Source organism: Silene latifolia, chromosome 1 (assembly GCF_048544455.1).
Source record: "Silene latifolia isolate original U9 population chromosome 1, ASM4854445v1, whole genome shotgun sequence".
In the NCBI taxonomy this organism is placed as follows: domain Eukaryota; kingdom Viridiplantae; phylum Streptophyta; class Magnoliopsida; order Caryophyllales; family Caryophyllaceae; genus Silene; species Silene latifolia.
Window position 1 is genome coordinate 33,790,025 of NC_133526.1, and position 72,089 is coordinate 33,862,113.

Genomic DNA, 72,089 nt, shown 5'->3' on the forward strand with positions numbered 1-72,089 from the left:
GGATGACCGGAAAAGGTATTAGGGGCCGGGTTGAAAAAATTGTGACACGTGAAATGTTGCATTTAGCACACATGTATGTGCTAAACAACGAAGATGAGATGCAACCTTATATTCAACAACACAAAGATGAGCTCAAATACGATCACCAAAACAAGACCGAGAAGTGGATTGCGAACGAGCATACGAAGACGTTTCCGAGTGGTTTAGGAATATTGTCTTACAAAGTGTACTTGATCAAACCGGTGATGACATCTCTCCTAGGTTACTACGTCTTGGTTTAGGTCCAAATGCCAGGGTCACCTTTTACAACAGTTTTGCCATTAATGGATATACTTTTTACACCCGCGAGCAAGATGAGGTGAGCACAATGCAAAATAGTGGTGTGAGTTCTGAATTTGAGGCAATGCACTTTGCTACTTCAAAAGATAAAAAGCCTATTTGGGGAAAATGCCTTTATTATGGTGTTATTCAAGAAATATTGGTACTAGATTACATTGATTTCACAATGCCTTTGTTTCGATGTAATCAAGTTGATAACAACATCCATTGTGTCCGAAAGGATAAGATGGGATTTACGTTGGTCAATCTGGGTAAGGTTGGCAATAATAAGGATGATCCTTTCATAATGGCATCCCAAGCTAAACAAGTGTTCTATGTCACCGATCCTATGGATAAGAAGTGGTCTGTTGTACTATCTATAAGGAAAAGAAGGAGTAGTCCATCCGATAATGATGATGATGATCAGGATGTCGTTTTTGAGGGAATGGATCAGTCTACCACTGTATCTTATTTCGACGATGTTGACACTGATCATGAGGACACTGAAAGCATCTATATGCGTGATGACCATGGTGAAGGTATTTGGGTTAACGAAGAAACTATGACATCCAAGAAACGTCCCCGATCCTGAGATAGTTCATCGGGACACAAAGTATGCATGCATGCTTTGTGTAAGTTGTCTTATTTTCTTGATCTTATTATTAGATGTGGATGCTGGTGTTGAAATTGCTGAATAATGTTGCAGTATGTATTGTTACAGGTTTGGACGGTAATGGAATTACAGTAATTTTTAAAAAAAAAAGAGGTTCAACAATAACAACGGTTATATTTAAATTACCCGTTGTTAATACTTTCAACAACGGGTGTAGTACCTCTACCCGTTGTCAATTATTTTTTTGACATATTTCATTTTGGCGCAAATTTGGTGAAAATATATTACAACGGGTATATTTTACCCGTTGTAATAAACTTTTGACAACGGTTTACTTTTATTGACCCGTTGTTATTAACATATAACAACGGTTCTTCGTTGAGCACCCGTTGTTAATAGTTTGTCTTAAAAAAAAACTAATATAGAAACCCATCCAAAGATGCCATACACAAACACACACAACATTATTACTCCAACCATTGGTATCCTGTGTTAATTCTTCTCTCTTCCTCGCTTTTTACATTCTCGTCGCCGGCCGTCGCCCGATTTCCGGCCCGATTCCGTTGCCTTCCCTTATCATCCTGCTCGTTCTCTTTATCATCATCATCAACAGGTATGTTCACTTTAATTTTGTGTTTCGTCATTAGGGTTTTAAGACGATCATCTTGTTTCTTTTTTCATGCATCTGTTTGTTTTTCGTTTTCTTTGTTATCTTTATCATCCCGCATCATCTACTTTACTCCTCTTATCAGGGTTTAGGATTTTAGAAGCTCAATCTGTTGTTTTAAATTTTCATTCCTATTAGGGTTTAGGGTTTTAGATAATACTCTGCATGTACGTTGTTAAGTTGTTCATTTCCAGCTATATCATTCATATTTGGGTTTTAGGATTATCATGGGTGAAAAACGTAAAAGAAGTCAAAAGAATAATGAGCCTGGTGATAATAAGCCTGGTGAGAGGGGTGCTACGAAGTGCAAGAAAGTCCTTGCAGCTATAGCCGCTAAACAGCCGTTCGAAATAACATGGAGTGAGATGGGTTTCCCTACTGGTCCAAATGCGGGTCTTTTCTCCAGTTGGATTGGTGCTTGCACAAGACAGTTTGTGCCTATCCATTTAGATGATGTTAGAACTTTGAATCCAAAATTGGCGGAGTTATACTTGGCTCGTGTAAAGGAAGGCTTTATTATACCCTATAAAAGCCATGATGAGTATTTAATGCATAAGGCAGCGGATGTCCACAGGCAGTGGAAGTGTGGCGTTGCTAGGGATTGGTTGTATGTGGACAAGGCAACGAGGGAGATGCGTAAGAGCCCACCGGAAAACAAGTGTCCCACCATCAAGCAGGAAGAATGGGATCTTTTCAAAAAGATGAGAACTACTGAGAAGTTTCAGGTTAAATATCCTCGCCTTTTAACGATTTACCTATCATTTTTTTAATTAATGAGTCCTTTATATAATCTTTTTATTATCTCATCTACTTGCGCTTTTATATAATTATTTGAAGGCCGTTAGCAAAAGAAATCGTGCTAACATTTCATGCAAGAAGGGGAAATTCTATGGCTCTCGAGGCGGTTACAGAAAGATAGAAGAGGACCTCGTAAGTAGCATGCATTATTGCCCTGTGAGACTTTATTTTTTTAATCACACTTGGACTTGCATTGATACACATTTACGTGTATAAATGTTACCATGTTAATGTGTAGGTGGCAAAGGGAGTGAAAGAGGTAGATCGGCATGTAACTTATAAACATGGGCACACGCCTAAAGGATCCCGGTCGTCGCATGACAAATACGATGAGGAAGTTTTGGCCAACATAGTAAGCATTATTTTATTAAGACGAGTTCATTACTAACTTTATTATTTTAGTCACAAATATAATTTGAAGTTTATTTAATATATTATAGGATAACGTATTGAAAGAGGTAGAAGAAGGGAAATTCACTCCCAGTGGTCGTAATGACGTTCTTGCTAGAGCGATCGGCCGACCCGAACATCCAGGTCGTTTGAGGGGCGTCCCGTTACAGGTTGGAGTAACGAAATATTATGGGAAAACTGCCCAGATAAAGAAGAAAAGGAAGACTAAGTCTGAGAACGCTGACATGGTAACATTTATTCTATTATTTTCATTTAAGTTCAATTCACATGTTATTGTTGGGATAAAAATTGCTGACACATTACATTCTTGGCAAGCGACTTGATTAATGGCATCCGTACTACTAAAGCTGAATGCTTTGGAGGTAAGCTTTCCAAGAAGAAGTGAAGATGATGGAGGATGTCATTTCTAAAGGGGGTAATAATAAGGTACAACAGATTGGTGAAGAGGCCGCTACTACCTTGGCAATACATGAGAAGGAAGTATCGGTCAACGAGATTCGAAAGATCGGTACTAATAATGCTTCAAGTTGTAACAACTAAAGCCGATCAGGTACCTAATACTTCCTTATTTTTCTTTTGTTTTTTTTTTTTTTGGGTAAGATCGGGGGTGTGTTCACCGCCAACTTCGACATGGTGCCATTGAATTGGTTAATTTTATTAGGTAAATAATGGGTCCGAAAAGGAGATGCAACTTGATGAGAAGACGGTGATGGAAAACAAAGATACATCCCCTTCAAGTCGGTTCCCTGTTTTCGATGAAGGTATGCATGAAGTGTTTAATTAGTTAAATTTATATGAATGCTGAAGTTTGTGCAAAAATCGGCCCGAGACAGAAAGCGTTTTTGCAAAATCTTTTGAATGTTGAAGCGTTTTTGCAAAGATATAATAATGTATGTATGTGTATATTCTTCGGCCGTAAACAAGAGGCCGCTTATTCTTGCCGACCTAATAGAATCGAAAAGCCACCCGTGCGTGTTGGCGGGGTCTCGTAGAAAACAAATCATCGCAGCAATGAAATCGTAGTTCATGGCGAAAAACTTTTGCCGAATCATAGAATAGTAGAGATAACTACAGTCAATCCAGGCCATGAAAAATTTCCACTGCCTGTCCCAGTTCGTGACGACATTACCATTCTGGGAGATGCGCTTGGAAGTTTCATCCAATGGCCTGATACTCACATCTACTTGGCGAAGATATCTCCGCCGCCTCCGCCCGAGCAAATGGAAAGCAAATGGGGTTAGAAGAAATACCTTTATATATATATATATGTGTTACATTTTTAATTGTTGAATGTTTTTATATGTTAAATTTATATGTTATTTTTTTTTGTAGAGAACAAAAAAGGCGGCTTTGGCGGATAAGCCTAAGTCCACAGACATGCCAACGACCTCGACTTCACAACAACTTGATGAGGTATGTATTTAATTAACTTCTCCATTTTTTTAAAAATTAACCTCGCCCCTTTATTTATATTTTGTCTGTATTTATAAAAAGCATGGTAATTTTGTGTAGGGGACAAAAAGACCGATAAGCCTAAGTCCCCGTCTTACTCGCTACTACTACCTCATCATTGAAAGAGCAGGTTGACGAGGTATTTAATTAAGTACGCTTTTATTTTTATTACTCCAACTAGGATATGTTACCTTTGGATTTTTTATTATTTTAATTATCTATACTACATGTGTAGGCTGGTGGTAGTAGCACCACATCAAAGACTCATTCTTTCCCGGTCGTGAAAGTTAGGAGTATAAACTCCACACAATATAAAGGGAAGGATTACATGCAAAAAGTAAGAACGGGGACGATGATGAGACTGTATGAGGAGGCTGGCCATCGCATAGCCTCCGAGCAACTGATAATTATTCCGCTCGAGGAGGATATTCTAGGGGCTGAGTGCCAAGCGCTTATATCATGGGATCTGCTAGCCGTATGGGCTGGACTAGACCAGATTGATATAGCACACATATTTGTTTGGATGAAGTAAGTTTCTTAATAAATAATTTCATAGTCTAATATTCTGACTACTAGGTAGATAGTGTTTTAAATACCGGAATTAATACCGTAATAATGTAGGATATTGCAATTGAGAGTGATCCCCGAGAAGAATATTCCATCTGATCAATACGGATTCCTGTGCCCCTATGTTTTATCTTTATTTATTCCGGATTTCTCGTTCGAACAACGGGTAGATTATATTGCTCAAAGAATTGACGACAACCAAGAAGCTGATTTTTGGCGCTTATAATGAAAAAGGGTAATAAACAAATTAATATTACGTTTCCCCTACAATTGCATTTTCATAACTAATATATGTACTTGTTAATAATGATGATGTCTCTTGATGTAGGACTCATTGGGTGCTAGCGGCCATCATGCCGACAAAGAAAAAGTTTTCTGGTTGGACTCTTTACATCATCAACCAAGCGAGACTTTTAAGCACTTGATTAAAATGTAAGTTTATAATACTGATTTATTTATAATAACATTTTCAATTTTTATTTATAGAAAAAAGCTCGTTCATATTTTTGCCCCTAAAAAATTAGTTTCTGCCTCCTTTTTTATTTTTTAAAAAAAGGGCCTTTAAGAAGAAAAGAGAAAAAACGAGGAGGATCAACCCACGAACGATTCTCGATGTTGGCCCTGATTTTATTACGATAACAGGGGTACGTGCTCAAATACAATAACATTAAGTGCAAAATCTGTGTTTAATACTAATACAATACCTAAAGTTCAAGATTCTGATGTGAGCCTTCTCTCGTCTGTTTTTTTTATGTAATAATAGGCCCCTCGCCACCCGATAGTATACAATGTGGATACTACGCTTGTCGGTTCATGTTGGAGATTATTAGGCGAAGATATCTCGTTATTCCAGAAAGGGTTAGTAATAATTTAAACATGTGTTTATTACTTTTTTTTAAATTAGAGCTAATGTTGTCTTGCAATTGCTGCTATATATACCATGATGTTGCTAATGTTGTCTTGCTTGCTGCTATATATACCATAATGTATTCTCTTTGTTTTTTCCGCAGTATGTAATCAACCAATCAACAGATTGAGCAATACTCAAGTATAGATATAGACGAGGTAAGAGACATGTGGGGCAACTACGTCTTAGAATATATATAGATAGAAATGCATGATACTATACTCACAGTTTAGATCAGCTTATTAGTAATTTTTTTGTTGAAGTTAGGGAATGATTAATTAGTTCATGTAAATTCAACTCCTTGTAATTATATATATATATATATATATATATATATATATATATATATATATATATATATATATATATATATATATATATATATATATATATATATATATATGATGTTCTTTATTGTGGTTGAATTGAATCTATTGAGTTCGATGAACCCAAATATGATTTATCTTTGTCTTTGGTATATGGTGTCTTTGATATATGCAGGTTTTTGAATGGCATGAAACAAATTTAATTTTTCAGAACATTAGGTGTACGTAATAAAAACGGTTACTAAAAAAAACCCGTTGTGAATACCTTTCACAACGGTTAATAAAACTAACACCGTTGTGAATGACATTTACAAATACCCGCGCATAATATTCAACAACAGGTTTTAATCAAAGAACCGTTGTTAAAAGTATTCACAATTTTGGAGGTAAAATTACAACAACGGGTATTAAACAAAGAACCGTTGTTACTAACAATTTCAACAACGGGTATGTAACATAAACCCGTTGTCAAAAGACTTCACAATTTTGGAGGGAAAGTTACAACAACGGTTATACATACGACAACCGTTGTTATATAATTCCCTCCAAAATTTTGAAACACTTTCCACAACGGAGAGCATCCAATAACAACGGCTTTTAACCGTTGTGAATAATTTAGACAACGGTTCCACTAAATAAGCAAACCGTTGTAAATACCTTCTACAACGGCCGCTTTAACAACGTCCGCTTTTTTATTTTACAACGGTTTTTACCCGTTGTTATAGGCTGTATCTGTAGTAGTGTAATAGCTTGTCCTAAGTTATAATATAATCTTATCTTACCATCATTGTTTTTTATGAGCATCACAAATTCACGACTTATAACCCTATGTCGATACAGTAATACATCATAAATGTTACAAAATATTTTTTATGTTCCAATCTTTTCTTTATATTTGCTCGTATCTAACTAGTATAAAAGCTGGGTTCTTTCCTGGATTTCTATTGGCTGCTTAAAATCAGCATTGGTGGGCCCCTACTAAAGTTTTGGGATTTAATTACTCTCTCTCCATATTTGCTAATCTTTTGCTGTTAATTTCCGTCTTGAAAAAAGTTGTTTAGTTGTTATTTATTCCGTGTAAATAATTCTGACGAAAATATCTAAATCCAAAATCGATTAAAAAGTTGTTTAGCTGTTATTTATTCATATATTTGGTGCTGATCGGTCGAAATCACGTCTAATGATTCCGGCTGCTAATACAAAAACAATAGACTCTAAAATAAAAAAATTAAATAAAATTACATTACTACAAAATAAAATATTACAAAATAAATAAATAAAATCGAAAAATCATAATCGAAAAATCATAAAGTATTAGAGGCAGATATACAAATTACAATCCGCTACATTCATCAAATGTGGACGACCTTTGATTCCAATTTGCTTTGCTTTACATCAAAACGAGAAACAAAAAACATTAATGTAAAAAATAATAAAAAGAAAACAAATAATTTAAACAAAAATGAAAAATTATGAAAGATCTCTCAGATCGGTATCATACCACTCATCATCGAGATTTAATGAAAACTCGGTAACAATAACTAAATGCCGCCATACCACTTTTTGTGGGGTGGCATTTTAGTTAGCTGCCAATAGTAATCATACCTACCTCCAAGCTTCCATCTTTTATAAAATAATTTAAACAAAAATGAAAAATTATGAAAGATCTCTCAGATCGGTATCATACCACTCATCATCGAGATTTAATGAAAACTCGGTAACAATAACTAAATGCCGCCATACCACTTTTTGTGGGGTGGCATTTTAGTTAGCTGCCAATAGTAATCATACCTACCTCCAAGCTTCCATCTTTTATAAAATCTCAGAATGTCCCCCATTCATCATCAATATAAACGTTTATAAAATCTCAGAATGTCCAAAACTGCAACACAATAAAAATCGTACTATATTAATATTAATACTGTAATTCTGTGAAAATACATACACAACAATGATATTAATCATCAACATTAATTATTAATTAAATTTAAGTAAACTAAGCAATTAAATTAAAATTACAAATTTAATTAAAATTATTCAGAATATTCATATTAATACTATAGTTCATTGAAAAAACATACACAATAATGATATTGATGATTAACAATAATTATTAATGAAATTAAAGTAATTAAATTAAAATTAAAATCACAGATTATTAATTAAGTAATTAAATTAAAATTCAGATTATCAAATAATCTCCCACTCTTCCTACCAAATTACCACTACTGCCTCCACAATCCACAATCTACAATCCACAATCTCCCATTACCAATTAACTACCCCACACTACCTAAAACCCAGATTAAACTCCCTCCATATAATCTTCAGAATTTTCCAGCAACTTATTTCAAAACAAACACATTAACAAAATACATTCAACAATGGAACAACCGACACAAAAAACGATTGCTGAAATTCAAGAAGGAGACTTTAATGTATACATGAAAGTCAGGGTGATAAGGAAATGGAAAAAACAGGAATGGAATAATCATGGAAAAGGGATTTTTCATAAAGTTGAATTCCTAATGGTTGATGAAGAAAACAATGTTGTTCAAGGATTAATCACAAAATCATTGATCAAGAAATACGATGGCAGAATTCAAGAAGGAAAGACGTACAAAATAGGGAGATTTCAAACAGTCCGTAACCACGGATTCCACCTTGCAACAACACACAAGTATCGGATCAGATTTGGTACGCGGACAACCATTGATGAAATAGAGTGTGGGTCAATTCCAAAGCATGGTTTTAAGTTTGTCTCATTTGAAGATATCATTAGTAACAAACTAGAAGGAAGGCAACTAATAGGTATTATCATTAACAACTTAATTCTTTAAATGTTGTTCAATCTCATATTGAATGCTTATTGCAGTGAATTTAATATTTCATGTACAATTTACTAAATAAATTTTATATTATTATAGATGTCATAGGAGGAGTAGAGGACTACAATGCTGTCTTTGTACACAACAACACCAAAAGAATGGCACTGGATTTGGCAAACCAAGAGTAAGACTCAGTTATTTTTGATGGTCAAAGTTGATTGTTATAGATGTCAAAGTTGATTTCAAAAAAATGTCACATTACTTATCAAAACCATCCTTACCAAATTGCAGCGATACTCAATTATCATTTTGGATGTGGGGACCATACACTAAAGACGGTGAACATATAGCAACAAATCTTTGCCACAAGTCGGAGAAACCAGTTATTGTTATGCAATGCGTGGAAAGGATAGTCACAAAAGGTAACATCTACGATTCATGCCCAGTTCATTAAAATAAATACCATTTTCCAGATTACTTCAATTTAAATACACACTAAATATTTACTTATTTCTTTCGAATTATAGGAGGACACATACGTCTATCAACTGTAGACGATGTGAGCAAGATTTATGTTAATCCGGAAATACCCGAGGCACATTATATTAGGACAAGGTGGGCATATGGAAAAAAACAGATTTTTTTTAACATAAAAACCACATAAACGTGTTTACCTCATCTAACACGCCAAATAATGCAGATTATCAGCAAGGCCAGGTAGAAGTAAAGGAGTTGTTGAAAGCAAGAACAAGACAATATTGGATGAAAGTTGCAAGACACTACACGAAATCATGTGTACTGAATTGGTTAGCATTTACATGATTCACGAAAATATATTAATCTTTATAATTAGTTTCTTTAGTTTTTTAATACTTACTCAAATGTACAAAACAGGCTGGCAAATATGTGACAGTAGCATACTTGAATGAAATAGACGACACTTTTGGATGGTACCGTAATATATGCCAAAAGTGTACAAGTCCAGTTGGGAAGAGACATGGCAAATGGTACTGCTCAGACAAAAATTGTATAACACATGAAGAGGGCAGCGAAAATAGAGCAACAAGGTAAAATCCCATGTATTTTGATTCTACGATAGCATTATTTATACATATCTTACAACATAATCATATTTATAAATGCAGATTTAAGGTGAGATTTATAATTAGCGATGATAATGGAGCAAAAGCAAATTTAATCATGTATGATAAACAAATCAAAAAAAAGGTTGCAAAGACTCCTTTGGAATGTTTAGACAAACTACACCAGGTACGACCACTAAATTACATTACACAAATACTTTTTGTTTCATATAATCTTAATTATAGCATCAAAAGTTCTCTTAATATAAAATATACACAGGTAGGAAATGTCCGAGGAGTGCCACAAGAACTAACTTCAATGTTACGAAAGAAGTACGTACTCGAGTTAGTAGTTGACAAAAGGTACAATCTGGAATTAAGCTTAAGGTGCTACACGGTTGTGGACTACAGTGATGAGTTGAAACATATAGAAGCATGGACTGAACAATACAAAATGATACAGGTAATAAAGTAATTTAAATTCTTTATTAAATTTTACCAAATATCAATAATCGTTTAGCTAACAATTTAGCATTTTAAAACCAGAAATGAGTCTTTGAAAAAGTGAAATACCAGACTCAATGGGCAGTCTTTTGGTAGTGAAATTAAAATTTTTTGCATTTAGAAAATACATCTACTTAAAAGAGCTTAAAATATTAAAATGATATGTGCAGGAGAAAATTCAATACGAGAATCAAGTCTTAGCGGCCAGCAATGCAGAGGTAAAACATAATTATCCCTTCAAATATTAATCGGAAATAATTAATTATACACACTTTTAAGCGATTGTAAAAAATCTGTGAACCATTACAGGATGATAGTGCTGTCAAGGGAATACATAACGATGAATCTGTGGAAAAGATTTTAACATTAAATATGACACAGGTAAAACAACACTTCTATACTATCTTTAACAGATTTTCCTTAGCAATTACTTAATTTAAAACAATTATTATTTAAAGCATATATAACAATTGTCTACAGGAAAGTGTTGTCACAAGTGAGACACAATCAGATTATTTGCTGGTATGAAATTCAATCCAAATATAGTAATTAAACGCCGATTAATAAAAATTATTATGATCTATTAGAACTTAAACTTACGCAAATGAAACAAATGCGGGATGCGAAAAATGAAACTGGAAGTAACACTGAGTCGTTGACACCGTCAAGCAAGAGGATATTATTTGAGACATACAAGGACGGAGATGTCCAAGACGAAGCATCAGCAAAAAAAAGGGAAATCAGCTTAGAATTGAATAGCATTAGAAGCATTAAAGTGCATTATATTTTATTATAGACGTAATTCAGCATTAGTTTGGATATTGTTTTTCAACTTTCAAGTTAGTTTGACGTAATTCGGCAGTAGTTCGGATATTATTTTTCAATTTTCATGAATGGCTATTTTTTTAACACGGAACTATAACTGTAATTTCAGTTTTCAAAGAAGGACGACACAAGTATAATTCAGAATTATTTTCCTAATAACTGGTGAGTTAGTCAATATCAAAAAAATGAGACCAAAAACAAACAATCAGAAACAAAGACAAAATAAGGGCAGTCGTCTTCCAAAATAGATGACAAAAATATTAAGTGACAATAAATTGGAGTGCGGGTTAAAAATGACATTATTCAATAAACAAAAAACTTTGGCAAAATGAAATTTAAATATCTTTAAAATCTTCACCAGCAAAATTTCAAATAAAGGCGCCAAAAGAAATTATCCACTACCTCTATTAACATGATCCCACTAACAAGAAGTTATTAACAGTGGTTATTTCCACTTATATATATATACCAAAAACACAACTTCACAATCATTCTAATTTCCTAAGCTACTTAAAGATTTCAGAGAAAAGCACATAACAAAATAAATGTAAAGCAGAACCTGAAAATTCAATAAAACAGAACACTTAGTTTGGCAAAATATTTCAATTAAGAATAATATATACAAATAAAAACTTAATAAAAATAGATAAAAAAGATGAAAATTAGTGACTTAACTTTGGTGAAAATATCCCAAATAAAACATCAATAGTCCCAATTCTCTTTATGCTGTAGATGAGGCATTCAAATAAAAATGCTTAGTATGGGTGAATCAGAATATTACATCAGCTATAAAAAAAATGAAATTCAATAATTGTTCAATGTAAATGACAGTAATTGTACTTATCTCAATAAGTGTAGGCATACTCTGATTGCTTACCATTTGAAACAACCTAAGAGAAATCAAAACATAATCATTAGAACAAAAGATTTAAAATAATTACACAGTAATCAACTGTTTTCAAATTATTTAGGATTATGGTTTTGATCATTAAAAGTTTGAGTTGCATATCTGGGTATTAAGTTCCATATCTGAGTATCTGGGTATTGGGTTCGGACTCGGTTGACTCGGGTTCGGACTCGGTTGACTCGGGTTTGGACTCGGGTTTGGACTCGGGTTTGGATTCGGGTTCTGACTCGGGTTCTGACTCGGGTTCGGACACGGTTATCTCATGTTCGGACTTGGGTTAGGACTCGGGTTAGGACTCAGGTTCGGACTAGGGTTCGGACTAGGGTTAGGACTCGGGTTAGGACTCGAGTTGGGACTCGGGTTGAGACTCGGGTTGGGACTGGAGTTGGTGATTTCATGATTTGGGGTTGAATTTCTGGGTTTCAAACCCAGAAATTAATGTATCATATTGAGATGAACCCAGAAATTAAATTGTTAACCCAGAAATTTTAGATTGTTAACCCAGAAAATTCAATTAACCTTAAATTGACGATTGTTAACACGAAAATTCAATTAACCCGAAAATTTTCGATTTTTAACCCAGAAAATTCAACTATTAACCCAGAAATTCAATTATTAACCCAGAAATTCAATTGTTAACAATGAACACGAAAATTATGATAATCATTTTCGAATTAACAATGAATATGAAATAACAAATAAATCACATAAAGTAAACATGCACAAAATTTTCGAGTGATGTAACAATTTATTTAGGTCAGATCTAACAATTTTCGACTGATGCACAAAATTTTCGACTGATGTAACAATTTTCGAGTAAACATGCACAAAATGGTCAGATCTAGCAAAGCCTTCAACAAAAATCAAGCAATAATTTGAAAAATATCAAGAAAAATTAAAATTACCATGAAATCAACATAAACTTGAATAGTTAAACGAATATGAAGTTTACATACCGAGTTAAGCGAACTGATAATGGCAATAAACGACGGAAAACCAACGAGCATAAAAAAATTTCATAATCAGTCATGAACGATCATAGACGGCGCAGATCTTCAAATTAAAAGTGTGGAGATTGATGTGTTTTTTTTCTGGGTTAAGGCAGATCTAAAGTTTGAATAAGTAATTTAGTGAGAGTGACGGAGAGAATATGAAGAGTTTAGTGAGAGGGGAGAGTGACGGTATGAAGAGTTTAGTGAGAGAGGAGAGTGAGTGACGGCCGAAAAAGTTGTAATGTGGTAATAAGGGTTGGGACGGTGGGTTATAAGGGTATATAAGGGACGGGTTATTAGGGTTTTGTGTTATAGATCTAAATAATAGTTGGGCCATTGTCATCTATATTATTGCATTGGGTTGGGCTTTGTTTTATACTTATCAAAAACATGGCTCAATATTTTTCGGATGCCATCGGATATCGGACCCGTACATATATGACATATACTACTATTTTTTTCTTACTTATATTTTTAATTATTATTCGTAATTTAAATATTAAATAACTTTCATATTGTGTATTAGTTATTAGCATGGAAAAAATTTATTTAACGACTATAACAAAAATAACTAATCTAATAGTCATTTCGTATATATTAGCTTCGACTAGACGACAAGCAAGACGAGTGACATCAGCTGTATCTGTGAAAATAGATACTCAATATTCTACTCCAACCACGCCACTTAGTTCCACCACCACAGGTATATAAAATGTCGTCTATTATAAATAAAATATTTAACAAATCCAGTATAAGTTTTATTACTCTCTAAACTGGTGTTTATTGCATTATTTCACAGGTATCGATAGTCCACCAGATGTAGTCGAACGATTAGTAAGAGACTTATGTTCAACATTTGGCGAATCATACGACGAATGTAGACCTTCAATACCAGAAAGTCAACTAGCTGTCACCGGACATGGAAGGTGGTCATTTGCTTTACGCGAAGAATATTCCTTCGGCCAACAAAATTAATCCTCCCAATTCATTAACGATGGTTATTTTCTTTTAAATTATTATTGAATACTATCTTAACAATTTGTATATAACAATCGTTATTGTTATTACGTGCTTTTATCCTAACTCCGTTGTTTATAACATGACTACTTAGGTATCGATAGTCCACCAGATGTGGTGGAGCGATTAGTAAGAGATTTATGTTTAGCCTTTGGTGAATCTTATGATGACTTTAGTGGTTTAGTTTCTGAAAACCAAGAAGTATTCACTGGATGTGAAATGAGCTCATTTCGCTCACACGGAGAATGTTCCCGAAGTCAACAAAATCAATCTTCCCAGGGGAACGACGGAGGTCATTTTATTTTTTGCTAATGATCGAAGTATTATAACTTGATTTAAATAGCTATATAAATCAAACTATTTAACTTTTCCATATTGTTGTGACATTTAATGTTTCAGTACTCGAAGGATATTGGGATATTGGTGACCCAGAATACGAGTGCACAAAATGTAGAGCGCAAATGTGGTTTCAAGAAAGGAAAAAGAAAAAAAAGGGTACTCGATGCCCTAAGTTATCATTGTGTTGCTCTGATGGCAAAGTTAAGCTTCCATGGTTAAAAGAACCGCGTCAACTCCTAAAGTCTCTACTAAGTAGACAACATCCATTTAGTAAGCATTTTATTGAGAATATCTGGGCTTATAACGGGATGTTTTCTTTCACATCTATGGGTGGGAAGATTGATCATTCCATCAATCAAGGTCGAGGTCCCTACACATTCAGGATGGGAGGCCAAAATATTCACCGAATAGGAAGTTTGTTGTCGTCAACCGGAGCAACTCTTAAATTTTGTCAGTTATACATATATGACACAGAAGAAGAAGTTGAAAATCGGAAAAAAGCAATCAGGTATGTCATATACAAGACAAATACGTTAGAATATTAGTTTAACGCATTATTTGTAAAGATCGATGTTTTGGTATTTAGTTACCCAATATAAATAAACACAACTTATTATTAATTACCTATGAATGCAGCCACGATACTCCGGAGCGATTTAACGATGAGCTGATTGAATTACTGTAAAAGATGGTCGACTCACATAATCCTGTTGCAAAGACATTTAGGATGGCTAGGGACAGATTGTCTTCCGATGAAAACGTCGACGTGAGTATCAGACGCATCTGTAGAAGAGACAGAGATGGGAGAATGTATAATCGTCCAACGGTTTCGAGGTAGCAAAGATTGATCGAGGGTGATTTAGGTCCAAACATGGATAAACGAGATATTATTGTACAAAAGTCATGCGGAAGTTTACAACGTATATCTGAGTTACACCCATTATTCATGGCCCTCCAGTATCCTTTATTATTTCCGTGCGGGGAAGACGGTTACCGATTGGGAATTTCTCACTCTGAAAACTCTCTTCGAAATAGCAATTCTGAAAATCCGCGCGATAAATTAACTCTTAGAGAGTGGTATGCATTCCGTATTCCGGATAGACCACTGTCAGTTGAATTTCCAACTCATAAATCCGGTAAAGCCTATCACCAGTTTTTAGTTGACGGATTTGCATCGGTTGAATCTCATAGACTAAAGTTTATACGCTACAACCAAGATCTTCTTCGCGTGGACAATTACAATAATCTTAGAAGAGTCATTGAACGAGGGGACGTTGAGCCGTCTTCCGCCGGTAGTCGTCTTATTGTTCCTTCTTCTTTGGTGGGAGGTGGCCCATATATGAGAGTAAACTACCTTGATACTATGACCATTTGTAGGTGGTTCGGTTACCCTGATCTATTTATCACGTTTACGTGCAATCCCAAGTGGCCGGAAATCACCCGGTTTGTTAAAAATAGGGGACTTAATCCCGAGGATCGTCCTGATATTTTGTCTCGCGTATTCAAGATTAAGCTCGAAGAGTTGATGATTGATTTAAAAGAGCGCCATATCTTTGGTAGGGTTAGAGCAGATCTGCGATCTTTCATCTCACAGGTTTAATATTTGGACATATTTTATCAAGCCGTAATATATAATCTAATATGTTTGCGTAATTCTATCACAGTTGTATATACTATTGAATTTCAGAAGCGTGGTCTTCCACATGCTCATATCCTTTTGTTCTTACATCGAGAAGACAAGTTCCCTGAAGCTGCGGATATCGATAAAATAATTTCAGCGGAGATCCCCAATCCGGTTGAGAATCCTATGTTACATGCCGTCGTTTGCACACACATGATTCACGGACCGTGTGGAACTGCAAAACCACGATCACCGTGTATGGTTGGGTCTACATGCTCAAAACATTTCCCCAAAAAGTGTACCGAAAGAACAACTATCGGCGAAGGCGATTATCCTATTTATAAGAGAAGTAAAACAGGACCAACAATATATAAGGACCAAGTGGCACTTGACAATGGATCTGTCGTGCCTTATAACCCGTACTTATTGCTGAAATATCGTGCACATATCAATGTGGAGTGGTGTAACCAGTCTAAAGCGATCAAGTATCTTTTCAAGTATATAAATAAGGGATCTGATCGAGTGACAATGCAGTCCTCTTATCGACGCCGCAACGACCAATTTCCTGAACAGGTGGACGAGATTAAACGATACTACGATTGTAGGTACCTTTCAGCATGTGAGGCTGTTTGGAGGATATTCGCGTTTGACATTCACTACAGACTCCCATGCATCGAAAGGCTGCAGCTTTCACCTTCCCGGCGAACGAGAGCGTTGTGTTTTATGATGAAGATCCTATTGACGAGGTCTTAGAGAAATCATCGATGGGAGTGTCAAAGTTTCTATCTTGGATGAAAATTAACAGTAGTGAAGAGGAAGAGTTGCAGATAGCGAAGGACTTATTGTACTGTCAATTCCCAACTAAATTTGTGTGGAATAAAGATCAGCGAGAGTGGACCCTTAGAAAACAGAATTTTAAGATAGGCAGGTTGCAACATGTGCCGCCGACTTGCGGTGAATTATATTTCATGAGAACCATGTTGAACCATGTAAAGGGACCCAAAAGTTACGAGGACATAAGAAGGGTTAACGGCACTCTCTATGACACGTATAGGGAAGCGTGTTATGCATATGGCTTGATCGGTGACGACAAAGAGTACATTGATGCGATAGAGGAAGCAAGCGAATGGGCCTCTGGATTTTATCTTAGAAACCTCTTTGCGACTTTATTGTTATCTGGGACGTTGTCCACGCCAAGTAGAGTCTGGGAGGCAACATGGAGTCTTCTAGCGGATGATATCCTTCACAGGCAACGTAATATTCTTCAAAACCGAGGTACTACTTTAATATATTGCTTTCTATTTAGTTCATCTAATTTACATTATTTGCATATATAATAGTTATCAATACGTTATGATGACACTGCAAATATCATCATAGGTTTGGAACTAACTGATGAAGAATTGAAAAACTATGCTTTGATCGACATAGAAGCATCACTCCAATTAAATGGGAGTAGTTTAGCAAGATTTGAAGGGATGCCCCTACCCGATAGATCGTCAACAACACATCACGTGAACACGATGGTTATGGATGAGTTGTCTTATGACAAAGAATCGCTCCAGGCAGAACATGCGTCTCAACTATCTTCAATGACTGATGACCAAACGACGGTTTATAATGAAATTATGGAAGCTATTGCATCTAATCAAGGAGGGGTGTTTTTTGTGTATGGCTATGGGGGGACTGGTAAAACATTCATCTGGCGAACTTTATGTGCTGCCCTCAGAAGCAAGGGTGAAATTGTTTTGCCTGTTGCATCTAGCGGAATTGCAAAGAACGTTGATACCTGGTGGTAGAACAAAAGCACGCGAGACTTGGCATTCCAATCAATCTCACTGAAAACTCCACTTGCCCCAGAATTAAACCTGGTAGTGATTTAGCGGAATTGTTGATCAGAGCGAAGCTAATTATATGGGACGAAGCGCCGATGACTCATAAACATGGTTTCGAGGCTGTTGATAGAAGTTTGAAAGACGTCATGCGTGTTGTAGATCCGCGTAATGCAACACTACCATTTGGCGGGAAAGTGGTAGTTTTTGGTGGCGATTTTCGCCAAACATTACCTAAGTTGTTTCCAAAGGGAGCAGGGGCGATGTTGTGCATGCTTCTCTTTGTTCGTCGTATTTGTGGAGTTCATGTAAGGTACGTTCAAAACATAGTTTCCAAATTGGTACTAAAACGCTATTCAATTAATTTATATTTTCTTTCAATGTTTTAAGATGTGTATGTCTTAAATTTCAGGTGCTTACATTGACTAAAAATATGCGCTTACAAGCCGGAAGTGAAGACACTAATGTAGATGAGATACGAAAATTCTCGGAGTGGATTCTGAAAATTGGAGATGGGTTGGTCGGGGATCCAAATGATGGTGATGCTGAGGTTGACATAGAGTTCCCCGACGATTTACTTATTCAACACGTGACTAATCCCATTGCCTCCTTAGTAGATATCACTTATCCTGATCTTCAAAATCGGTTATGGGACCCAAATTATCTTCAAGAAAGGGCAATTCTTGCACCCACTCACGAAATAGTTGAAGATGTAAATGATTATGTGTTATCTCTTATCCATGAGGAAGAGAGAATTTACTTAAGCTCGATGAGGTCGGAGAGATGATAGAACTATGGGCGAGCCCGACCTTTACTCCACGAAATTCTTGAACAAGATTAAATGTTCGGCCTCCCAAACCATGAATTGAGATTGAAAGTCGGTGCTATGGTTATGCTCCTTAGAAATATTGATCAATCGCGTGGGTTGTGCAATGGTACCAGATTAATAGTGACAGACTTAGGGAGACGCGTAATTAGTTGTACAGTGTTGGTTGACGGTAGTCATAAAGGCGATAGAGTGCACATTGCCCGCATTACACTCACTCCTTCGATTCCGAAAATTTCCGATCCGGTTTAGTAGAAGACAATTTCCCATTGCTGTTTGTTTTGCCATGACAATAAACAAAAGCCAGGGCCAGTCTTTATCTCAAGTGAGCATTTATCTTCCCAGATCGGTCTTCAGTCATGGACAACTTTATGTCGCGATCTCGAGGGTTACAAGCAAACAAGGCCTTAAACTATTAATCTGCGGCAGTAACAAGCGTACATCGAATATTACAACCAACGTTGTTTACCAAGAAATTTTTGAGTATTTGTAAAGTTCATATTACTTCTACATTTGTCGGACAATTTGTATCGTATGGTAGTGATTAGCGTAGTAACAATCCTAATAACATATACTTTGAATATTCAATTGTGGCTTTTTTTAAATTGTCAGGAGTATGGAAATTTAATCGTGCTCATTTATATGCTTACGTTTTCGAATCTAATTTTAGCGATTGTTACTACGTCCCGTGCATTTTTTGCACGGGTTTAACACTAGTTTTTCTATAGAAAAGAGAGACGTATGCTTTAAGAAATATGAAAAGTGAAAAAGTAACTAACACCTAGTAAAATATAGTTACATGTATCCATTCTTTATTCCTCTCATTTTTCTTTTTAGAGGTTAAAGTTTCTAAGTTTTGACTATAAATACAATAAGAAATACGAGTATATAATTATTTTATTATAAATGTTCATATTACGGCGCTGTTTGATAAACGGTATATTGGCCAATTTTTAACATATTCAAGGGTTTTATCATGTTTGATCAATCAATATGCTAATTTTAGTGTTTGGTAAACAACATATTGAAACAACATATTTGAGGTCAATATGCTGTTTTACAATATGCTGCTTACCCTAGCATATTGGTTAGCATATTGTAAAATAGGAAATTTTTCTCCATTTTACAAAGAAAACTAACAATCTACTAATCGTAATCCGTCATTTACCAAACACTCAAATTAATTCTGCTAATTATAATATGCTAGTCAAACCTTCGATAAAAATCGCCATTTATAATAATGCTTTTTGCAATCGCTTATCTTTGAAATTAATCCGCTTACCACCAAACAGGGCCTACATTTGTTATTTACAAAGTTCCTAAAATTATACGAGTATTCACAGTAAGTGGATTATACATCTGATGTATTACCACCAATTAATAGTTTCTGAGCATTATAATAATTTTTTTGAGTTTTGTTTTAAAAATTTTGAGTTTTAATATAAATTTTTTGAGTTAATTATTTATACATTAAACTCTACAAAATTGCAATAATACTCAAAAACATTACATATAAGTTTAGTAAAATTTGAGTTTTGACGGATTAAAATTAAAATCTAACTTATAAATTTTAACAAGCTCAACAAAAACATACATATACTAAAAAACAAATAAAGTTTGTGGAAATAAGCTCAAAAAATATAGATATATGCTCAAAAACAAAAAAGTTGGAGGTAATACCTCCGATGTATGTTCCTTTTTCTCGAGTATTCATTTTCAACAAAAAATAATTACGCATCTGAGGTAGTACCTCAGACCTTGTAGTTTTTGAGCATATACACATTTTTTCTGAGCATATTACTATTTATAAATATAGTTTTTGAGCAATATTATACTCCCTCCTATTCATAATAAACTTCCCTATTTCCTTTTCCGTCTATTCACAATAACTTCCCTATTTCCATTTTTGGTAAGTGTTTGTGTGGTTCAAATTTAATTGTATGGTGGGTTAGTGTATTTGTGTGGTCCAAATTTATTTATATAGTGGGGTAGTGTGTTTCCTTAATATTTGTGCCAAAATGAAATGGGAGGTTTATTGTGAATAGGAGGGAGTATTTTTTTAGTGTAATGTTTTAGTAAATGTGCTCAAAAACTTTATACTAAAGCATAACTCAAAAACTTTAAAATAAAACTCAGAAAATAAACAATAAGAGGTATTACCTCAGATATATAGTCTATGAACTGGCATAACATAGCACGGTTAAAGGTTTACCTAGGATATCATGCTAAAAGCAAATGAGAGCAACAAAAAATGATGAAGAGAGTATATACTTGAAACTAAGAAATGACTTAAATGTCTAAATAAGAAAAAGATAAGAAATTGATTGAAATTGGGAAAGTAGGTGATTGTACTTTTGATATGGAAATCTTCTAGATACAACTTATTGGAAAGTACATAAGTACCCAACTAGCTAATCTAGGAATGTTATTTCATTAAATCTTTCTGAGATGGATATATTCGTTTTAAATTAAAATGGGTTAAATTGTATCCCATTTTTTAATAATATAAAAATGAAATGTCTAGGGAATAACAAAATGTTTGTCTTATCTATATAAATCGATCATTATTTAACATTACTAATCCGTCTTAAATTTAAGACAGATATTTGCGTCTTAAATAAGAATTTGTGTATGTATTTATGACTTGTTATTAGGCCAAGGTCTTTGTTTGTGAGTAAACACTAAACACCATTGCTTACCCAAGAAGAGTACGTGCGTTTACGTTGTCCACAAATTCAATCATTTAGACATAAAAATGATATTATAGGCATGTCAGTCCAAAGAGACTAAGAATGACCTTTGTCCAAAACTAGTGGGTGGGGAATGGAGATCCCGGCTGGGGACCATAATTACACAATCTATACACTGCCAGCCTCGATGCCCTGGGATTTAAAGCCTTTGCTTGTCACCATGATTCTTCTCGAAACTTGAATGAGCAGAATGAATTGAGTGCTTTTAAAATAAACACAAAACTTGTGACGTTTTATAATCCGTTTAAATTATGATAGTAAGGTAAGGTGACTATGAGATACGGAGTATCACAAACACCTTTTCATCACAATCAAATATAGCTGTAAGAAGAGCGTCTCATCTAAAAATATAACTACGATGTAAGTATATAGATGACGTGGATGTGAAGGATTAGTTATTTATTGATGGTAGTATACTCTTTATGCGGAATTTCTTTGGTGCAAGGTCTACACTTTAGCCGTTGATCTCCCGGTTCACCAGGTTTCATCCATGAATGATGTATGGATGGACGACATATGATAGCTTTCACGGATGGGTGATGATGGATGGCTTGGGTGAATATTTAAAGCGACGAATGGATGACGGATGAAAATTCTCCGGACTCGAATCCAATTCATTATCATCCCTATGAATGAATAAGAATATCATATAAAAACTGCTACCTTAATATTTACTTTGATTAAAACTTGCTACAAAAATCCATTCTCAGGTACGAAAAGGATGCTTATTTGAGATGTTCTTTGCTGAGGTCGTTGGATGGTCAAACGATAATCAAAATAAGAGTTCTTGGATGTTTTGGAATTCTGAGACTGCAAATTTTGTGAATGTTGAAATATGGGTGCTACGAGGTGATTCTAAATGGTGTAAAAATGGTCGTGAATAGGGCCTAGTTTTGCACTCTGATTTTGTGAAAACAGGGGCAGTTTCGTGGTGTTTTGCGGGTCTAATTTAGGCACGATTTCTTAAGGTTTAGGATAATTTTTCAGGTTAGTATGAAATTTACAGTCTCAGGATTACAAAACATCCAAGGACTCGTATTTTGGTTATCGTTTGACCATCTAACAACCTCGGCAAAGACCGTCACAAACAAGCATCCTTTTCTCGAAAAATGGGTATCTAAGAATAGATTTTTGTAGCAACATTTTCTCGAAAAATGGGTACCTGATACTGGACTTTTGTAGCAAGTTTTAATCAAAGTAAATATTTAAGGTAACAGTTTTTAAATTTTTTTTTTAAGGGAATAAAGTTTTTTTAAGTTGACAGCAATTACAAGAAAAATGTTTATAGTTGGGAGTAGTTACCAAAAATCCTATACATAATTAAGTTTTTTTAAGTTGGCAGCAATTACAAGAAAAATGTTTATAACTGTGTGAGTAGTTACCAAAAATCCTATACATAATTACTAATCTTTTTATTTGACTTTTACCAAATCGTATTCCAATTATTCTTTCGTTACTTTTTGATGATATATGGTTTTTTGATTAATGAATCAATATTTCTCAGAAAAAGTATAATGCAATTATTCAAGTAAATCCAAGTGGAATGATCCATAGCATAAACTGCTAAAAGTAGAAATGGACACCAAACAAAGCAACCTCATACTATAATAAGAAACCTACCCGCCATTTTGATGTCGTGAAGGTTTAAGCCTAATAAAACAGAGTTTACCTAATAAAACAGAGTTTAATCAATCGGAAGTCGCAACGTACACATTGCTCCATTATTGTAGATTATAAATTGTTACCTTTTCCCCCTTCAAATAAAGTAAAATATGCTACTTAGACCTAAACTACAAACTAATGCAAATCTAACTTCAACTTCGATAGAAGAAAAACCGGATTCGTTTATATCGACGACGTTTTAGTAAACGTCGACGACGTTTTTCAAAAAAAAGACGACCTTGCCCCTGCTATCTCACTTCACCATTTCTCTCTATTCTCTCTAACTCCAAACTCACCTTCAACAACATTCAACTTCCACCAACATTCAATCCATTCACCCACCACCACTACCACACCCCCGCCGCTTCTACCACCACCCTACCTACCGCCGACACCCCGACTGCCGACCGACACCACTCACCGCGCGGGTGACAAAGGTACGTTTTTTTTTTTTTTTTTTTTTTTTTTGTTAAATTAGTTTAGAAATTGAAATTAAATAGTTTTCTTTCCCTTATTGTTATTGTAAATCGATTAAATTGATTGGATTTTGTTTTAGAAATGAATTAGTTAGTAAAGACTAAATTAGGTTATGTGTTAGCTTTTTATTAAAATTAATTGAATTAGTTTAGAATTTGTTAGTTTTTCTATTAAAATTCATGTTAATTAGTTGTTATTATGTAAATTTTGGTATTGTTATATGTTGTTTGCGAAATATAGTTGATTGGGATTGATTTTTGAGTCGAAATTAGTTGTTGTTAATCGGATTGGGAGCGAATTTGATGCGTTTTGTGGCCGTCACCACGGCCAAACGTTGGAAATGGATGTTTGGGCCGTGGTGAAACGTTGATTTCCAACGTTCATCAGCAGTGGAACGTGGGAAATGGATGTTTGGCTGCGGTCAAACAATTAATTCTCACGTTTGACCGTGGTCAAACGTTGGAAATAATTGTTTGGCCGTGGTCAAACATCCATTTTCATTGTTTGCCCGCGGTTAAAAAAAAAAAAAATGTTTGGCCGCGGTTTAAAAAAAATAAAAAATGTTTGCCCGCGGTAAAAAAAAAAAAAAAATGTTTAGCCACCGTCAAGTAAGGGATTTTTTTGTTCAACCGCGGTCAAAGAAGGGGTTTGTTTTGTTAGTCCGCGGTAAATTAATTTTTTTTTTTAAAAACCGTGTTTTATGCTATTATTTGCCGATTTTTGTTACTTTATATGATATTTAGTCGATTAACGTGTTTTCTAACAACTTCCAATTTCCTAATGCGGATGGCGATCGAAATGAGAGAGGAAAGGCAATCATGAATGCTCGGCTCCGCCTAACATACACGACCGTACCACGGCGTTATGTTACGGGTCGGCGTCGTTGCGAGTTAAGCAGGCCCACAAGCAGCCACCCCCACTTCGAGAGACGTCTGGAATGGTTATGATGCCTACTCCCGGTCACGTCGTTAGCGAGTCGGAGGAGCCGAGGTCTCGAGAGGTTCTTGGTAGTTACCAAAGATGATAGAGAGGATGAGCCGTCGGATGACGGTTCCGGGGAGGAGGAGGAGGATGTTGGAGAGTATGTGGTCCAACCGAACCCTGCACCGCCGAGAGTGTTGAGTCTGAAGTTGGGCCGGGATAGGAGTGGACGTTATTCGAGTGTTAGAGAGTCCTCTAGCACCGATAGGTCGAGGAGGCCGAGGAAGGATAGTTCTTGGATCTTGAGAGAGCCCGTTCCTGGTGGTCCTAGGAACATTAGCACCCTACGGAGTTTTGGTGGTCACGTTGCGTTCAACAGTTGGTCGGACCCTAACCCGGAGAATATGAGGTCGTGGATCAAGCTCTACGAGAGGCCGAAAGTCACGAGGAGATTAGGAACATGGTTCTCACCGAGGGTGTTACGACTAGGGGGTACAAAGGCGGGCTTGGGGTTTTGAAGGAGTGTTTTACCACCGGTCTAGATGATAACCTCCTTAGTGCTTTTATCGAGAGGTGGCACCCGGATACTAACACTTTCCATATGCCTTTTGGAGAGATTAGTATCATGCTCCATGATGTCCAGCATATTCTTGGGATACCTGTTAGTGGTGATCGGGTTCTTGTGGCCGGTTCGGGCGAGGATGATGACAGTGGTTTGCGGGGCAAGATTGCGAGGTTTTTTGGATTTCCTGAGTCCGATGTTGTACCACCGCTCTACAAGAATGGCGGTATACTAACATCGGAGTTGAGGCAGGTTGTTTACCTAGGGAACGAGCATGACTCGTTACGGGCTTACCTCTTGATGTTACTGGGTCAGACTCTTTTCATGGATAAGAGTGGTGATAGGGTGTCCGCTCGCTTGTTGCCCTTGTTTGATAGTCTTGAGCGGGTTGGTTCATATGCTTGGGGTGCGGCTTGTTTGGCTTACTTGTACCGACAGCTAGGGATAGCATCGCGCCGAGATAGTGCTGGTGTTAGTGGGTGTCTACCGTTACTCCAGGCGTGGATATACGAGTACTTTCCCAGGTTCCGACCCGGTGCTGGATTCTTTTTTGAGGACCGTCCTCTTGTTGAGGGTTGGGCCAACTTGCCTCGGAGTAAGGGCGAGTCTCGTACTTTTCAGTTGTATCGTCATACTTTGGACGATCTTAGGGCAGAGCATGTCCGATGGTTGCCTTACGGGAACCGTCCTCAGGGAGCTTGCAGAGTATCGCTTTACTCGGGTTTTATCAGACATCTTGATATAGTAGAGCCGTACCAGCCGGATCGGTGCATGCGTCAGTTTGGGTACCGTCAGGATGTCCCGGTCTCGATGCCTATTGCGGTGAATGAGTATCGGCCCGCGAACGCGCCTTACAGGTTGGACTTCGGGCAAGAGCCCGATAGGACATGGAAGTCCGAGATATCCATCATACACCTCCGACACCTGTCAAAGAAGGCATATATGCCTTTCGAGTGTACTAAGGGATACATGGCTTGGTATGTAGAGCATTCACACCCCTACTTTTATCCCCCCTCACACCGCGTCCATTTTCGGCCTGTCGAGTTTCATGAGGAGCCGGAAGTCGCCCTAGCTGTTAGTCGTAAGTTGAAGACGGTCTTCCAGCAAGATGATGAGGAGACCGAGAGAGAGACTCTAGAGGATTTGTTTGAGGGGTTGCGTCCTTAATATGCAGACGTGTATGATGACTAGTTTCTTTTCATTTTCTTATGTTTTTCTATTTCGTTGGATTATGTATGTTTGGATGATGTTTGTATGGTTTTTTTAGTATCTTTGTATGGATAATTTTTATGTTTTATTTTTATTATTGTTTGGAGACGGTATTTAAGTAAATGCAACGATATTTAATTAAATGACTTTAAACATAATTTAATTAAAACATTCATTAATTGAAATACAAGGACATTACATAAAGCACTTAAAATATGATTAAAACATAAACCACTTAAAACATAAATTTAAAACTAACAACAACACCCCATACCCTAAACCCTAAACCCCATACCCTAAACCCTAAACCCCATACCCTAAACCCCATACCCTAAACCCTAAACCCCATACCCTAAACCCTAAACCCCAAACCATAAACGATTATTACTTAAAACATAACATAATTAAATAACTATCGAACTTAATTATCTTCCGATGATGAAGACGACGATTCCTTATCTTCTTCATGGTCATGAACCTCAATTTCTTCAGTTGGGTAGACATATATTCAAATCAACAAATCATTCAAGTAGAGATATAGAATTCCTTGGCCCGACACTACCAAAGACATAAGTCTCGATAGTCTTGGGTAATCGATCACGGTGAGAATGCGCTCAAAATATGTTAAGATGTCACTTTTTAACCTACGAAACTCCCACATCTTCTCGGTTAATGCTTCATCGAGACAACCTCATCTCGTAATTGCTTTGAGTTAGCACATCTTCTCGGTTTCCTTGTAAAATTATACAAAGGCTACCAATTGGAGGCTCTTCAAGCATGTGCCATACAAAGGCACTGGGAACCACAGATTCAAGACGCTCAATTAGAATTGGTAAATTTTGAACAATTAGGTCGATTCTTATTTGATAAACTCTGGTTTTTTGTGCATTTGTGAGATCCATTTTAGAATTGTTTGTTGTGAATAGAATTGGATGTTGTGATTAGAATTGGATGTTGTGATTAGAATTGGATGTTGTGATTGAAATTGAAATAGAATGGCCTATTTATAAGCTTGTAATTGTAACGGCTATTTTTGAATTATAACGGTTATTTTGAATTATAACGGTAACATTTGAATTATAACGGTAACATTTGAATTATAACGGTAACATTTGAATTATAACGGTTATTTTGAATTATAACGGTAACATTTGAATTATAACGGTAACATTTGAATTATAACAGTAACATTTGAATTATAACGGTTATTTTGAATTATAACGGTAACATTTGAATTATAACGGTAACATTTGAATTCCAGAAATTTCAGAAATTAGTAATTGTTATGATTTTCATTAATATATTACATTACACAAGTGAACTTAATAGTTTTTTCAATGCGAACAACTACTAACTGAGATAACTGTCGCACTATCAGACACCTGACTTCTACGACGTGTTCTCGGAGTTTCTAACATGAACGCTTGCCAAATCTCAATGTTATGTTGGTACAAAGTCTCTAGGTGAACGACACTGGGATCTCGGAAGGTCAACCAAGCGGGATCAAGTGGCGGCATAGGGAGACTCTCAAGGGGGCTGCTAGAATGCAACCGCATCCAATGGCTATGATGTAGGACAAACCACAAAATACCACACGGTAGTCGGCCTTCAACTCGGGTCTTCAATGGAATCCACAATGACCGTCATCTCCAACATCCACCCAACCATCGAAGTGGCCCCACAAAACCTCAGGTATACCCCACCGTTTGACCCATGTTGATATAAAGCCAATGGTAAAGTTCATTCCCAAAGGAGCACCGGAGTTCCCGATTCAAATCACCAATTCTTTGTTGAACCTCTGCATTTGTTGAACAGTGAGTACTTGGTGTCCCGAACTTCCTTTCTGCATGCTCAAAACCCGACCTGTTTCTAGTGGTTGAACCTCTTGGACGACCTTTCGGGTGCTCATTAATAGGGGGTGGCAAAATCTCTTGGTCCTCCGGGTGCTGGAAATCACGCAACAAGTCTATGGCCGCCCTTAGTTTAACCGGGTCACTGTGCAATCCGATACCCAAACCATGAGTCGTTCGCATCACGTGTCGGCATCGATCATGCAATCCGATACCCAAACCAAGGCCTCTAGTAAGTTCTTTCTCCATTAACTCTATGGCCTTAGTAGACACGTTTCCTTGCAATAAGGAGAAAGTACGAGATGTTCTCCTAGGTTTACTCATTTCATCTTCGAGTTCTTTCTTAATCTTCGAGTGTTGACTTTCAAGCATGCCGTGGATACGGGACCACATGGAGTCAAGTGTGAGATGCTTTGACTTCAACCAAGCCTTCAATAGAGAATGTGCTGACTCAACACGGGAAGTTGCCGTGTTACCAAAATGTAAGACCTCGTTTGTATAGCATAAAACGAACTTCCCTGCGTGTGGACCCCAAGCTGTCCGTACATAATCCACCATTTTGGGCCACTTACGTTGGAAACACTGCCACGCACGCTGAAACGATTCCTCGGTGGTTGAATTGATCACCTTAAACCAACCGGATTCATCATTTGAGATGACAAATTTCCTCATACTTTCAGTTTGGTATGTTGTCAAGGCTTTTGCATTGACGGCTTTGTTCACATGCCATCTACACAACAAATGCTCAGCCTGGGGAAATACTTGCTCAAGAGCGCTGATCAAACCCATTTCCCGGTCGGTGACAAATACAGCAGGGGACGCAACTCCGGTGGCATCTAAAATCGCAGCTAACTTTCTCAACAGCCACTGGTAATTCACGTCATTCTCCTTAGGAATCATCGCACATGCAATTAAGAAGGACGATCCCGTGGGTGTCACACCAACCATCTCAATGAGTGGATTCTGGTAAATGTTGGTTTTATAAGTCGAATCCATGAGGACCACATAAGGATAAGCCCGGAACAACTTAATCGCTTCAGGATGAGCCATGAAAATGTGAGTCAACTCTTTTGACTCCTCGGAAGAAATCTCGTAGAAGTGGACGTATTTCACGCCACCGCTAGAGCCAACATTTGCTGAGCGGTGTTTCTTTCACCCATTTCTTCTTTCTTAATTTTCCTTGTTTCATTATACAGTTGGGTGCTTGACGGTTGAGGTTTATCGGGGGATCTCAAATGAAGACCATTTTTAATATCCCTCGGTTGAACCCCGGCCAATGTTTGTTGCCTAACATATGCCTTCTCTTCCGCGTCCAATCCCGCAAAGTGCCGATCCCCGTCCTTATAAACGGCTACGTTGTGGTTGTGTAGTCCACCACCCTCGGAGGTTAGAATGTTCCACACCATCGTCTCTTTATCATTTTTAGACACGAAATTTTGAACGGCACGAATACGAAACTTGCATGAACACTTCTGCGACCTCCTTGGCTTTTCAAGATCGTCCGTTTCTTTTGGTTTACCATGTCTTTTACATCGAAAATAACTTGCTAACAACCCGTTATTTTTCCTATTTTTAGCTCCGTTATTTGCTTTAACCAAAGCAAACCCATTCTCGAATGCGATTTTCTGAGCCCAATTGAAAGCATCGTCACGCGTTTCGAAATCTATAGTAGTCTCGAACAACGGGTTGTAATCAATTGGATTCTCGCCAAAATCCTCCCACGATTCCTGTTACAAGCAATAAGGACTATAGTAAGACAATAAAAAGGATTAATAAACAACATAAGTTGCGTAAAACGAAAGAAAAACATGTAAAAACGAGTAATTCATGCCTAAAACATTGAATTCCAACGAGACTCAATAAACGACCGCGGCAAAACATTACTTTCCATCGATCAACCGCGGACGAACAACGCAATACAACTTTAATCCGCGGCCAAACAATGAAAATCAACATTTGACCACGGCCAAACAACGAAATCCAACGTTTGACCACGGCCAAACATTGAATTCCAACGTTTCACCACGGCCAAACATTGAATTCCAACGTTGGACCATGGCCAAACGTTGAAATCCAATGTTGGACCATGGAAAACGTTGGAAATCAATGTTTGGTCCGTGGCAAACGTTGGTTTCCAACGCTTTGGACCGTGGTCCAACGTTGGTTTCCAACTTTGGCCATGGTTCATCTTTCAGGGGACATTTTTCAGATTACGCAACAAATTCTAACATTCGCTACTATTAAGTTAATACGTCAATTAATTCAACTATCGAATAGAATGAACGATGCGCAAAAAAAAATTGAAAAATTAAGCAAATGATTAAGTTGTTTACATACCGTTGAATCGAGATCCGACATATTGTTAATTGTTGTTGTTGTTGTTGTTGTTTTTTGTTTTTTATTTAGTTGAATTTGAGAGAATTTTTTTTAGAGAGATAAAGTCAAAAGGGCATTCATCGTCTTTTTTTATGAAAAACGTCGTCGATATTTACTAAAACGTCGTCGATATAAATCAGCCCCCAAGAAAAAGTGGTTCACAAGTAGTCAAATGGTTGTTGCAATGGTCGCACTTATGCCCCAATTGTCCGCTACTGCCTCCATCCCGGGTTCTTGTATTGTAGGTATTTGATAAATGATATATTAACTGATTTTTAGCATATTTGACCTATTAATATGCTAATTTTAGTGTTTGGTAAAACACATATTTTTTTTTATCAATCGAAGCGTGCACTTAGTCGCATTACAATAGAGGAGATGGGGGATTCAAACCTCGGACCTATTGTCCACAATACTTCCGTCTTAACCACTAGACTAAGACATTTTCGGTTGGTAAAACATATATTGAAACAACATATATTTATGGTCATTATGCTGTTTTACAATATGCTGCTTAGAGTGTGTACCCTAACATATTGGTTAGCATATTTTAAAATAGCAAATTTTACTTCATTTTACAAAGAAAACAAATAATCTACTAATCATAATCTGCCAATTACCAAACACGCACTCAAACTAATTCTGCTACTTATAATATGCTAGTCAAACCTTCTGATAAAAACTGTAACAACCCGAATTATTCCATAAAAGAAATAACTTAAGATAATCAGAGTATTTCAAAGATAACAAGGTCTAGGTGGCGGAAAAACCTGACCAATCCAGATTGAAACTAAATCCAAAACTAAAGTTACTGCATTATTAAATTTATCTCAACTGAACTGAAAACAAAATCCTAATTTATTATTTATCTCGCCCCTCGATGCATCCCAAACAACATCATCCAAACAGCGACGAGTATTCAACCTGAACAACCTGAGATAGAGGAGGGCGACAATTCAGTCGAGAGTAACTAGATGCTCTCCCAGTCATGTTTACAACAATTGAATATAACCAATAATCATTAACAATTGAAATGCATAACCAGTAAACATGTGAGACCATCTATGATCATGAAAACCCAACACAACTTACCATTCTTTACCAACCTTAGACGGATGCAAACATGCAAACCTAGACTATATGCAACTACTAGACCATGTACACTTACAACCAAAGTAGCACACGACCCATGACAACTTAAAGCATAATGCTAGCATCAAAGCATAACGAATATAGTAACACACGATCCACAACAATAGAAGGCATAAAGCTAGCAACAAAGCATATTGAATAAAGCGAACGCTCGTTAGAGCGTATAATCACTATCTCTAACTGATGGAGCATATAACCACTGCCTCCATCAGTGCGAAGCGTATAACCACTGCCTCCACGGTACTATGTGTAGCGTATAACCACTGCCTATATGTCTAAGACCTGACTAGACTCTCGGTGCATTAGCTGTACACCGAACGACACTCAGGGAACAGAGCGTTTAACCACTACCTCTACTACGTACCCCTCACCCCTCCCCGCGGAACATAGACCAAACACCAATCCCCGAAGGGTAGAGTTAGTTCATTCTGATGGTATATAACTGATACAACCGTCATCTATTCAAACTAGCCAACAAACCAAATGCACAGTATAACTAACTGTACTAACATGCGTGAACAACATCAAGACTCAACTCACAGGATAGTATAACTGACCATCCTACTTATCATATGAACAAGAGTAACAAACGACATAAGCAAACATACCGTTATATAATAATAACTGAACATCACATAACATATGAAACAAGTATTACCAACCAAAGTTATAGTAACCTTAATCGTAACATCAACTCAGGGTGTGAGGTTATACTAATCTCGACTATAACTTCAATATATAACTCTAAGGTTATACTAACTTCAACCATAACCTTGACACGAAACTCAAAGTTATACTAGTTCCAACCATAACCTTAAGTCATAATCTCAGGGTTACGTTAGTTTCAGCTATAATCTTAAATTGTAGTCCAAAGTTATAGTAGCATCAGCTATAACCTTGATTCATATTTCCAAGATTATACCTCAAACAACCATAACTTGAGTCATAAAGTTGTACTAGCTTCAGCCATAACTTTGAGTCATATTCTCAAGGTTATACCAACTTCAGCTATAACCCTACGCACCACTCTTGGCCGCACAGTCAAGCCGCCACTAGGGTTTCACTCGTAAACCCTAGCCGCGTACAAGACACCCATAATAACGCATAAACATTATACGACAAGCAATTAAGGCATAAAACATATACAAACATATGAAACATAATTAATCATGATAATAAACAATCTAACAAGTACCAATTATACAAAACAACCATTAAATCACATCAATTGGCATAAACACAATTAAAGGAGAAACACCTAATTACCTTTTTAGCAATTAATGAAAACCTCCATAAACAAAACGACCAACAAAGCCTTATCTCCAACACGTGTCAACGTCCCCAAAAATCGACTTTAAAGAATACCCGAATCCAAATCCATGAAAGCACCATAAATGACTCTTCTTCTTTATCCATTAAAAATAAGAGACTTTAAAGGTAGATCTAAAGGTCCATACAAATAATCCCCATAAAATAATTTGGAGATGAATATTTTATAAAGATAAGAGCAAGGATTGTGAAAATATATTTTGTGTATGAGTTTGGAGGAAGGAAAAATATTCAACAATGGAGTCAAAGGGGGAAAAGAAGAATAAAATAGAGGAACGAGGGAGAAGTCGTGTGTGGCATTCACGCATAGAAAAGAGAGAGCAGCTTGTTAGCTTGCTTAGGGTTTTGTATTTATATAAGAATATAAGACGGTTAATAAGTGTTATTCCAATCCATTAGCTTATAGATTGGATTATCAATTACCAATTACCAATGGGATTGGGCCATAATAAAACGCAAGGAGAACTTATAATAGAAAAGTAATTATTAAATTAAAATAGTCAAATCGTGCCCGGACATTTTAACCCAATTAAAAGTAGGCCAAAACGAGAAATAATAAAATAGAGAACGGAAGCTATAAATATAAATATTTCCAAAATACATTATTACACTTCAAAATAATTAATTTAATAATAAACTTTCCAAATAAAATAATATTATAAAATACGAGGTGTTACAAAAGCTGTCATTTTATAATAAGCTTTTGTAATTGCTTATGCTGAAATTAATCCGTTAACTACCAAACAGATCCTTAGTTGTATAAAAAAAAGGAAAGAAGGTAAAGTTTAGTTGTTAAAATGTGCTAAAATTTCTAAAAGTTTCAGGTTCAAGCTTCCTTTAGGGGGTAAAATGACTCGAGGGTACTGCCTTCTAGATTTTGACCCTTTCACCCTAGGATGGCTAACCTGGTATTCGTAGTTTGCAGGATATCACGTATACTCGATGGTTTACTCAGTGCATATCAGAGGTAGCTGTTGCAGACAAGGTTGTTAGGATCAGGATCCTACTTTGAATCGAAGATGGATTGGTAGGATCGGATCGGGGGATCGAATTGTGGATCATAAGATCCTACAAATGGCTTGGATAAACAAGCTTATGGTAAAAATTTGGTAAAATTTGTGATGTATAATGTTAAAAGTCACAAAATATTAAATATTAAATATACCTTTAGTTTTGAGTTGTAAGTACAAAGAAACAACAAAGTCACAAAATTAGAACATAAATAAGCCTTTTACGATTCTACACGATCGTGTATGATCCTATCCGATCCTGTACGATCCTACTACCAGAAAGATCCTACGACGATTCAGGCCGTTTTCCACTTTTTGGATCGTCGGATCATACAATCCTACGACCCACCTCGCGATTTTAACAACATTAGCTGCAGATTCCCTCTTCATCCAAACAAGAAAGGGTAGTATTTGTAATTGTACCCGCAAATATATTAGTACTAGGTAGTATCCCGCGCTTCGCGCGACCTGTTTTAAAATTTAATTATTATAATTGAAGAAAAATAACATAATTTATATATAACCTTTAATATTTTTACTTATACATAAAAATAAATTAATCTTTCTCAAATTTAATTTTTTTTAGGTTTATTTTCAATATTTTAAAATAAAATACATACAATTTTAATTAAAACTAATAAGTGATAATTTATTATGCTGATCAGCGTTTTATAAATTATTTTGTGACTAATCAAATATCATATTAATTAATACAAAATTTATTCGAATAATGCAACAATCAACATTAAGTTCTCAAACTATATCATTTCACAATACGTTAGGTTCCAAATCAATCAATATTTGTTGAAAATGATGTAAATAAAATTTTATCTAATTTTTATTTTTTTTTATGTATTGCGTGTGATATTTATGTATCAAACATATAGAGTTCAAACTCAACTTATTCAAATGTTTTGATTGTGTTTTGCATCTGTTATGTGTCAAATATATCTAAAAAAATCGCGCCTTTTGTATTTTTAAACAACTATATATAAATATGATGTTTAAGAGTTTACCTATAAATAAACGGTTTTTCTAACCTATGCCCACTAGGCATAGGATAAGAAAACAAAAAAGGAAAGAATTAATTGATGTTTTTATGGGAAATTGGAATATCCTATTGCTTTTACTTTTCTTTACAATAAATACATTTATTTCTTTCCTTTTTTGGTTTCTTATCCTATGCCTAGTGGACATAGGTTAGAAAAACCCATAAATAAAATAGGTTAAACTTTTTCAAATAATATTTTTTGAAGTTTAACTTCAAAGTATTTAAAATATAACATATAAAATATTTAACTAAAAGTAATATGTATATAGTCATAATCAATATTTATACTTGACGTGTACGTATTTTAATTGAAGATATTAAAGAAAAATGTAACGTTTTTCTCTACTTTTTTTTATGTCTTTTATAATACTATATTATTTAATAATCATTACTTTTGTTTTGATTATTCAAATGTATTCGTGATCACTCTGTCCATACATACTCGTTATCACACTATTTAAACCTATCAAAATCTCATATGTATTCAATTTCTCGCAATATAATTTTTTTCATTCCCACATAAAAACTTACCTAATAGTAGTTTTCTTTAAGTTATGTTTTTAAGAAATACAATGAATCTTCCAAATATATTTCTCTTAAGATTTAATGGTCTAAGTTTTATAACTTTATCAAAATGTCTTTTTACGTAAACATAAATTATTATGGGACACTCACCTTAATCATCTCTACAAATAAAAATATTTCAATAAATATAATGAAAATTATACTCAATTTGAAGCATTTTTCGCAACAAACGTAATTATTTACATTTTAGGATTTTTATCAAAATAATTTTTTAATAAATTTAGAATCAAATCACCGTAATATTGAATATAATTTTATAACAAAATTTATTAAGCTGTAATTAATATTTTGCTGAGATTTATGCAATATTTATTACGTTTATATTTAATGTTCAGTGTAATTAATGCTTGTATTTAAGCTGGGTTGACACGTGGCGTATCCATATCGCTTCAACCCAGTTATATATATATATATATATATATATATATATATATATATATATATATATATATATATATAGTCAAGATCCGGTGAGAACCACAGATATAATGAGAACCGTGAGAACCAATGATAGCCCTTAGATAAACTTTTGACAGCCTTTAGATCATAGATCATACCACATTTTTTTTCGTCTAACCCTTAACCACACTTTTCTCTCCAATTTCTCTCTCTCTCTCTCTCTCTCTCCCTATCACTAAACTGCTTCCTCAATTGAACGAGCTTCAATATTCTGCCTATTCCTTCATCAATAATGGAGATGCAAATCGTCGAAACATCTTTCACCAATCATCAAAATTTGATAAGGTTTGATTAATTTCTCTATTAATTTCCCTAAATTTGGAAGTTTTGTTTTTCGAATTTCTTAATTCGCCAACAAATTAGGGTTGACGAATTATTGATTCAAGTTTACATACATATAATTGGGGCACTAATTTAAAATTAGGGCTGATAGAAATTGAGAAATTATCTCAATTATTTCAAATTTGCTAATTCATCAATTTTTCATATATTGAAGTTCAAGAGCGTATGCCAAATTTCTTTGATTGATCTTGTTTGCAACCTAAATTAATATAATGAGGCTTCATACACAGTAAAATCTGAAAATTAGGTCTTATTCCACGGTTATTTGTAATTATTAGTCCCTTGTTATGTCTTATTAAGCTTATGAGCTAGCTTTTTTAGCATGTTTGCTTAGTTTTTCATTAACATTGTCAAGCTCATTGGTTCCATATCCGACTTAAAGCAATGCATAACCTCCTCACTTTATTCATAGAGAATTTTAGTCTGTTATTTTTTGTATGTAGTAGTTATTTTCGTGTATCTACTGGATATGACTATGCACCTAAGCTTATTTCTAAATACATAGTAATAAAATTGATAAAGAGTGTTTAAAATGTACTATTTCCATCTTGGTGATTTGTTTACCTTTTATATTATTGAGAGGGATATTTTAATTAACATAAACAAATGAGCAGGACGGAGGGCGTACTTCGTACTTGCTTAGTGGAGAGACTGATTTGGAGTGACATGACTCTCCCAAACGCTTTTCGTTGTTAGCCAATTGCAGAATTTCATTAGGATTGATTGAATGGAACATTCATGTTTCATTCCTTTTTTCCCCTTTCCAAACATTTGTGAAAGTCATTTGTTTAATTTTTCGTTAATATGTACCATAATTAACTTTAAGGAATGCACAACCTCATCTTCCTTTGGTAATGTTATTAATGCTTATTTTTTGTGCATGTACTGGTTATTTTCGTGCATCTACTGAATATTTCTATGCACCTATGCTTATTTCTCCGTGCATAAAACCCGCTTAGTGTAAAGAGCTAAAGTTAGATGAGTCAGATACCCACATTTCCTCCTCTCGATGACATCCCATACTTAGGAAGATTGAATGTTTTGTTTTGAATTTGTTGCATATCTGACTTTAGGAACTGCAACCTCGCTTCCTTTGTAAATGTTATTAATGCTGATTTTTTGTGCATGTACTGGATATTTTTGTGCATCTACAGTATATTTCTATGCACCTAGGCTTATTTCTACGTGTATAATACTCGCTTAGTGTGAAGAGCTCAAGTCTGAGGAGTTTGATGTTTATATTGATGCTTATTTTTTGTGCATGTAGCGGTTATTTTCGTGCATATACTTAATCTTTCTATGCACCTAGGCTTATTTCTACGTGCATAATATTCGCTTAGTTTGAAGAGCTCAAGTCAGAGGAGTCTGATGTTTATATTGATGCTTATTTTTTGTGCATGTAGCGGTTATTTTCGTGCATATACTGAATCTTTCTATGCACCTAGGCTTATTTCTATGTGCATAATACTCGCTTAGTTTGAAGAGCTCAAGTCAGAGGAGTCTGACGTTTATATTGATGCTTATTTTTTTGTGCATGTAGTGGTTATTTTCATGCATCTACTGAATATTTCTATGCATCTAGGTGTATTTCTACGTGCTTAATACTCGCTTAGTGTGCAGAGCTCAAATTAGAGGAGTAGGATGCCTACATATGCCCCCTCTCAACCCAATGACATCCCCTACTTAGAAGAGTGAAAATGTTTTGGAACTATTTATGTATGATGTTACTTAGTGCATTCGAATGATGTGTAGTTGCCATGTCTTTGAATACCTAACGTCTTTCCCAAAAATTGTTCGTCGTTAGTTAATCGCAGATGTTCATTATTAATGATTTAGTGAAACATTAACGTTATATCTCTTTTATATCCCCCTTTTTCCTAGCAATTGTGATTTGGTAAGAATTCCATAGTAAATTGCTCCAGCACTCCCATGTTCTAAGAATGTTGCAGTATAAAGAGAAAATCATAAATTTAGAGCACTTTTGTTTCTAAACCAACTAAATTCTTGAGGAATTACTTTGCTAGCTTAGTGGATTTCATTCTCATTGATTACAGTTATTTTTCACATGTAAGGTACTAACCATATTGATATTCTAATTTCGTAATAAATACCTCAACATGATATATACTTAACCCTTTGATTCTTGTTGACTACTGTGTACAACCTGACCATACGGATCTATTTCTAATGCGAATGTAGGGCATATGCTCATCTAAAGGGCTAGAAGCAGGAGGTACATGGATGAAATTACTTGTTATATTTGGATGTCCTCTTGGACCTTTTATTTGATACTCTAGAGCCTTAGTAAGAACTACTTTAAGCCTATTGAGAAAATTAACAATAGCTCTCTCAATTTGTTCCTCTTATCAGTTTATAACATCTTTGATATCGTTAGTGTCGTTTTTACATTACAAATATTACATTTTGTTCCTAGTATTCATAGCCAAATATTTAAATTTTACTTATTTCAAAAGCCAATTAGCTCAAATGTTAGAGCATTGTGCAATGCACAAGATATGGGTTCAACTCCCATATTGGCTATGAATACTAATTGGTCTTCCTTAAGACGGTTGTATATGTCTTAAGTGTAAAATGGGTTTATTCAACGGTGCTTTGAAAATCATTTTCCATATTATCTTACAGTGGAGGACTCCTTACTGATCTCCCAATGGACATGGAATTTCAATTGATCTCATTCTTAAGGAAAGGCGGCGACGACTATTTTCTACCTGGACAATTCGACTGTTGAATAAATGTTTGACTAAGAGAACCTTATATGTGGATGAACTTGTGACTCCATATTTAATTTGGGATGTGTGCTCGATGTTATGTTACGACGACGTTGATCTGCTAATGGTATGATTTTGTGAAGCGTATTAACCGAGTTTAACTTATTTTGCCTTCTGAAGTTAAAACATTGTTCTTTGACTCATCTATCCATGCTTATAATGATGCAATTGTTCTCTTATGTTAAGCGTGCTTTGACTTTAGTCGAATCATGGTAACAACGATGAAATGTGAAGTTCCATGGGAGGCTAATCCTGTCCATAGCAGCTGTACTAAGTGAACATAATGGCATCTTTCACATATGTCCAAAAGTAAAAAAAAAAAAAAAGAGGAGGAGTATCAGCCTTTTCCCCTTTTGAAATAATGCACAATATGTTCCTCCAAAGTGATTATGGCATGCACATCTTTACCCAAATAGGATTGTGGCTTGCTTAACATTAATTGTATAGTACGTATTGCTTGCATTTGACAAGTTCCAATCATAGGATTTGCTATTTAATAGGCTATATGGGACTCGAACCCATACCCTTGTGCAAAATTTACACATCGCTCTACCATTAAGCTAACAGCCTTTAAGTTACGCTAAACAAAGATAAAATAAGGGACATTTCAAAGAGGTAAAACAAAGCCACCCACAGGTTAAATAGTAAAGTACCTATCACTAAATGAGTTTGAAGAAACATTAGACACCTTTTCTAACACATGTACATTAAATATAGTTAGTTATTATCTGATGAAGAGACATATCTCTTCTAGTCACTCTCATTTTTCCTTAAGCAATTACTCGGTATATGCTTATATCACTTGCTTTCCTATTCAGAAAAGGATTTCCTTACTTGCACCAAGATGCAACCATCAGCTCCATCAACATTTGGTAATATCAAATACATACCGTCCATTTTTCCCTAAGTTTCACCATTTATGAGATTCTATTTCGACTAGTACATAAATTCCCTCACTCATCACTCTCATCTTTATTACGTTGAAACAAGAACTCATTTTGAATTGTGTGGTTAAACCTTAATCGTACAATTTCATACTCACTCCATCTCAATCATTTGTTTAGCTTTAATAAAATACTTCTCAAAAAGAATTAAAAAGGTCAATAAATAATTGACACAAAGGGAATATTTTGTAAGGTAATGTAGAGACGGTGGGAGTAGAACTCATTTCCAACAGTAATTAATGAATCCATGAAATCATTACCACCAACAAAACAATACTTCATTCACGCAACATCAACATTATCATTTCAATCAAAAAGATGAATTCATCGAATACAATTAACATAAAGTATATCGCAAAGATCAATATTTTAAACAATTAGAAGCACAAATTAAACTTAAGTAAATACCCAATCCAAGGATCTTCTTCAAATCATTAGCATAACAGGGCCTTGTGCAGTAAGTTCTTTGTCATTCAAAAGCCATTCAGATATGAGTAATTGTCCTGAAACTAAAATGGAATGCAACCCTAAGTTGTAATTAGCAAAACAATGTAAGTAATTGAACCGAACGACATTTGAAAGCAACGAAAACAGAAAAATGAAGAACTCATCACGAATGCAACCATAATCAAATGATTTGAATCATAAAAATCGTAAAAATTGAGGAATAAAAAAGACGTAAGGAAAATTGAATAAATTACCTAAATTGTAATCTGCTCAAATTAGAATAATCATAGATGAATTTATTGAGAATGGAGAAGGAAGCAAATTTGAATTCTAATGTATGGTGTAATGTGGTCGAAATTAAAGTAATGGCGCACAAAATAATGAAGAAGGAAGAAGAGGGAGTCTGGTGAATGAGGAGAGATAAGAGTAAAACGCAGTGACAGATATTGGAAAGTAAAAGAGGTTGGACCATGCTCAAATCTCAATCCTTCACCGGTTTAAAATCTAAGGGTTGTAAGAGGTTCTCACAGTTCTCATTATACTAAGGGTTCTCATAGGATCTCAAAAGGGTCAAGATCCGGTGAGAACCACGGATATAATGAGAACCGTGAGAACCAATGATAACCCTTAGATAAACTTTTGACAGCCTTTAGATCATAGATCATACCACATTTTTTTCGTCTAACCCTTAACCACACTTTTCTCTCCAATTTCTCTCTCTCTCTCTCTCTCCCTATCACTAAACTGCTTCCTCAATTGAACGAGCTTCAATATTCTGCCTATTCCTTCATCAATAATGGAGATGCAAATCGTCGAAACATCTTTCACCAATCATCAAAATTTGATAAGGTTTGATTAATTTCTCTATTAATTTCCCTAAATTTGGAAGTTTTGTTTTTCGAATTTCTTAATTCGTCAAAAAATTAGAGTTGACGAATTATTGATTCAAGTTTACATACATATAATTGGGGAACTAATTTAAAATTAGGGCTGATAGAAATTGGGAAATTATCTCAATTATTTCAAATTTGCTAATTCATCAATTTTTCATATATTGAAGTTCAAGAGCGTATGCCAAATTTCTTTGATTGATCTTGTTTGCAACCTAAATTAATATAATGAGGCTTCATACACAGTAAAATCTGAAAATTAGGTCTTATTCCACGGTTATTTGTAATTATTAGTCCCTTGTTATGTCTTATTAAGCTTATGAGCTAGCTTTTTTAGCATGTTTGCTTAGTTTTTCATTAACATTGTCAAGCTCATTGGTTCCATATCCGACTTAAAGCAATGCATAACCTCCTCACTTTATTCATAGAGAATTTTAGTCAGTTATTTTTTGTATGTAGTAGTTATTTTCGTGTATCTACTGGATATGACTATGCACCTAAGCTTATTTCTAAATACATAGTAATAAAATTGACAAAGAGTGTTTAAAATGTACTATTTCCATCTTGGTGATTTGTTTACCTTTTATATTATTGAGAGGGATATTTTAATTAACATAAACAAATGAGCAGGACGGAGGGAGTACTTCGTACTTGCTTAGTGGAGAGACTGATTTGGAGTGGCATGACTCTCCCAAACGCTTTTCGTTGTTAGCCAATTGCAGAATTTCATTAGGATTGATTGAATGGAACATTCATGTTTCATTCCTTTTTTCCCCTTTCCAAACATTTGTGAAAGTCATTTGTTTAATTTTTCGTTAATATGTACCATAATTAACTTTAAGGAATGCACAACCTCATCTTCCTTTGGTAATGTTATTAATGCTTATTTTTTGTGCATGTACTGGTTATTTTCGTGCATCTACTGAATATTTCTATGCACCTATGCTTATTTCTCCGTGCATAAAACTCGCTTAGTGTAAAGAGCTAAAATTAGATGAGTCAGATACCCACATTTCCTCCTCTCGATGACATCCCATACTTAGGAAGATTGAATGTTTTGTTTTGAATTTATTGCATATCTGACTTTAGGAACTGCAACCTCGCTTCCTTTGTAAATGTTATTAATGCTGATTTTTTGTGCATGTACTGGATATTTTTGTGCATCTACAGTATATTTCTATGCACCTAGGCTTATTTCTACATGTATAATACTCGCTTAGTGTGAAGAGCTCAAGTCTGAGGAGTTTGATGTTTATATTGATGCTTATTTTTTGTGCATGTAGCGGTTATTTTCGTGCATATACTTAATCTTTCTATGCACCTAGGCTTATTTCTACGTGCATAATATTCGCTTAGTTTGAAGAGCTCAAGTCAGAGGAGTCTGACGTTTATATTGATGCTTATTTTTTGTGCATGTAGCGGTTATTTTCGTGCATATACTGAATCTTTCTATGCACCTAGGCTTATTTCTACGTGCATAATTATCGCTTAGTTTGAAGAGCTCAAGTCAGAGGAGTCTGACGTTTATATTGATGCTTATTTTTTTGTGCATGTAGTGGTTATTTTCATGCATCTACTGAATATTTCTATGCACCTAGGTGTATTTCTACGTGCTTAATACTCGCTTAGTGTGCAGAGCTCAAATTAGAGGAGTAGGATGCCTACATATGCCCCCTCTCAACCCAATGACATCCCCTACTTAGAAGAGTGAAATATTTTTGGAACTATTTATGTATGATGTTACTTAGTGCATTCGAATGATGTGTAGTTGCCATGTCTTTGAATACCTAACGTCTTTCCCAAAAATTTTTCGTCGTTAGTTAATCGCAGATGTTCATTATTAATGATTTAGTGAAACATTAACGTTATATCTCTTTTATATCCCCCTTTTTCCTAGCAATTGTGATTTGGTAAGAATTCCATAGTAAATTGCTCCAGCACTCTCATGTTCTAAGAATGTTGCAGTATAAAGAGTAAATCATAAATTTAGAGCACTTTTGTTTCTAAACCAACTAAATTCTTGAGGAATTACTTTGCTAGCTTAGTGGATTTCATTCTCATTGATTACAGTTATTTTTCACATGTAAGGAACTACCATATTGATATTCTAATTTCGTAATAAATACCTCAACATGATATATACTTAACCCTTTGATTCTTGTTGACTACTGTGTACAACCTGACCATACCGATCTATTTCTAATGCGAATGTAGGGCATATGCTCATCTAAAGGGCTAGAAGCAGGAGGTACATGGATGAAATTACTTGTTATATTTGGATGTCCTCTTGGACCTTTTATTTGATACTCTAGAGCCTTAGTAAGAACTACTTTAAGCCTATTGAGAAAATTAACAATAGCTCTCTCAATTTGTTCCTCTTATCAGTTTATAACATCTTTGATATCGTTAGTGTCGTTTTTACATTACAAATATTACATTTTGTTCCTAGTATTCATAGCCAAATATTTACATTTTACTTATTTCAAAAGCCAATTAGCTCAAATGTTAGAGCATTGTGCAATGCACACGATATGGGTTCAACTCCCATATTGGCTATGAATACTAATTGGTCTTCCTTAAGACGGTTGTATATGTCTTAAGTGTAAAATGAGTTTATTCAACGGTGCTTTGAAAATCATTTTCCATATTATCTTACAGTGGAGGACTCCTTACTGATCTCCCAATGGACATGGAATTTCAATTGATCTCATTCTTAAGGAAAGGCGGCGACGACTATTTTCTACCTGGACAATTCGACTGTTGAATAAATGTTTGACTAAGAGAACCTTATATGTGGATGAACTTGTGACTCCATATTTAATTTGGGATGTGTGCTCGATGTTATGTTACGACGACGTTGATCTGCTAATGGTATGATTTTGTGAAGCATATTAACCGAGTTTAACTTATTTTGCCTTCTGAAGTTAAAACATTGTTCTTTGACTCATCTATCCATGCTTATAATGATGCAATTGTTCTCTTATGTTAAGCGTGCTTTTACTTTAGTCGAATCATGGTAACAACGATGAAATGTGAAGTTCCATGGGAGGCTAATCCTGTCCATAGCAGCTGTACTAAGTGAACATAATGGCATCTTTCACATATGTCCAAAAGTAAAAAAAAAAAAAAAAGAGGAGGAGTATCAGCCTTTTCCCCTTTTGAAATAATGCACAATATGTTCCTCCAAAGTGATTATGGCATGCACATCTTTACCCAAATAGGATTGTGGCTTGCTTAACATTAATTGTATAGAACGTATTGCTTGCATTTGACAAGTTCCAATCATAGGATTTGCTATTTAATAGGCTATATGGGACTCGAACCCATACCCTTGTGCAAAATTTACACATCGCTCTACCATTAAGCTAACAGCCTTTAAGTTACGCTAAACAAAGATAAAATAAGGGACATTTCAAAGAGGTAAAACAAAGCCACCCACAGGTTAAATAGTAAAGTACCTATCACTAAATGAGTTTGAAGAAACATTAGACACCTTTTCTAACACATGTACATTAAATATAGTTAGTTATTATCTGATGAAGAGACATATCTCTTCTAGTCACTCTCATTTTTCCTTAAGCAATTACTCGGTATATGCTTATATCACTTGCTTTCCTATTCAGAAAAGGATTTCCTTACTTGCACCAAGATGCAACCATCAGCTCCATCAACATTTGGTAATATCAAATACATACCGTCCATTTTTCCCTAAGTTTCACCATTTATGAGATTCTATTTCGACTAGTACATAAATTCCCTCACTCATCACTCTCATCTTTATTACGTTGAAACAAGAACTCATTTTGAATTGTGTGGTTAAACCTTAATCGTACAATTTCATACTCACTCCATCTCAATCATTTGTTTAGCTTTAATAAATTACTTCTCAAAAAGAATTAAAAAGGTCAACAAATAATTGACACAAAGGGAATATTTTGTAAGGTAATGTAAGACGGTGGGAGTAGAACTCATTTCCAACAGTAATTAATGAATCCATGAAATCATTACCACCAACAAAACAATACTTCAATCACGCAACATCAACATTATCATTTCAATCAAAAAGATGAATTCATCGAATACAATTAACATAAAGTATATCGCAAAGATCAATATTTTAAACAATTAGAAGCACAAATTAAACTTAAGTAAATACCCAATCCAATGATCTTCTTCAAATCATTAGCAGAACAGGGCCTTGTGCACTAAGTTCCTTGTCATTCAAAAGCCATTCAGATATGAGTAATTGTCCTGAAACTAAAATGGAATGCAACCCTAAGTTGTAATTAGCAAAACAATGTAAGTAATTGAACCGAACGACATTTGAAAGCAACGAAAACAGAAAAATGAAGAACTCATCACGAATGCAACCATAATCAAATGATTTGAATCATAAAAATCGTAAAAATTGAGGAATAAAAAAGACGTAAGGAAAATTGAATAAATTACCTAAATTGTAATCTGCTCAAATTAGAATAATCATAGATGAATTTATTGAGAATGGAGAAGGAAGCAAATTTGAATTCTAATGTATGGTGTAATGTGGTCGAAATTAAAGTAATGGCGCACAAAATAATGAAGAAGGAAGAAGGAAGAAGAGGGAGTCTGGTGAATGAGGAGAGATAAGAGTAAAACGCAGTGACAGATATTGGAAAGTAAAAGAGGTTGGACCATGCTCAAATCTCAATCCTTCATCGGTTTAAAATCTAAGGGTTGTAAGAGGTTCTCACAGTTCTCATTATACTAAGGGTTCTCATAGGATCTCAAATCTATATATATATATATATATATATATATATATATATATATATATATATATATATATATATATATATATATATATATATATATATGTTGGAGCTGGTGTCCTTGTAACACCCCCATACTCCAAGTGCCTTACCAGGACCACTCAGGTATGAAGACATCACCATCTCGGTCGCCCGAGGTATGATAATCAAATAGACAAAACAGAAACAACGTTTATTATAAATAGTTTAATGAATAAATACAATCCTCAAAACCAAACCAAAGTACGATACAATGTTCTCAAATGACTGTTCTAACTGAAATGTAAATAAACTAAGGCTACAGCGGAAGACTCCTATCATCATGTCGTGGCATCCCAGCTATCCTAGTACTCATCTCATTACCTGCTCAATATCTGCTCACCATCCCCGAATGGATCACCGCAGGTTTACAAAACAACACCGGGTCGCACTAATCACACAATCAATATAGATAACAATAATAAGATAAACAGACAAAATGAATCCGTCACACACACACACACACACCACCAACTCCCATCGTCTCAATACCGACCGTCCACCCTTTGGACCACCACGCCGGGGACCGCAGCCGTTCCCACCTAAGCCCCGCTCATCATACCGAGCGATAACCCTGTCCCATTAATGTGCACATCCCCTTCCGTGGCGGGTTCCACGAAGGGCGAAACTAGGGCGTGAAGTCACTCCCGCAAGTGACCCCACTCAGCCGAGAACGCATCTCGAGAACCATCAACAGCAATCACAACCACAAGCACAATACAATCATCATATCAAACAACTAACTACAGCACATCACCAATATCCCATTATGGGACTAATACTGAGTAGGAAATCCTACCTGGAAAGCACAACAAGCAGACGGTATCTACAGCTGTATCAAAACGCCTCTTCTACGAATTCTCCTCCTATCATACAGCACATAAAGACTACACATCACAAACTACACACCAAAACCCCCAATCTCTAAATTAGGGTTTAACCAATCTTAACAACACATTATAAAAATTATGTTAAAAGCTTACCCTCGACGCAAGGAACTCAACGATACGAATTACGACACGAACTGACCGTTTGAACTCCGGGAATTGCTAAGAATGCGATTAGGAAGATGAACTGACTACTTTCTCTCTTAAACAGGGTTTTAGGTTTTGCAAAAGTGATTTAAAACAATGACGGCTATGTTTAAATACCTTAATCGCATAATTAACAAAACCCGAGAAAAACCCCCGTAAAACCGGACACTCGATCGAGTACCCAAGGTACTCGATCGAGTACCCCCTTACTCGATCGAGTACCCCAGCTACTCGATCGAGTACCCAACAGTCGAAAACTATTTTATTTCGCAACTTGCCCTTACTCGACAGAGTAAGGGCTACTCGATAGAGTACCCCAAGACTTATAAATACGGAGTATTACAGTCTTCCCTCCTTAAAAGGAACTTCGTCCCCGAAGTTCAAACCACTACTAAACAAAGGTACTCCCCTAACATTCCCGACTCAGCAACCGAACATAACACATGATACTAACCCAACTCATCCCGACAAACATCCCGACACAACATATAAAAGGTGTATAAAACTCTTAAAAACTCTCGCGATCATCTCCTACCCCACTAAAAGAAACAAGGTTACGTCCCCGTAACCACACATACCTGATCAAAAAGGAAAGGGTAACGCTCTTTCATGATGTCCTCTGCCTCCCATGTAGCTTCCTCGGTCTCGTGGTTAGACCAAAGGATCTTCAGCAAAACTGTCTCACCACTCCTGGTCTTTCTAACCTTTCGGTCTAGAATCTGCTTAGGCACCTCAAGGTATGATAAAGACTCATCTAGCTCTAAGCTCTCTGCCTCCAACACATGTGACGGGTCACCTACATACTTCCGCAGCTGCGATACATGAAACACATTATGCACTCTCTCTAACGCAGCTGGTAAAGCCAGACGATAAGCAACTTCCCCAACTCGCTCTAAGATCTCATAAGGCCCTATAAACTTCTGACTTAGCTTGCCTTTCTTCCCAAACCTCATAACTCCACGCATCGGAGACACTTTCAGAAGAACCTTGTCCCCAACTTGAAACTCTATGTCCCGACGATGTAGATCTGCATAACTCTTTTGTCGATCCTGGGCTGCTCTCATTCGTTCCCTGATCATCTTAATCTGTTCCACCATCTCATGCACCATCTCTGGTCCTAAAACCACTTTGCCTCAAAGACTATCGTCCCAACAGATTGGACTCCGACATCTCCTCCCATACAAAGCCTCAAACGGTGCCATACCAATACTGGTGTGATAGCTGTTGTTGTAAGAAAACTCTATCAAGCCTCTGCTCCCAGCTACCACCAAAATCCATCACACAAGCTCGCAACATATCCTCAAGAGTCTTGATTGTTCTCTCGATCCGCCCATCTCGCGGGATGAAATGTTTGTACTCATCTTCAAAGCCGTTCCCAACGATTCCTGTAACTCCTTCCAAAACCTCGATATAAACCTCGCATCTCTGTCAGACACTATGTCCTTAGGGACTCCATGTAACTTAAGCACGTTCTTTCGATAGGCCATAGCCAATTGTGCCTTAGTCCATGTGTCTTTCATTGGAACAAAGTGAGCTGACTTGGTCAGACGATCCACTATCACCCAAATCATGTTGTTACCTTGTTGACTCTTAGGCAAACCCACAATGAAATCCATGGAAATGGATTCCCACTTCCACTCAGGCACCTCTAAAGACTGAATCTTACCTTGTGGTCTTCTCTGTTCCCCTTTAACTCTTTGGCATGTCAAACAACGGGACACAAATTCAAATTTGTCTCTTTCTTCATCCCAGGCCACCAAAACGTTTTCTTCAAATCCTTGTATAGCTTGTCTCCACCGGATGAACTGAATATGGTGTGCAATGCGCTTCGTCATGATCGTCTTTTTCAACTCCTCATCATTAGGAACACACCACCTACCATCAAACCTCAAACTACCATCCGTATGAATAGAAAAGCGGGACACTGTCCCTTTCTCTACTCCAGCTCTCCACTCAACTATCTTAGGATCCAAAGCCTGCTTATCCCGAATGTCATCATAAAACTCCAGATGTACTGTCATATCACCCATGACATCTCCTTTCTGCATCATATGTATCCCAAAGCTCGCTACCTCATCTCTCAGCCTCATCAAAGATAAAGTCGTACACAAGGAATGTACACTCTTCCTACTCAAAGCATCAAAGAACAACATTGGCCTTTCCTTCATGGTAGATGATTTCCATGTCGTAGTCGCCAATCAACTCCATCCACCTCCTCTGTCTCATGTTCAACTCCTTCTGCGTGAAGATGTACTTGAGACTCTTGTGATCAGAAAAATACCTTAAAGATTGCTCCATAAAGGTAATGTCTCCAAATCTTGAGAGCAAACACCACTGCACCCAACTCCAGATCATGAGTAGGGTAGTTCTCCTCATAAGGCTTCAACGCCTAGAAGCATAGGCAATCACTTTACCATTCTCGCATCAACACACATCCCAGCCCATTCTTCGAGACATCTGTATAAACCTCAAAATTCTCGCTCCCTTCAGGCAATGCGAGGACAGGAGCTGTGGTCAAACGCTCTTTTAATGTTTGGAACGCCGTCTCATAACTCTCATCCCAACGAAACCTGTTCTCTTTCCTCATCAACGCTGTCATCGGTCTAGCTATCTTGGAGAAATCTTTCACGAACCGTCTGTAGTATCCAAATAAACCCAAGAAACTCCTAACCTCACCCACATTCTTTGGTGCTTCCCACTTTGTCACCGCTTTGTTGATCTTCGCCGGATCCACAGCTACCCCATCTTTAGAGATTACATGCCCCATAAAAGCAACTTTCTCTAACCAGAACTCACACTTGGACAACTTAGCATACAACTCATGATCCCTCAAAGTCTGCAACACGATCCTCAGATGCTCCTCATGCTCCTCCTTAGTCTTAGAGTAGACCAAGATATCATCGATAAACACCACTACAAACTGGTCCAAGAACTGTCCGAAGATTCTATTCATCAAATCCATAAACACCGCCGCGCATTAGACAACCCAAACGGCATCACCACATACTCATAATGGCCATACCTTGACGTGAAAGTCGTCTTCTTCGGTATGTCCACCTCTCTAATCTTCACCTGATGGTACCCCGACCTCAAATCAATCTTAGAAAAGACCGTGGCACCGCTCAACCGATCAAACAGGTCATCTATCCTTGGCAAAGGATACTTGTTCTTTATCGTCACACACTGTTCGGCTCTCCCCGTAATCTATGCACGAGACTCAAGCTCCCATCTTTCTTCTTCACGAATAGAAACGGTGCTCCCCAAGGCGATACACTTGGTCTAATGTATCCCTTTTCTATCAAATCTTCCAACTGCTTCCTAAGTTCCTCCATCTCCTTAGGACCCATACGGTACGGTGCCTTAGAGATTGGCCCCGTCCCTGGCTTCAACTCTACGGTGAAATCTATCTCCCTCTTCGGTGGCAACCCCGGAATCTCCTCCGGAAAAACATCTCGCAAACTCCCCACCACCGGTATCTCCTCCACCGCCGGGCTCTCTATCCGGTCATCTCTCACATGGCACAAAATCGGAGGACATCCCTTCCTCGGATACGACTTCAAGGTGACAAACAAATCAACTTAACTCGGGTTTGACTAGAAACCCACGATAAGACACACTAACACCCTTTGGACCTCTTAAGGACACTTTCTTTTGATGACAGTCTATCTTAGCTTTATACTTTCCTAACCAATCCATCCCAACTATCATCTCAAAACCGTTAAAAGGAAACTCTAGCAAGTCTACAGGGAAATCGACTTGCCCAACTATCAAAGATACATCTCTAAACAACCTCCCACACGATACAGACTCACCCGAAGGTATGAAAACTTGCTCACTCACAGACTCATATACTCTCAAACCCAACTGTTTTACATGATTCGAAGACACAAACGACTGAGAAGCCCCCGAATCAAACAAAACAAACGTAGGAATACCATTAACAAGAAATGTACCGGTGATAACGTGCGCATCTTCCTCAGCTGCCTTCTTCTCCATCATGAATAACTTGCCACTGGTCTTCTGCCCACCTCCCTGGACAGTACTGGCTGATGCGGTCGGCTTAGCACCCGACCCTTGATTATTGTTGTTGTTCGTCGGTGTCTTCTGATAAGAATTACCGCCGTTGCGGTTGCCTCCACTCGTAACTCGACTTCCCGGTTTGGCCATGATCCAGCCGGTGCTTTGCTCGCGAAGCTCGCGCAGTCTCGAAAGATCCCGGTGCACTCGTGCACTCATGTCTCTTGTGGCCTACGCCACCACAACCAATGCAGGTCACTCCCCAGCTATTGCTCACACTCCCACGGCCACGCCCAAAGGAAGCCCCAGCACTAAACCCAGACCCTGAAGAAAATCCTTTAGACTGATTGTGGTTGCCTTTCTTGTGATTAGATTGGCCACCACCCTCGCTCTCAGACTTCCTCTTCTCACCACCTGACCTCTCTTGAGCCATCTCCACCAACCTCTCAGCTCTTCCAGCCCTCTCATAAGCTTCCTTAACTTCGGTAAGGATTCCCACGGGTAACTTATCCATAATCGTGGTAGTCAACCCTCTTTCAAACCTCAATGCCAGGTTCTCCTCACTCAAACCCATATCCTCGGATACCTGGACTTCTCATTGAACCGTCCGTAGTACTCGGCTCATGACATCTCAAATGATCATCTTAAACTTATCAAACTCTTCCCTCAACTTACTCCTCACATGCTCCGGTTTAACTCCTTCCTCACCACCCTACGAAACTCCTCCCAAGGTATAGCAGGTAAGCCTTGGTTGGTATATATCTCCTTAGCACTCACCTTCACCGCATCCCACCACTTGCCTGCTCCTCCCTCAAATAGAACGCACACTGTTCCACTCTCATCTCATCGTGGCAATGAACCAAGTCTAAGATGTTCTCCATCTCTCTCACCAACTATCCAAAGATTAGGCTCCCCAACTCCCTTGTATTCTTTCGGGTTAAACCTCGCAATATAGAGGCTGATTTTAGAATGATCAACCTCCTTCTCCTTACTCTTATCCTTGTCCTCATTCACTCTCTTCAGGGTCTCAGTAAGAGCATCCTGGTGCTCTAACATCTTAACGATGTCATCCGTGGTCATAAGCTCAGCTCTCGCGTACAAAGCAGTTCTCTTGGGCGGCATCTTGAAGCTATATAAGAAAGGGTAAACATAAACACACGTACTAAACCTCAAAACACGAAAACACGATGCCCAGAATCCACTCGATCGAGTTCCCAAACACACTCGATCGAGTAACGGGCTACTCGATCGAGTTCCCCATGTACTCGATCGAGTACCCAAACTCCAGAACCAAACATACCTTCTGATCTCTTACCTACTCGATCGAGTATCTAGGCTACTCGATCGTGTGACCCCCTACTCGATCGAGTACCCCTAGTTACTCGATCGAGTACCCCAAAACTCGAATCTGGACTCAAAATCGCCAAAAACCCACCCGATCGAGTCAGTCTCACTCGATCGAGTAACACTAACTCGTAAGAGCTACCCGCATGTTACGTCATACACTAACATGCTTAACTTTATAAAACCACATGATATCATAATAAGCATGCTACGCATCTTTTCTACTATCTACGAAACCATTTCATCATGCTATTAAAGCCACATTGTAAACATCCAACATGTTATTCCAACATCAAGTCTACACATATATTACTTTTCTTTCACATTCTCAACTTCTCCTTCAACATCCAACAATCACACACTTCATCACATTGTTAACAAGTTAACCAAGCACACATATGACTCGACAAACACTTTCCCATGTGACCGGTTCAAAGTTGTAGGGCGACCCCCGCGACTTTAGGACGTCTCCCAAGCCTTTGCACTAGCTCCTACAACTTTTACCCCGGGTTCATTTTAATTGACTCCCTATGTTCATTAAGTTCATTGGTTACAGGTTTCAGGATCGTCGCTCTGATACCATTTGTAACACCCCCATACTCCAAGTGCCTTACCAGGACCACTCAGGTATGAAGACATCACCATCTCGGTCGCCCGAGGTATGATAATCAAATAGACAAAACAGAAACAACGTTTATTATAAATAGTTTAATGAATAAATACAATCCTCAAAACCAAACCAAAGTACGATACAATGTTCTCAAATGACTGTTCTAACTGAAATGTAAATAAACTAAGGCTACAGCGGAAGACTCCTATCATCATGTCGTGGCATCCCGGCTATCCCGACTCATCTCATTACCTGCTCAATATCTGCTCACCATCCCCGAATGGATCACCGCAGTTTACAAAACAACACCGGGTCGACTAATCACACAATCAATATAGATAACAATAATAAGATAAACAGACAGATGAACTGTCACACACACACACACACACACCACCAACTCCCATCGTCTCAATACTGACTGTCCACTGGACCAGCCACCAGCCGGGGGGACCGCAGCCGTTCCCACCTAAGCCCCGCTCATCATACCGAGCGATAACCCTGTCCCATTAATGTGCACATCCCCTTCCGTGGCGGGTTCCACGAAGGGCGAAACTAGGGCGTGAAGTCACTCCCGCAAGTGACCCCACTCAACCGAGAACGCATCTCGAGAACCATCAACAACAATCACAACCACAACCACAATACAATCATCATATCAAACAACTAACTACAGCACATCACCAATATCCCATTATGGGACTAATACTGAGTAGGAAATCCTACCTGGAAAGCACAACAAGCAGACGGTATCTACAGCTGTATCAAAACGCCTCTTCTACGAATTCTTCTCCTATCATACAGCACATAAAGACTACACATCACAAACTACACACCAAAACCCCCAATCTCTAAATTAGGGTTTAACCAATCTTAACAACACATTATAAAAATTATGTTAAAAGCTTACCCTCGACGCAAGGAACTCAACGATACGAATTACGACACGAACTGACCGTCTGAACTCCGGGAATTGCAAAGAATGCGATTAGGAAGATGAACTGACTGCTTTCTCTCTTAAACAGGGTTTTAGGTTTTGCAAAAGTGATTTAAAACAATGACGGCTATGTTTAAATACCTTAATCGCATAATTAACAAAACCCGAGAAAAACCCCCGTAAAACCGGACACTCGATCGAGTACCCAAGGTACTCGATCGAGTACCCCCTTACTCGATCGAGTACCCCAGCTACTCGATCGAGTACCCAACAGGTCAGAAACTATTTTATTTCGCAACTTGCCCTTACTCGACAGAGTAAGGGCTACTCGATAGAGTACCCCAAGACTTATAAATACGGAGTATTACAGTCCTCCACAAATTAGTGTGATAACATTTGTAAATCTCTTACAGGTTCACAAGGGTATACTTCGTATATTTAATCAGTTGATTAACGTTTGCCTAATAACGGTTGGCTTGCTAGAAAGTTTGACGTTATTATCATACAGATGGCGGTGATCAACTGGTCCCTAAAGGTCACACCTATAGGACGTATTTGAGAAATGTGGTTATAGAAATATAATTACATTGATGCCTAAAATGACTAAAAAGTTAGTCAATGTGTTGATGAGATAATTATTTAATGAAAATTAAATAATATTAAGTTGAGACAATTAATCAGAATTCGTAAATTAAATATAATAAGTTATATTTAATTAAATATATATAAGGTTAGTTTGGACGAATTAATCTGTTAATTCGTAGTTAAATATAATCAGTTGTATTTAATATCAACAAGTTGAATGTGTCATAGTGGTAATAGTGAGAGTACACAAGCCAAGAGGTCATGGGTTCGATCCTCACTAGATGACAATTTAACACACTTTATATATTCCTTATTTCGGTCAATATTGGCCGAAAATTAGGAGGGTTATATCTTTCCTAATTAACTTGGTAATTCGGTCTATATAAAAAGAAAGGTAGAGAATTATTTCTGACCTAATACTTTTTCTGACCTTGCCTCCTCTTTCTCATCACAAGAATACAAAGACAATAAAATTTTACAGAAAATTTTAGATTGATTTCTAGCATATTCAAAGGGCATATCTCAGATCGTCTTGGGTGCAACCAATAGGCGAATACCTACTTTGGTATTGTTCTTAGGCCATATTTGCTAGGACCGGAGGTTAATTCTAAATCTTTTTACTTATGTTTATGTATTTTATTTTATGACCTTAGATCATCTTTATTAAATCGTTATAATCCTTCTAAATTAAGGGGAAGTATACAGATTATTTCTCACAAGTGGTATCAGAGCACTAGGCTACGATTTTAATCTTGATGATTTTCATAAAAATTGTATGTAAAACACAACCTGATTTTCGAAAAAATTAGGGTTTCTTTTTGTGATTCGAAATTTTTTATTGTGCCGTTTTTTTATTTTGTTTGATGATATATAACCAATTTCTATAGATCATATCATTGTTTTAATCGGTTAAAATTATCATATGAAGAATTTGGTAGATTTTGATTTAATGCAGATTAAGTTAAATTACATATAGTATCATCATGTCATTGATATAAGAATTCGTTTTTGCTATATAGTTTTAGCATATACGATTAATCATGTTTGTTAATGTATTTGCTAAATCATGTCCTAATAGCAACTTAAACTTTTTCATCATATCTTTGAATTAGGGCATAAGTGCCGCAAAAGAGAGAAAAAAAAGGGCGTTTTTAGGGTTTACCGAAAAAAAAAAAATTTTTTTGTTAATTTTTGGTTTTGGTAAACCGAGAAAAAGAAAAGAAAAAAAAAATTAGGAAAGTTTTTTTTATTGCCTTTTGCCGAAAAAGATGGAGAAAAATTTTTATGGAAAGTTTTTCCTTGTTTTTTTTTTCCTATTTACCAAATTAAAATAGGAAAGGGTTTTTTTTTTTTATTTCAGCCGTGACTATTATAAAAAAAAAATTTTTGTTTTTTTTTGCCGAGACATATTTAAAGCATTGGATTTTGTTTTTTTTTTTTTGGCCAATTTGTTATTGTGAATCGGGTCACAATTTAATGATACCGAGTTATTTTAAAGCAGTTTAAAATTTTGACGGATAAAATTCATATTACAAGTTTAATATGGATTGAGTATGAATTAATGTGATTAAATTGCGGAATTGTCACTTAATTTAATTTAAATAGGTGATTTGGATAAATTAATCAACATAATTAATGTATTGTATTATGTATGTTTAATTTATTTTAGTTGATGCTTTTATTTTTGTTGAATGAATCGAATGAATGAATTTTATTTACGTATTTAATTTTTGCAATCGGTTGTAATTTGTAATACTTAGTGTGGCCTTAGTCAATCATGTTTTCGTAATGAAGGAAACATGATTTTTATGTAATTATGAGATCTCGAATCTCCTTTATTTTAGTTTCGGGTTTTGAAATTAGAATGTAATTAATAGGTCAATTATGTAATTTTAATTATTGTAATTTCAAAGAAGACTAAAGATGAAGATTCAAGCTCACTCCCGCTACATGGATCAAGATGGAACATCAAGACAAGCTTCTCGGGTCCAAGGATGGATTCCAAACTTGTATTTGTAGATACCCGTATCCGTCGATATTGGAATTTATAGAGAACCCGACAAACACCCGATGATGATAGGACACATGTATTTATTAGTTGTCATTGTCATTATTTGGGTTCATTTTACGATGTAGAATGAGCGTTGTCGACGGAGTATTTTATTAATTTAAATGATATTTAAATTAAAGCTTTTTTAAGGTGAATTCATTTTACTTTATTTTGAGTTTATTTTCTCAAGTTTATTTTATTGAAAATAAAATAAATAATTGATTTGAAAAATCATTTTATGAGTGTATTTGATTTGAAAAATCATTTATTTTAATGTGTTAATCGATTTGAAAAATCGAATTTGAAAATCGAAAACTCGTTTTAACCACACGTTTTGGAGCTCGATTATAGCTCGGTTTTTTAGCCCGTTTTCTTTACGAGTTGGCACGAATCTCGAGCACACTAACCAACCTAGGCCTATACCCATCCAACCCCAGTTCGAACCCCCATACCCACGTCCCAATTCCCGTCCCAAACACCCAATAAACAGCCCGCAAATAACAAGCAGCCCCCCCTGTTTTGCGTGCTCAAACCCGAGCCCAAACCCGCTCCGAACACCACTTAAACCCGTGCCCATTAACCCTAATCCATACCCTAGTATCCTACCCATATTACCCTAGCTTAACCACAAAGAAACACCCCTCCAAAACCCTACACGAGCTCACAATAGCTGCTGGACAGCAGCAGCGAAACAGAGCAGCCCGACTGCTTGTTGCTCTCTTAAACCCTACTTTAACTCCCTATAAATACCTCCCCTCTGCCATACTTTCATTCCTCTAAGTTCTCCATACATACTACCATCACTTACAAGCTTTAAACCCCAGAAACAAACCCTAATTGCCTCTCAAAAACCCTCGACAAAACCGACATACAAACTGAGAATCAGTTTGTGTGTCCTCTTTGAAACCGTTCGTTCAACCATCAAATCTCCATTAAAATTCGAGTTTCTTGTTCCTAATTAACCACACAACATCCATCTACATCTTAGACAAAGATTCACGAGCCAAATTGCCCTTGAGAGTACACGAATCCCCTCGAAAAACAGAGTGACATACACTCTGTTTTCGCGGCTTTTCCTGTCTGTCCAGTTCTGTTTGTGCTCGTTTTTCGTGCCCAATAATTCAAAACGAGCAGGGGTTGTTTTAAGATATTTGTTCTATTCTATTTCTAGTTTTCAAAACATCTTTTAAATCTAATTTTCACCGTGAAACGAGTGAGAACGAGCAGTTTGAAAGTTGCTGTCCAGATTTGCAAAAAACGTGTTATTGCTTTGTTCCTTCGTCGACGACGGCCTCTCGAGATAAAATCTACGATCGATTACGACCCAAGACGGTGTCAACGATACATGTAGGTTGAGGGTGCATCAAATCCTCCTCTTCTCCCTTTTATTTCGTTTTTTAATGCTTGGTTTTTATTGTTTCGTTTATTTTGTTTATCGTTTGTTATCGTTAACTATGAAACTAGTTTAGTCCGAGTATGAGTTAAAGTACCACCATGAACACCCGCGTTTACTTGAGATGGGAAAAAATCCGCTACATCAGTCGGTCGTATCCCCCGTCTCATTTACATATCCTCGTGTTCAAGGTAGGGCATTAATAAAACGAATTCTAACTCCGTTCCTCGCTTTTGACCCTTCGTTTGTTTCGACCAATTCGACATACCCTAGGACCATTCACATGTTAGTTTGACTTCTGATTGTTAACATATGACTCATTTAGATGACATTAGATCAATTTAATAACCTAATTAGACACGTTAGGTGGCTTCGACACAAGCATTAAAATCAACTAACAATTCTGTAACTTAATCGAATGCATCTTTCTCTTTCACATAATTTCTCGCTAGTATAAGAGTGCGTGATTAGCACCTTCTTATTAACACTCGATGAGTTAAATTAATTAGCCAACTTGACCTAATTCGACCCTTTAGGCCGTGTAGAGCACCCGGTTTTAGGCAAAGCTTTCTGACCTTTTTTTATCATCGTTTTCTAACACACATCCCGCATCGCTTCGCAAATCTATCTAACCTAATGAATTTAACCTAGGAACTAGGTTGGACGTGGCTTTAGGCCGTGAGGGTGGCCGTGCCTCTTCTTGTTTCGTTTGTCTTGTATCATTTGTTCTTTGTCGTTTCGTAGCTTGTAATTTATAGTTTGTTCATCGAGTTGTAATTTTCAAGTTTGTTTTACTTTTATCGAGTCAAAACTTCTTCAAAAAACCTTAGTCTTGTTTGGTTAGATGGTTATGACCCAATGCATGTAAGAGCGTAGTAAATCGCATGTTGTTTAAAGCAACATGGCCCGATTTATGCTAATGCATGCTTTGGTGTGTGGCCCTATGTCTAATTCGATAAGATTAAGTGAAAGCACGCATCACGAGGAGTGACCCAAGGCCGTGAGTCATGTAAGCCGTGGGCCACCCCCCTTGTGCACGTTTCCCTAGGCCGAATTGGCCGTGTAACGTGTCATGTACGGTTTTGTGTATAGCGTTGTATTTTAGATCTAGTTGTATCTTTAATTTATCGTTGTGTCGGCATGAAATGCCTGGGTTGTAATAGGATAGATCCCAACGGCTCCCCCATTCCCCTCAAGCCTTGTTTGCTTTGTTTTGTATGTTGTTAGATCAATCAACCCACATGCTAAATTACAACTTGGACAAAGTTAGTTTAGTTGCATCTAAATCGACATAGAAACTTCACATGTTAGGGTTTTGAAAACGATGTTTGCATATCATATATCGTAGTAGCTATGACCTTGTTTGAAATCCGATACTTGACTTAGTAGAGGCTGTTATTGACGAGCGGGGTTAGGTGTCCTTATGGGCTTCCTAACACGTACCCTCACCCCTTACTCAAGATCTATGGTTTGTGGATCCGTCTAAATACCATTGGATTACGAGAGTCATTCAAATCGAGTGATATAGGGTACCAGTCTTTATCTTTAATCACTCGTAGTCGATTGGCTTTATGCTTTTCGATGAAAGGTGTAAAGTTGACTTGAACGGTTCCAAGTTCCCAAAAAAACTTGGTGGCGACTCTAATTTGTCTTAATTCGATTGGAAAGAACCTCGAGTCGATTATACCTAGTGTGGATCCCGCGGACGCAGTTCCCGAGGGCCTTGTCCACAGTTTGGCGACTCCGCTGGGGACAAGAGGACTAGTTACACTTTGTTTCTAGGGTCTTTTCCTCCGAGGTGAAACTTGAAAAGAAAGTATTGGAAAGTAAAACATTACTCATAGTGCTACGATTCATGCATAAACCCTTAAGGACTTTCCCGGGCCGTCCCAGCGTTTCTTTGTGATGCGTGGGGGGCGACGTCCCACTATGCCAGGAACTTGCACATTGCTTGCTTCCGCTCCTCCTCGTCGTGGTTCTTGATGGTGGGGATGCTCTTCTAGGTACTCTACCTAAAGGCCCTTGCTCTATAAGACCCAAAAAGGATGGAGGGCATATACCTTCTTGTAGAAGACTTGCCGAGACTTAGAGATGTCTAGGAGCATACATCCTTATAACATGAGAATGACAATGTGCGAAATGAATTCCCCGAGTCTTTTCAAAATTTCCATGCCCATTTCAAAACCGAACTTTTGAACAACTTACTGTCAAAATTAGCATGGTTTTAAAAACGCGGAATGCTGCCCAAATAGGACTAGAATTTTTGGCCAAAAATAAGCTTTTATAGCCGGCATGGTGCCCATTTCAAATCTCATTTTCAAATCAATTATTCTTTTTTTTTTTTCAAATTCAATCCAAAATGTTTCTCGAACCTCAACCAAGCATGAAATGCGTCGAGTCGTGTCCGGGTCCTGTCCGTGTTAGGCCAGGCGTGTTTCGTTCCAAGAGTCTAGAACACGACCTTGTTGGGTCACCCAAGCTCACCTCTTGGGCTTTGAGTCATGTTGGTCGACCAATTGGTCTAGGATAGTCCACAGAAACGTCCAAGCTAGGCCATTTAGGGCGTTTCACTTGAACCTAAGGACTATGTTAGTCCAATCACGGGTTTAGTCACACCGAGTCCAGTTTAGAATCGTGCTATGACAACTTGAGTCATGTCGTCTTGTCGAGTCTAAAATGAATCAAGGTCTAAATCCAACCGTGAGTCGAACCTTTTGGTTAATTAGTCTCAAGTCGAGTCTTTGTTTGAGTCAAGTTGGTGTCGTGTCCTTAAGTGTGCAGGGGCTCTTACTTTAAATATTGACTCGGTTCGGGGTTTTCTTGTAGAAAGGCCGCCAAAAACCCGACGTCAAGCAATGGAAGATGCTGTCAACAAGCTCACCGAGGCCGTGAACCTCATGATGACCCGAATGGATGCAATCGAATCTAAGTTGGGTGAAGATTCCCCTCTATCTACCCCACCTCTGACTGATCTGGAGAAACGGTTCAAGTTCATTGAAGACCGTCTGAAGCTCTCCCAGAGAAAGAACATCCACTATGAAAATGCTAGGGCCTATGCCCCAGTTCAGGATAAGTTTCCCACGAACATGGTACTCACTGATATCCCAAAGTTTAAGGGCACAGAAGATCCAGTCCACCATGTTAAGGCCTATAAGGGGTACTTAGCACTGAAGGGAGTACCTGCTGATATGCTCTCTGAAATTTTCGCCCAATCTCTCGGGTGAACACCCGAAGGCGTGGTTCTACAACTGGACCTTAAGAACTTCCCCACTTTCGAAGATATTACGGTGGAGTTCTCAGAAGCACTATGCTTGACAATGTCGAGATTCAAACCAACATAAGAACATTGGAGGTGATGACACAGAAAGAAAAAGAAGGCTTTACTGAATTCCTTGCAAGATGGCGCACTGAAAGCGTGAAACTAGCCAAGAAGCCTGACGAAGTTGAAATGGTAGATAAGTTCGTAAAGAATCTACGACATATTTACCGCAATGCTCTGAAATACCAGAATTTTGGCTCTTTCAAAGAATTGATAAGAATCGGGATAAAGGTAGAAGATGATGTCATAAAGGCTGAGGCTGAAAAGCCGAAAGGGTACCAAGGGGCCTCATCGTCTAGGACCAAAGCCCCAACCACAACTCATATTGATGAAGCCATCAATCCCTTAGAAGGGCAATCGAAGAAGTCGCAACGCCAAACACCTAGGGCATTCACCGATATCGGATGCACTTATACATACGCTCTCCAAAGGCTCAGAGCCCAAGGAAAGCTGAAGTCTATTGGTCCAACTCCGGACCCTCCCGCTGAGCAACAAGGTAAATGGTATAAACCAAATGCCTATTGTGCCTTTCATCAAGGGAAAGGCCATGATACTGAAAGGTGCTATCGACTGAAGCACGAAATCCAAGACTTGATTGAGAATGGAACACTCCCGATCCCAACTGTTAAACCCAATTACATCACCAATCCATTTGGCGATCACGCCAACTTTGTTTCTGTCGAAGACAGTGTCGATTATTCCCATCTTATCCATAAACTATTTGTGGATTGCTCTAATTTTTTGCGAAGCCCGAAGAATGAAATTCAAGTCGGAAGTCTTGCTCTAGAATGTACTCCTCTTATTAACGAAGTTAATAAAAGACAATTCGGTTCACCAACCTTCATTACTGGCATAGATCCTCAGAGGACTACCTTGTGATGGAGGCAGACCATCAAGGACCAGAGCCGGGCATCTAAGCTGACAGCTGAACAAGAGAAAGCTCAAGACCAGATTTGAAAATTATGAGTCGGGATCTGTTTTCTTATCTTAGTCGAGTCGAGTCTAGAACTTTCTTTTTTTGGATTTGAGTCGTTTGTTCCGCGATGACCTAGGATGTGTCCTAGGAATCGTTCTTTCGAGTCTGTTAAGCATTTCTCATTCCAATAAAAAAGTTGCAGTTTCGTTTCCAAATTTGCCTTGTTTTCAATCCTCAATCATTCTGAAAGCATGATAAAATGCACAGCACACTCAAAGGCATCCCTGGGGTAGAAATATGTCCTGTTTCAAAAGGTAAGGTACACTAGGATCCCGTGTTTGATTCCTTTACCTATTCCATGTCTGGTGGTAGAAAACCTCCATCTGAACCAATGTTTGTGACAAGCTTTTAGATGATTCTATGACAAACCCAGACTAGCTCCTTGTTTCCCCTATCGATGATCGAAGGCAAGCCTTTTCCCCAACAAAATCATCCCATCTCGAAGAGAGAAGAGATCAACCTGTTCTAAGAATGAATTGTTAGTTCTAACCCAATTTAGTTGGCGAAGCCAAGTTTTCAAGGTGTATCCATTTCTGACTAGGAGAATGAGTAGAAGACCATTTTCAAAAAAAAAAAAAAAAAAAGAAGAAAAAAAAAAAAGAAGAAAAAAAAGAAAAAAGAAGAAGAAGAAAAGAAAAATAAATGTCCAAATGTTGATCGAAGTTCAAAGGCGAAGCCAAAATGGTCAGGTAGTGCCATCAGCAGTCATCCATACCCCTAAGTCCTTCCCGAGGCATTTATGAGGGAATAGTTAGGGATTCTGAGAATCAGTTAGCTTGTGTTAGTAAACCCAAGCCTTTAGGATCCAGACATGGAAATTTGAACCCATATCGATTTCCAACCCATTTGTACTCGGGTTTCATCAAATCTGAGACACCATTTCCAACCGCGTTATAAGCCATAGCCATTGGCCTTAGCACCACAAAACATACCTTCAGAATGATGGTTTACCTTGCGAACCTATTTTTACCAAGCTCCACATCCCAAAGAACCACGACCTTTTGTACCAACCCTAGACACGGGATTTAACGGTACTTTACAGGCTAGAATGGGATACGACTTGATACCTTAGGTGAAACCTTCGAGTGTGTACACACAATCAAAATGTCAATTTAATGCACCTTGATCGAACTACGTCGGATTTGATTTCACTCCACACGAATACGTAGGCAGTCCTTCTGAATAAAAGATTCAATCCACTCACCAACCAAGTTGTCATCTTGTTGGTTTCTTACGGGTCTTAACCAAGTCCAAATGAAGCCACCTTTGTTTGAGTCGGTCTTAGCACTCGATGTAGGCTAGGATAAGGATATAGGTTCGGATGAATAGTATCAAGTCTCAGAATTAGCTTTATCTAACGGTTTAGGCAAAGATGCTGAGTCACATAGATGTGGGTTTGTGTTGGGAACAGAAAATATGAAAAACCCGCTGAAAAGAAAGAAGGCGTGGAAGAAAATTAGTAAAAGCCCGCTGAAAAGAAAGAAGGCGGTGGAAAGAAATGATGAAAACTCGCTGAAAAGAAAGGAGGCGAGGAGAAGAGTGACAGAATGTTCCCAACAAGAGTGATGTGTGATGTCTAAGTGTTCTCATAAAATCAGTCTGTGTTTAGTGTCTGGGCGAAGCCAACGTTGGTGCTCCGTGAGTTTAATCCACCTTATCAATGCCAAGTGATCTTGATTCCCATGTGCCCTCGGGAGCACGCCCATGCCATACGATATCTCCATCCCAAGTTCGACGACCTTGTGATTCCCATTTGCCATCTTTTGGCGCCGGAATGGCCAATTTACATTTCTACCCATAACAAGTCAATAATTGAATTAAAACCCGTGCACACTTACGGTTTTATTTTCCTTTTTTGTTTTACGGTAGCGGGCTACGCCCACGTTGTTTACGGGTCATACGGAGTGTCTGAGTCGTATTTCATGCTCACCCATCAAGGTTCGATTTCAAAATGCCAAAGATTTCAGAATTCCGAAATTCCAAAAACTTTTTGCGAATTGTGGATAGATGACCCAAGTAGTGGAATCTTTGTGGGTCGATGATCCAATCCTTCGAAATTCAAAAATTCAAAATTCAATTTTTGAAGGGCCGATGGCCCAATATTCTAAATGATGGCAAATTCGAAATTCGGGTCGATGACCCAATTATTCAAAATTTTCAAATTCAATTTTCGGGTCGATGACCCCAATCTTTCGAAATTCAAAATTTCAAATTCAATTTTTGAAGGGTCGATGGCCCAACATACCAAGTGATGTCAAATTTAAACTTCGGGTCGATGGCCCAATTATTCAAAATTTTCAAATTCAATTTTCGGGTCGATGACCCAATCTTTCAAATAATCCAATTTTAAGATCGATGATCCAAATGTGCTTATGTGATGATTTTTGCTAGTACGTTTTTTGTGTTTCAAATATAGCAGGATATGCTTCAACTGGGGGCTCTAAAGTCTTCGACTTTAGAGCCATTGCAAATCGGGGCTCTGGCGGGCGGGTTGGCTTCAGAGACCATTATCAGGATGTAAAGGATGACATCCACCAAGAATTCAATTCAATACAAGAGTATGAAATGGAAGAATTCCGTAGCTGAAAGCAAATGATGAAAGCGGCGGCAACCTCCTTGGAAAGTCCCGTCCCATTCGGACAAGCGCCAGCAGATGATAAATTTTGGGCAAATGTCAGCAGATGATGAATTTCGGACAAATGCCAGCAGATGATAAACTTTGGGCAAGTGTCAGCAGTTGCCGAACTACGACGCGGGTTTGATTCCGTCAGAAACGGATACGTAGGCGCTTAAGGATAAGGCTCAATCCACCATATATCCAATTTTATGGGTCGACGACCAATGATTATAATTTGACGCAACAGAAGCAAGAGTTAATCCCCGACGAAGTTTCAGGTATGATCTCTTCTTATGGCGGGCGAGCTTATATACGCAAGTCTAATGGACTATAAACGACCCGCAGAATCCTCAGGTCGAGAGGGACCCGGGGTATACTTTGACTTTCGCCTTGTCCAAGCCTCAGTCAAAGTGGGGGCTCTGTAGATACCCGTATCCGTCGATATTGGAATTTATAGAGAACCCGACAAACACCCGATGATGATAGGACACATGTATTTATTAGTTGTCATTGTCATTATTTGGGTTCGTTTTACGATGTAGAATGAGCGTTGTCGACGGAGTATTTTATTAATTTAAATGAAATTTAAATTAAAGCTTTTTTAAGGTGAATTCATTTTACTTTATTTTGAGTTTATTTTCTCAAGTTTATTTTATTGAACATAAAATAAATAATTGATTTGAAAAATCATTTTATGAGTGTATTTGATTTGAAAAATCATTTATTTTAATGTGTTAATCGATTTGAAAAATCGAATTTGAAAATCGAAAACTCGTTTTAACCACACGTTTTGGAGCTCGATTATAGCTCGGTTTTTTAGCCCGTTTTCTTTACGAGTTGGCACGAATCTCGAGCACACTAACCAACCTAGGCCTATACCCATCCAACCCCAGTTTGAACCCCCATACCCATGTCCCAATTCCCGTCCCAAACACCCAATAAACAGCCCGCAAATAACAAGCAGCCCCCCCTGTTTTGCGTGCTCAAACCCGAGCCCAAACCCGCTCCAAACACCACTTAAACCCGTGCCCATTAACCCTAATCCATACCCTAGTATCCTACCCATATTACCCTAGCTTAACCACCAAGAAACACCCCTCCAAAACCCTACACGAGCTCACAATAGCTGCTGGACAGCAGCAGCGAAACAGAGCAGCCCGACTGCTTGTTGCTCTCTTAAACCCTACTTTAACTCCCTATAAATACCTCCCCTCTGCCATACTTTCATTCCTCTAAGTTCTCCATACATACTACCGTCACTTACAAGCTTTAAACCCCAGAAACAAACCCTAATTGCCTCTCAAAAACCCTCGACAAAACCGACATACAAACTGAGAATCAGTTTGTGTGTCCTCTTTGAAACCGTTCGTTCAACCATCAAATCTCCATTAAAATTCGAGTTTCTTGTTCCTAATTAACCACACAACATCCATATACATCTTAGATAAAGATTCACGAGCCAAATTGCCCTTGAGAGTACACGAATCCCCTCGAAAAACAGAGTGACATACACTCTGTTTTCGCGGCTTTTCCTGTCTGTCCAGTTCTGTTTGTGCTCGTTTTTTGTGCCCAATAATTCAAAACGAGCAGGGGTTGTTTTAAGATCTTTGTTCTACTCTATTTCTAGTTTTCAAAAAATCTTTTAAATCTAATTTTCACCGTGAAACGAGTGAGAACGAGCAGTTTGAAAGTTGCTGTCCAGATTTGCAAAAAACGTGTTATTGCTTTGTTCCTTCGTCGACGACGGCCTCTCGAGATAAAATCTACGATCGATTACGACCCAAGATGGTGTCAACGATACATGTAGGTTGAGGGTGCATCAAATCCTTCTCTTCTCCCTTTTATTTCGTTTTTTAATGCTTGTTTTTTATTGTTTCGTTTATTTTGTTTATCGTTTGTTATCGTTAACTATGAAACTAGTTTAGTCCGAGTATGAGTTAAAGTACCACCATGAACACCCGCGTTGACTTGAGATGGGAAATAAATCCGCTACATCAGTCGGTCGTATCCCCCGTCTCATTTACATATCCTCGTGTTCAAGGTAGGGCATTAATAAAACGAATTCTAACTCCGTTCCTCGCTTTTGACCCTTCGTTTGTTTCGACCAATTCGACATACCCTAGGACCATTCACATGTTAGTTTGACCTCTGATTGTTAACATATGACTCATTTAGATGACATTAGATCAATTTAATAACCTAATTAGACACGTTAGGTGGCTTCGACACAAGCATTAAAATCAACTAACAATTCTGTAACTTAATCGAATGCATCTTTCTCTTTCACATAATTTCTCGCTAGTATAAGAGTGCGTGATTAGCACCTTCTTATTAATACTCGATGAGTTAAATTAATTAGCGAACTTCACCTAATTCGACCCTTTAGGCCGTGTAGAGCACCCGGTTTTAGGCAAAGCTTTCTGACCTTTTTTTATCATCGTTTTCTAACACACATCCCACATCGCTTCGAAAATCTATCTAACCTAATGAATTTAACCTAGGAACTAGGTTGGACGTGGCTTTAGGCCGTGAGGGTGGCCGTGCCTCTTCTTGTTTCGTTTGTCTTGTATCATTTGTTCTTTGTCGTTTCGTAGCTTGTAATTTATAGTTTGTTCATCGAGTTGTAATTTTCAAGTTTGTTTTACTTTTATCGAGTCAAAACTTCTTCAAAAAACCTTAGTCTTGTTTGGTTAGATGGTTATGCCCCAATGCATGTAAGAGCGTAGTAAATCGCATGTTGTTTAAAGCAACATGGCCCGATTTATGCTAATGCATGCTTTGGTGTGTGGCCCTATGTCTAATTCGATAAGATTAAGTGAAAGCACGCATCACGAGGAGTGACCCAAGGCCGTGAGTCATGTAAGCCGTGGGCCACCCCCTTGTGCACGTTTCCATAGGCCGAATTGGCCGTGTAACGTGTCATGTACGGTTTTGTGTATAGCGTTGTATTTTAGATCGATTTGTATCTTTAATTTATCGTTGTGTCGGCATGAAATGCTTGGGTTGTAATAGGATAGATCCCAACGGCTCCCCCATTCCCCTCAAGCCTTGTTTGCTTTGTTTTGTATGTTGTTAGATCAATCAACCCACATGCTAAATTACAACTTTGACAAAGTTAGTTTAGTTGCATCTAAATCGACATAGAAACTTCACATGTTAGGGTTTTGAAGACGATGTTTGCATATCATATATCGTAGTAGCTATGACCTTGTTTGAAATCCGATACTTGACTTAGTAGAGGCCGTTATTGACGGGCGGGGTTAGGTGTCCTTATGGGCTTCCTAACACGTACCCTCACCCCTTACTCAAGATCTATGGTTTGTGGATCCGTCTAAATACCATTGGATTACGAGAGTCATTCAAATCGAGTGATATAGGGTACAAGTCTTTATCTTTAATCACTCGTAGTCGATTGGCTTTATGCTTTTCGATGAAAGGTGTAAAGTTGACTTGAACGGTTCCAAGTTCCCAAAAAAACTTGGTGGCGACTCTAATTTGTCTTAATTCGATTCGAAAGAACCTCGAGTCGATTATGCCTAGTGTGGATCCCGCGGACGCAGTTCCCGAGGGCCTTGTCCACAGTATTTATTGTTCATTTTGATAGGATAGGCCACACTAGGACTTTTACTATTTTTTTTTTACGTTTTTCATTTTATTGCTTTTCATTCACATGCTAGTAATTGCATCATATTCCGCCTAAAACCAAACCACCTACTACTAAAATGCATGAAAATTGACTCATATAGGTTGTATGTTAGTTTTCATGGACATGCAGATGTCACAGTCTTTAAGCCATCACCTTAGTTTAAATCATTCTCGCATGCTAGATTATAGTTCACTTAAAATGAATTAAAAAGTTGATGGGATCTTCCTCTAAAACGGAAATTAAGATTAGTCTTTATAAGGGCAAACATCTATGAATCCCTTCTTCGTCGGTAGGCCTAATATGACCCCTTCTACGTTGGGTAAGTAGTTGTGTTGACTTAGTTTACCTCAACATTGTAGTCCGAAGAGTTTCTCGTGATTATGATGGACTAAAGATAGTATTTACAGAAATTTATCGACCAAGAATTCTAACGGTAGAATTAGCTAACAAGTTAGCTTATCAATTTACAGAGAATTGAGTCTTGGGGTCATTTATATAATTCTTGAGGGAGGTCAATTGTATAAATGTTTTTTTGAGTCTTCGCGTTATGACATTAGTTCATTAGACTTAAAATAAAAATGATGCATGCTTATTATTTTATTCTTCTTTCGCAGTGTAGAACACGCTTATTATCAATAATACTGTTACAATAAATGGCTGGAAATAACGCAATCCCAATGCCTAGTGCCACACTAGATCGTTCGTCCTGGCTTAAAATGTTCATGGACCTAATGAATCAGTCCACTCGACTGAAGAATGATGGGTCCAATTTTGCGGGACCGGGAGGCGGCACTACGGAATGCGCCATCTGCGACGGTAAGCTCGGTATTTAATCGAGCCGACGGCCAACCCAGGCCCAAATGGAGGAGTCAACGAGTCACTCGCTTATAGTGATTTCGTTATGGAAGCGGGTGCGATAAAGAACGTACTCATCTTTGCAATGGAAACCAATTTGCAGAGACGCTTCATTGCCCAAGGTGCAAACAAGATTTTCACCACGCTCACTAACGAGTTCTCAAAGGCACCGAGAATCGTTACATATGAGCATACCTGTCGCTTCTTTGATGCGAAACTCCAGAAGGGCCAACCGGTTAGCCCACACATTCTTCACATGATTGAGAATGTCGAGAAACTCGAGTCACTGAATTGTAGAATCAGTGAGAGCATTGTCATTGACCGAATGCTTCATTCTCTTCACGATGGTTTTGCCCTTTTCAGGGCGAACAACTACATGAATGACTTGAAAAAGAGTCCTCATGAGCTACACTCCCTCCTCGTACAGACCGAGAAGGATATGAAATTGAGTGGGAGCATGAAGCAGGATGTTCTCACGATTCACAACAAAGGTAAAGGTAAGGGCAAGGCTCATGGCGACCTAGCTGTAGGTAAGCCAAAGTTTAAGAAGCCAGGAAACGGTAAGAGTACGCCTAGTGAGACTAGTGGCTCACAGGGCAAGACAAAGAGCAAGGGCGGTGACATAGAGTGCCACCATTGTCACAAGATCGGACATTGGAGGAGGAACTCCCGTCTACCGTGAGGACATCAAGGCGGCCGCGTTGTTCTGTTGGTATGTCATCTTATATTCATATGATTGAGATTAACCATGCAAGTTTCGGAACTTGGGTACTAGATACTGGTTGTGGTTCTCATCTGTGTAATCATTTGCAGGGCCTAAAGAACATCATACCTCTCGAAAAAGGTGATGTGGACCTGCGAGTCGGGAATGGAGCACGAGTAGCTGCTGCCTCGAAGGGAACATATGTAATCCAACTCCCTAGTGGTTTTGAGTTATCTTTAAATAACTGTTACTATGTACCCAGTTTATCTAAGAACATAATTTATGTTTCCGTACTTGCAAAAGATGGTTTTACATTTTCAATAAAGGATAATAGTTGTATTTTCTCTTTCAATGAAATGATTTATGGCAAAGCAGTTTCCATGAATGGAATTTATATCTTAGATCAAACCACGGAAGTATTACACATGAATAATAAGAAATTAAAGGTTGGTGACAAAGATCAAACTTATCTATGGCATTGTCGAATGGGACACATAAATGAGAAACGCGTAAAGAAACTCGTCGATAATGGGACTATTCCCTCATTCGGATTTTCTGCATATGGCACGTGTGAATCATGTCTCATTGGCAAGATGACTCGAATTTCCTTCAAAGGTGTTGGAATGCGCGCTAGTGACCTATTAGGACTCATACATACGGACGTATGTGGACCTATGTCAATTACCGCTAGAGATGGCTATAGATATTTTATCACTTTCACGGACGATTTGAGTAGATACGGATATGTCTACTTAATGACGCATAAAAGTGAGTCCTTTGAGAAATTCAAGGAATACCAGAATAGGGTACAGAACCAACTGGGTAGAAAGATTAAAGCACTCCGTTCAGATCGGGGTGGCGAATATCTTTCAAATGAGTTTGATCAACACCTGAAAGACTGTGGAATCGCTCTACAGTTAACTCCACCTGGAACACCTCAATTAAATGGTGTGTCAGAACGGAGAAATTGAAGCTTACTTGATATGGTTCGATCCATGATGAGTCACACCGTAGTGCCTGATTCATTATGGGGTTATGCTCTTTTGTCAGCTGCTCTTATACTTAACCGAAGTCCGTCTAAAGCTGTCGACATGACTCCATATGAAATGTGGAAGGGAACGGTACCTAACTTGTCCTTTATTCGGGTTTGGGGCTGCGAGGCTTATGTCAAGTGGAGACACGAGGATAAGCTCGGCCCGCGATCGGTCAAGACATACTTTATAGGTTATCCAAAAGGAACATTTGGTCATTACTTCTATTCGCCTACCGAACATCGAGTATTTGTTGCGGCTAGTGCGACGTTCTTAGAGAAAGAATTTCTCGAGAACAAGTCGAGTAATAGAACCTTCGAGCTGTCGGAGATTCCAGAACCAACAACCGAGGAACAGATGGAGGAAGCTGTACCTCCAACTGATGATACGGTTAATATTCCTGAGGAACCTAGGAGGTCGGGTAGAGACTCTCATCCTCTGGACAGATACATTGGTATGGTCGAGGAGAATGATGTTTTACTTCTAGAAAGTAATGAACCCGCAACCTA

At 37.4% G+C, this 72,089-nt stretch overlaps 2 protein-coding genes across 2 annotated transcripts; both read left to right on the forward strand.

The window, feature by feature from the left end:
• Positions 1-8,443: 8,443 nt before the first annotated feature.
• LOC141643752 (uncharacterized) lies at positions 8,444-17,973 on the forward strand. Its single transcript, XM_074453050.1, has 19 exons — positions 8,444-8,870; positions 8,987-9,071; positions 9,179-9,309; positions 9,415-9,502; positions 9,588-9,693; positions 9,782-9,954; positions 10,033-10,156; positions 10,250-10,432; positions 10,644-10,691; positions 10,783-10,854; positions 10,954-10,969; positions 13,799-13,900; positions 13,997-14,074; positions 14,309-14,506; positions 14,614-15,061; positions 15,589-16,147; positions 16,241-16,747; positions 16,837-17,449; positions 17,555-17,973. The coding sequence occupies exons 1-19, from the start codon at positions 8,444-8,446 to the stop codon at positions 17,971-17,973; spliced, it is 4,377 nt and encodes a 1,458-aa protein (XP_074309151.1).
• Positions 17,974-18,104: 131 nt separating this feature from the next.
• On the forward strand, positions 18,105-18,793 carry LOC141643761 (uncharacterized). The gene is made up of 2 exons (XM_074453059.1): positions 18,105-18,314; positions 18,419-18,793. The coding sequence occupies exons 1-2, from the start codon at positions 18,105-18,107 to the stop codon at positions 18,791-18,793; spliced, it is 585 nt and encodes a 194-aa protein (XP_074309160.1).
• Positions 18,794-72,089: the final 53,296 nt, after the last annotated feature.

Coding starts and splice junctions, on each gene's coding strand:
- LOC141643752 (XM_074453050.1), top strand. CDS start 8,444: ATGGAACAACCGACACAAAAAACGATTGCTGAAATTCAAGAAGGAGAC. Junction 14,507..14,613: donor TTCCCAGGGGAACGACGGAG/GTCATTTTATTT, acceptor TTAATGTTTCAG/TACTCGAAGGATATTGGGAT. Junction 16,748..16,836: donor ACGACCAATTTCCTGAACAG/GTGGACGAGATT, acceptor CATTCACTACAG/ACTCCCATGCATCGAAAGGC.
- LOC141643761 (XM_074453059.1), top strand. CDS start 18,105: ATGACTCATAAACATGGTTTCGAGGCTGTTGATAGAAGTTTGAAAGAC. Junction 18,315..18,418: donor GTCGTATTTGTGGAGTTCAT/GTAAGGTACGTT, acceptor CTTAAATTTCAG/GTGCTTACATTGACTAAAAA.